This window comes from Benincasa hispida, chromosome 1, assembly GCF_009727055.1.
Source record: "Benincasa hispida cultivar B227 chromosome 1, ASM972705v1, whole genome shotgun sequence".
NCBI lineage: Eukaryota > Viridiplantae > Streptophyta > Magnoliopsida > Cucurbitales > Cucurbitaceae > Benincasa > Benincasa hispida.
In genome coordinates this window covers 67,779,458-67,851,546 of record NC_052349.1, presented here as the reverse complement: position 1 = coordinate 67,851,546, position 72,089 = coordinate 67,779,458, and the positions used below count along the sequence as shown (strand labels likewise).

General features: G+C 33.6%; 1 pseudogene; it reads left to right on the top strand.

Annotated features, from left to right (window-relative positions):
• Positions 1-48,753: 48,753 nt before the first annotated feature.
• LOC120078728 lies at positions 48,754-71,645 on the top strand (annotated as a pseudogene).
• The last annotated feature ends 444 nt before the right edge of the window (positions 71,646-72,089 follow it).

Sequence of the window (72,089 nt, the reverse complement as noted above, 5' to 3'; positions counted from 1 at the left end):
CTGTTATTTAATCCGGAAGTGAGTATTCTAGAAGAATTCGACAAGCTGATAAAATTTAAACAAATTCTAATTAAAAAATTGTAACTAAATCTAAAATCAAGTTTTAGCAAAAAGTAATAATGTACCCATAGCCATTATTTATTTGCAACGATACTTTAGTGAGTCAAAATACGTGCTACCGAGGGGCAGTCAGATACTCCTTCACTAAAGCAAATAATTTTGACCAAACACTATCTCCAGAATAACTCTTATTCTTATAGTCATTTAGTTACCGTTTTCGGTCAGAAATTACTAATACTCTTAATAATTCTGTAAATGTAACCCTCTTTTTTCAAACGTCAGAGGTCGGCTCCAACTATGCTACCGAAATGGAAAGTCAAGTTTGGGAATGGACCTAAGAAATCCTATTCATTTCTGGATTTTGAGTTGTTCTGAATCCCATGTTACAACCCTCCGAGGGGATAGCCATCATTAAATGACTAGCAAGGGCTGCCTAAAGCAAACCAGCAAGTGCAACATAGGAATCTCATGGTCTAAACTAATGGAAGAAACCACAGGATATATTGACACATATTCTTCACCCACTTACTATAAACAACTTCCTCCATTTACCTTGTTATTGACTCATACAAACACTTTCTGTATGGAGGTCACTCCCAGGGTACAAAGCATCATATGAATCTCACGGTGTAAACTATGTGGAGACGTGGCTATTGAAATCTATATATCAAATAATTGATTTATGTTTCAACAACTTCCCCTTATTCACCAAAATCTAGATTTATGCTAAAAAATACTTTTCGTATAGAGGTCACTTCCAGGGTNATAATTGATTTATGTTTCAACAACTTCCCCTTATTCACCAAAATCTAGATTTATGCTAAAAAATACTTTTCGTATAGAGGTCACTTCCAGGGTGACACGAAGTACCGCTAAAATTTGGATTGTGAACTCTTAGGGATGTGAGAGCTAAAAATAACGTATCAAATATGTTATTAATCTCCCACTGAAGTGTTCTAATAACTTTACCATATAGAAGTTATTAAACTCCCACTGAAGTATTCTATTAATTGGGTAATATAATACTTAGGTTTATTTAAACAAATTACCCTAAGTCTATGTGGTTTATCCAAGTATAACGGTTTATAATTGGATTTTAATCTACGATGTTTAGGTGATAAACCTTTTTATTACCTCACATCACTCACGCATGCTTATAAACGGTTAACAATACTCAATAATTCGCCCATAACCCCCAGGTAGGAGGTGTTCGATAGACCATCAACTTAAGTACCCCCAGCCTTAGACAGGATTATATAACGATTGAGTTTGTAACCTGAGTTTTACAAGTTTTAACTATTAAAACAAGTGGTCAACCTACGTGAGCATACAACTGTTCTTTGTTATGGATTTTTAAACGTCTAACCCAATTTTATAACAACTTATCAAATTTTAGACATACTAAACATTCACAACATACATAAAGGCATTCAATATTTAATATAACATATATATTAAATACAAGAAACCCTAACATGCATACTATATATTATAACAATTATAACATACTTTCAATGCATGTAACATGTTTCCTATGGTAGGATTTTAAATCTAAATGGCATACTGTGTGCACATACAATATTTATTTAATTATAACATACATAAAATGCATAAATAATGAAAAGCAGATTGATATGGTTTTAGTTTTAGCAAAAACAAGCAAACAAAAGTTTAATTATTACAAAACAGCTTCTAAACTGCTTCTGGATTGCTCGAATCGCTACAAACAAAACCCAAACTGTTGGAATCGGACTCGAATCATCTGAACTAGACCAGCAAAGTCTGAACTAGACCAGCCAAAAACCATTTGAGGCTGAACCGGATCAGACCTCTAGAGAACCGATCGAACTGGCTGCTCTCGCTTCATGCTCAATATCTCGCTAAGATTCATCGTTTAGCATTGACGACCATCATTTTGTGTTTTCCTGATCGTTTAGTATTTTCCTGATCGTGTAGCACCATCATACAGCGCTTGACCAAGCCACACGATCGTGTAGTTTCTTCCTTCTATCGCATAGTGTCATCGTCTAGTGCCGAATAATGCCACACGATCGCTTAGTGTTTAACACTATCATGCAGCGCCATCGTCTAGTACGGACAAATACTACACGATCGTTTAGTGCCATCGCATAGCGCCTCTTGTTGATCGTTTAGCGTGCGCATAGCTACATAACCATGTAGCACTATCGCATAGCGCTTCAATGCATGTTTACCTACCACACAAAGCTAAATGATCATGTAGTGCCAGCGTATAGCAATTCAACGCATCGTTTAGCTCCCATGCAATGCTACAAGATCGTGTAGTGCCATCGTATAGTACATCAACGCATCGTTTAGCTCCCACAGGTACATGATCGTCTAACGCCTGAAGCTAAACGATCGTTTAGCACTAAACCTCAACGACGATATGAACAGAGGCTGAAAACTTAGAATCTGCAACTCGATCTTCTTCACTCGTTTCTTCAATTATAGCTTAATTTAAACTCTAATGACTCCAAATAACATACAGACTCTTGGGAACACATATAAGATCATCAAACAAAAAGCCAATTACAAATTTAATTGAGAAATCAAAGAGAAATTAAATGTCAAATCTCAGAAAACCATATCAGTGCAGCAGTTTCATATAACTCATGAAAAAACACCTACTGCACCAAAATTAAACCGAATTAAATGCTTATTTGATGCTCTGATACCAATTGTAGTATTGTATCAGCAACAGCGGAAGCAACAAGGATCATTAAGCACTCTAATTCATTAATTTTACCAGAATATAAAGCATGCTCTTGCATAAACAAGTGGATTTCAAGACATACCTTTGTAGAACTTCTTCAAAGCTCAATCTCCAGCTTCAAACTTCTCCACATATTATTGTAGGCCACCTCAAGATCTTCCTCACTATTATCTTGGTGCTCTAGATTGAGTTGTGGGACTCAAAACAAGCTTGAATCAAGGGAATTTTGAGAAAAGCTCACAGCAGTAATCCAGTTAAAGAACACCTTCTTCATAACGAATTTTCAACAAAAATTCTATCGATTGCATGCCTCAAATTCACTCCAATCTCTTCAATATATTGCAGACCATCATGCTAGGAAGATAGTTGTATGAGATGCAGCTCATACTTGGAGTAATTGAAGGCAAAAGAATGAGTTTTGTATGAGCAACTATGAAGGTGTAATGGAAAAATCCAGCTTTCCAATTTTGTTTATTTTTCAACTTATCCAAATTCTAAATTTGATTTTTGAAAAAAAAAATTTTGATTTCTCGAATAAAATATTATTAATTTTAAAAATTCATTTCATAAGATAATTTTTTCAAATTAATAAATAATTATTTAAACAATTTAAATAATTCTAATTAATTTAATATCAAATATTAAATTAATTTTACACAAAACCACCTTCATATATTTAAATCATATTTAAATATTAATTCTCCAATTCCGTTTAATTCTTAAAATTAAACGTGTAATTATATCTCATATAATTACTAATTCCTTTAATTCTAATTTGAACATTTTAAATTAACTTATCATGCTACTCTAGAGCTAATCCATCTACGAGCTCATAAGGGGACCTCGCGGACCTACAAATCATGGGTTCCAACGATCCAAGATTAATCGACTAAACTCATTAGTCCGGATTAACCCCCATTCGGTAACTAATGGATCACTCCACTAAAGCCCATAGTTGAACTCCCCTCACTATAGATATATTATGTCCACATGATTTAACCATAATTAGTAAGTCGACCCTTCACAGGTTGTTGTAATAATAGCTGGTTCAAATATCTGTTTTACCCTCGAGATTACTTCTTGTTCCTTAAGTTCCTACTGATCCTCTAATAAACAACTAGTTTATGATCCAGTCACTAAACCAAAACCCTCTCAGCTTAGTGAGAGGATGGGGCCTCTTGTTCAAGACCTGAATTCAGTACTTGAGAGAACAACCTTTCTCCTATCCCTAAATCGGGTAGGTGTGAACTCTGTCTTGCACCCTATGTCTCCAGCTTTCCATTAGATCTTACCCCTGAAATGGGAGGCTTATTGAGCCGACACTATTGAGCCAGCCCTCACCTATGCAAATCTAAGGATAATCTCGAATAAACATGAGTTCATAGTTAGTTCAGGACTAAGATCGAGTTACCAGGTCATCTAAGTGAAATAGACTGTCTTATACAGTAAAAAACGTTAGAAAGTAAGAGTGACTTATTTTTTGGCTCGATCTTATGCAAACTCATTGCATATGATGCCCTCACTCCTCATGTTATAACATGTATAAATTAGGATCACTTCGTATGTAGCACTTTACAACTCTTTGTAACAACTACAGAGTAAGCTGAATCTAATAGTGTTACCAGAATAAGGTACCTAATCTTAGTCATATACTATAGATCATTTTGACTATTTACTTGAACGTGATCCACTTTTATGTCTCCACATAAAGTTCAAGTACTCATGTAATAGTCATGGGTCTTAGTTTATTGGATTTAGACTTTCATGTATACAATTTATAAAATCAATAATAAGTTTATTAACTACAGAAAATGTTTATGATTTTACAAACTGCGAATTTTAGGACATAAAACCCAACACGAATGTGGTTATTGGATCAAAATATAGGAGCAATTATAGGTAAAAACGCCAACATTGTAGATTTTTCTAAAAAAATCACAAGCAAATTTCTTGACTTTTTTAAATGTCAAGTTCACAAAATTTCTTAATGTTTTTTTCTTGTCAAGAATGCCCATATTCTTGACATTTCAAAAATGTCAAATATCCGTGTTTCTTGAGGTTTCTTAAATGTTTTTTCCTTGTCAAAAATGCTCATATTCTTGACATTTCAAACATGTCAAGTGTCTGTGTTTCTTGACGTTTTTTAAATGTCAAGTGTCACTTTTCTTGACGTTTTTAAAACGTCAAGAAAATTGACATTCTTGACACTGTTTCCTTGACGTTTTTAATAACGTCAAGAAAAGTCATTATTAACATTTAAAAAACGTCAAGAAACATTGTTTTGTAGTAGTGCATGCTTATAGAATATTTGCCCAATTCAACTTCCGGGGGGTATAGTTTTGGATTGGTACATGTGTGTTAGATGGATGGTGGTGTTGATAAAAGTTTTGAAAATGTATTTTTTGAAGCAGTTCATATTGCATTTACTGTTAGAATTATGTTCCTTATATTGTTTTGGAAGTGTCCATATAAATTGACTGTTAGAATTATGTTGCTTAGGTTGTATATATTGACAATGTTAAAGAAGTTAAGTCTTTATAAAGAGATATTGGTGGTTTTTTTTTATTGATATATAAGCTTCTCAATGCGTGTATATTATTTATTTGATTGATGAATGTATGTCATATATATACCAAATGTGGTTGTTGGATCCAAATACAGGAGCAATTATAAGTAAAAACGTCAACATTGTAGATTTTTCTAAAAAAAAATCACAACCAAATTTCTTGACATTTTTCAAATGTCAAGTTCACAAAATTTCTTGACGTTTTTTTCCTTGTCAAGAATGCCCATATTCTTGACATTTTAAAAATGTCAAGTGTCTGTGTTTCTTGAGGTTTTTTAAATGTCAAGTTCACAAAATTTCTTGACGTTTTTTCCTTGTCAAGAATGTGCATATTCTTGACATTTCAAACATGTCAAGTGTTTTTGTTTCTTGACGTTTTTTAAATGCCAAGTGTCACTTTTCTTGACGTTTTTAAAACGTCAAGAAAATTGACATTCTTGACACTGCTTCCTTGACGTTTTTAAAAACGTTAAGAAAAGTCATTCTTGACATTTAAAAATCATCAAGAAACACTATTTTTTTAGTAGTGGAAGATTTTGTCTAGGAGGGGGTATTTAAGCTGACAGAAACAGAACACCTCCACCTGAGAACTGTCCTGGAAGGTGAATTGGGAAAATATTCTATAAGCATGCAATAAATGATTGATTTTATTGAAATAGTTTAATAAATAAAATCAAGTATTATTAAATTATTCAATATAAATTTTATATTGAGCAAATTTAAAGGATATAGATAAATTCATTAGTTGGGTTTTAGCCAAGTACAATAAAATCCTAATAAAATATTAGAATAATTTAGTGGGAGGAAGTTGGTATATATGATATATCAATATTTCAGTTCCCACGTTCCCAAGAGTTCACACCGTGAGATCCATGCTCGGTTTTGTGTCGCCCTAGGTGTGGCCTCCCTGTAGAAAGTGTTTGTATGGGTCAATAACAAGGTGAATAGGGAAAGTGTTCATAGTAAGTGGGAGAGGGATGTGTGTCAACATATCCTACGGTCTCCTCCATTAGGTTGCACCGTGAGATTCTTATGGTCTGCCTATGTGTCATCCTAAAGAGACCATCCCTTCGGAGGGCTTCATCATACGGGCCAGAATAATGAAAACTCCAACAATGGATATGGTTTCTTAGGTTAATCTTCAATAGTTCTCTTTCCCTTCGATGGCCTATTGAAGCGTACCTCTAGGATCTGAAAATAGAAGGGTCACACTTACGGGATGAATTTAGTTAATGAATCCTTGACCGAAACAACGGTAGCTAAAAACTATAGGAATAAGAGTTACTCTTATATTAGTGATTAGTTGAGATTCTCTTAATTCAGGGGAGGAGTAGTTGATCACTCTTCAGTGGTGATTGCTCTAAACCTCTGAAGTATCGTTGCAAAAACTAAAATCAATAGTTTAATTAGGATTTTGTGGTTACATGTGTTTTTGCTAAATTGATTGGATAATTAAGTAATAGGTTATGACAAAGATAACTAATAAGGTTAATTGATTGTTATATGTTTCAACATGTCTTTCACAATTATATCCTTGCACAAAATTAACCAGTGCAAACTACATGATGTGGAAATCTAACCTCAATACAGTTCTGATTATTGATGATATGTGGTTTATCGTAACGGAGGAATGTCCTCCAATCCCCACTCGAAATGCATTCCAAGCATTGAATGATGCTTATGACCATTGGACGAACGCCAATGACAAGGCCCGAGTCTATATCTTGACAAGTTTGTCTAACATTCTTACCAAAAAGTATGAGGCTATAATGACTATGATAAAGTTAGCATGCAATTAGTGGAAGAAATCAGGATCAATAAATACTCTAATTCATCAATTTTAGCAATTAAGACAACATGCTCATAAGAAAATAGAGGGTTTCAAGAAATTACCTTTGAAGTTCTTCTTCAATCCAAGAATTCAGCTTCAATCTTTAATCCAAAAGCTTGTTGAACACCACTTGATCTTCCCTACTATTCTCTTGGACCTTAGATTGATTTGTGGGAATCAAAATGAGTTGAATTGATGGAGAATTATGGAGAAGAAAAGTTGGTTTTGAGAACATGCAATGAAGAACTCTTCTTCAACCTTGAATCTCAGAAAATTTCGATCTTGCATGGTCTTCATCTCAACTTAAGATACACCTTTTTATTTAGTTTCTTCATGCAATCGCATTGCATAACATAAAGACAACACCTACTTAAGTAAATTAGTGGAATTGAGTTGAAAAATCACTAAAAATGGGATAACCCCATTACTTTAGTTTTCATTTTTCTCAAATTATACTTTATAAAATTAATCCAAAATTTGAAATCCAAATTTCAAAATTTTGAAAAAAAAAATGTAGAATTAATTTTATTAAAATTAATTCAAAATATTAAATTAAACACCAATTCCACAAACATGAATCTCCATTCACGTATTTAATATTTAAATTGAATTTAAATATTATTCAATTTTCCTATTTTGTTTAATTCGATAATTAATCGTGTAATTATATCGTATATAATTACTAATTTCCCTAATTTGAATTTGAATGTTTCAAATTCACTCATCATTCTATTTTAAGGTTTAATCCATTTGTAAGCTAGAAAGGGAACCTAATGGACCTACAGATCATGGACTCCAACGATCTGAGATTGATCGTAATCATGGACTCCAACTCTTTAATCCCGATTAACCAACATTCGTTATCTATCGAGTCACTCTACTAAAGTCCAGTAGTTGCACTCCCTTTATTGTAGATATATTTCTATCCACTTAATTTAACTGTAATTAGTCAGTTGACCCTTCAAAGGTTATTTGTAATAACAACTGGGTCAAATGTTGTTTTACCCCCAGATTATATCTTGCTCCTTAAGTTCCACTAATCCTCTAACAAACAATTGGTTTTTGATCTAGTCACAAAATTGAGTCCCCCTCGAGCCAATGAGAGGGTGGAGCCCCTTGTTCGAGACCTGAAATCAATACTTAAGAGAAAAATCTCTTTACTAACCCTAAAGGCGGGTAGGAGTGAATTCTGTCTTGCACCCTATATCCCCAGCTATCTACTCGGTCTTACCCCTAAAATGGGAGGTTTATTGAGTCACCGTTGTAGAGCCAACCCTCACCTGTGCAAATATAAGGATAATCCCGAATAAACAGGAGTTCATAGTTAGCTCAGGATTAAGGTCGAGTTACCTAGGTCATTGATTTGAAATAATCAGTCTTAAATAGTAAACAGTGTTATAAAGTAAAAGTGACTAGTTTCTTGGTTTGGTCTTATACAAACTCTTTGCATAGGATGCGTCCACTTGCATGTCTCCTACATGAACAATTCTGGATCACATCGTTTGAGACAAAGTGTGCCACATCTTATATTGTTACCAGAATAAGGTATCCAATCTTATTCATATAATATAGACTATTTTGGGTATAAAGTCTAAGTACTCATGTAATAGCTATAGATCTTAGTTTATTGGATTGAGGCTTTTAGAAATGCAATTTACATATTTATTAAATAAACTTCAATAACATCTTTATTTCAAATAGAACATGTTTAAGATTACAAACTGCGAGTTTAAGGACATACAACCCAACAAACTCCCACTTGGACCAAAACTCTAGTGAATTTACATATATACAAATATATACAATGTTGAATACGAGAGAATGATAAATACAATAAACTAGGGCATCATATACCTATTTTTCTTCCACTTGCCCTAAATTTATCTATCTCGTGGTCCTAGTTCCACTAGGTGACCTTCAAACACTTTAGCCGTGAGGGCCTTAGTAAATGGGTCAGTCAGGTTGTCTTCTGAGGCTATCTACGTGACAATCACGTCTCCTCTGTGTACTATCTCCCTAATGAGATCGTACTTACATTCAATGTGCCTTCCTCTTTTATGGCTTCTTGGTTCTTTTGAGTTGGTAACTGCTCCACTGTTATCACAATTCAGGGTGATTGGTAGATGCAAATTTAGAACCACTTCCAAATCGGTCAAGAACTTTCTGAGTCATACTGCTTCTTTAGCTGCTTCAAACGCAGCTACAAATTCAACTTCCATGGTGGAGTCTGCAATACAACCTTGTTTAATGCTTCTCCATACTCTACATTGAATTCATATCCTTAGACCCATACATGAGCATATAGGCCTTCATTCTCCGAAGATACTTGAGGATGTTTTTAACGGCAATCCAATGACTATATCTAGGGCTGGACTGGAACTTGTTGACTATTCCTACTGTAAAGCATATGTCTGGGCGTGTGCATAACATAACCTACATTAAACTCCCGACTGCTGATGCATAAGAAATTCTTTTCATATTTTCAATTTCTTGAGATGTCTTAAAACATTGTCCCTTAGACAAATGAATTCCATGTCTAAAAGGAAACAAACCTCTTTTGGAATCTTGTATGTTAAATCTTGACAACATTTTGTCAATATAAGATGCTTGAGATAGCACTAGCGTTTTGTTCTTGCGATTCCAAACTATTTTTATTCCAAGAACATATTGTGCATCTTCTAAATTTTTCATTTGAAATTGCAATGCAAGCCATCTCTTTACGTCAGCAAGGAATCCTACATCATTCCCAATGAGCAAGATATAATCAACATAAAGTACTAGAAAAACTACAGTTTTGTTGACTATTTTCTTGTAAACACAAGGTTTATCAACAATCTGTTTAAAGCCATAAGATTTGATTGCATTGTCCAATCTTATATTCCAAGACTGGGATACTTGTTTTAATCCATAAATGGATCTTTTAAGCTTGTAAACTTTTTACTCTTGTCCCCCTTCAATGAACCCTTATGGTTGAGAGATATAAATACTTTCTTCAAGATGAACGTTAAAAAAGATTGTCTTAATATATCCATTTTCCATATTTCATAATCATAAAAAGCAACAATGGATAAAAGTATTCTTAAATATTTAATCATGACAACAGAGGAGAAGGTTTCTTTATAGTCTACACCCTCTCTTTGGGTAAAACCTTTTTCCACAAGTCTGGTTTTGTAGGTCTGTACCTTACAAGTTTGGTCTCGTTTTCTCTTATAGATCCACTTACAACCAATAGGTTTTACCCCATCAGGTTGATCTACAAGTTCCCAGACAGAAGTAAAATACATTGACTCCATTTCAAGATCCATGGCCTTTATCCATTGGTCTTTATCTACATCTTCATTACCTGTTTAAAGGTCAATGGATCCTCTAAGCCATCATCTAGTATGACTTTAGTTTTTGTTAAACCCATGTATCAGTCAAGCTATTGAATAACCTTCCTACTACGTCGAGGCGTTCTTAGTTCATGAGAAGGATGTGATGGACCAGTTTGAATAAGCACTTTTATTGAAGGACCAATCTGATCAACAACTTTTGTTGACGTATTTTTAAATTCTCTGGACATTTCATTTAATACTAATTTACTATGAGGTTGATGATTTCTTACATGATCTTTCTCTAAGAATGTAGCATTTGTCGATATAAATACTTTGTCGTGTTAAGGATCATAAAACAAACCACTTTTGTTTCTTTGGGGTATCCTATAAATAGCCATACTTTTGAACATCGTTGGTGTTAATACATACAAGTTATTTCCAAGTTTAGTATAACATACTCGAACACCTCTTGAATAATGAACACTTCATTTATGACAAAAGTAATTTTGTACATAAGTTCTAATAAATAGGAGACAAAGATCAAATTCCTTTTCATCTTAGGTACATAATACACATTTTTTAACAATATGTATGCTTCTCCAAAAAATAACTTGAGATCTCCCAATGCTTCAGTCAAAATGACTTCACTCGTTCCCACTTTAAAAGTCATCTCGTTTTCTATCAGCTGTCTCTAGGAACTAGTTTCTTGAAAGAAAGTGCAAATATGAAAACTTTCTAGTAAGCATGTTTCTATTACAAGTAAATCAGATTTGCCTTGGTTTTCCTTTTCAGCTTTCTCTTCTACAAGATATTTTGGGCAATTTTGTTTTTAATGCATATCAATGTTGCAATGGAAACATTTTTTTTTTTTTTGCAACTTTAGTCTTGCTCATCTTAGAAGGAGCCTTCTTCTTTTCTTTTCCTTTTTTCTTCATTTGGACATTTTTATCCTTTGAAAAACCAGACTTCTTTTCAGAGAGTTTTGCACTAGATGTCAATCCTTTCTAAAATTTCTTTTGGGTAACAACATTTGTTTCCCCTTCTTGACTTTTATTTTTTATTAATGATTGATAAGTCTGAAGTTCATTTAGGAGAGTTTTTAAATTATAATCAATCTTATTCATCACAACGTTTGTGCGAAAAGTTAGGAAGATCTTCGGAAGAGATTCCATGATCATACTGACTTGACTTTTCTCGTTTATGACAACACCATTCACTTCTGCAATATTGAAGTGGATCATCATGTCCATCATATCGTACCGATGAAGACGACTATCCAAACATCCCTTGTAACGACTCCATGATCTCTTTAGAAATGACCATTGTTTCATGCTTTTTAGTAAGCACGTCAGATATGCTTGCTAAAATATAGGCTTGGGCCTTTTCATTAGCCCTAATTCATCTGTCATAGGCATCCTGAATATTTCGGTTTGCATTTGAACTGGGAAGCAGAGGACATTCCTTTGTTAAAATGAACCTCAAGTCATCAACAACTAGTATCCTATTTATGTTTAATTTCCAGTTCGAATAACCTTCACCATTGAACTGAACAAAAGCTAAGAGTTGGATTATTGAATTCGACATGCTGAAACATAAACAAATTCTATCAGAAAATTGCATCTAAATCCAATTTTTAGCAAAGATAATAAAGTACCTAAAATTCTTTATTTATTTGCAATGATACTTTAATGAGTCTGAATAGATGTTACCGAAGGCCAGTCAAATACTCCTTCACTGAAGCAAGACATTCTTGACTAAATATTAATTCCAGAATAACTCTTTTTTCTATTAGTTATTTAGTTACCATTTTTGGGCATGAACTTAGTAACACTTGGTAACTTTTGTAAGTGTGACCTTCCATTTTTCAGATTTCATAGAACAATATCAACATATCCCTGATTCGGAAGATAATGTTGAAGACAAAACTAAGAAACCCTATTCATTTCTGAAGTCTGAGTTGTTCTGAATCTTATGTTACAACCCTCTGAGGGGACCGTCGTGAAAAATGACTAGCTAATGCCACCTAAAAACGACAACGGGCCCAAGATAAAAATCTTAAGGTTCAGACTAATAGAAGAGACCGTAGGACGTGCTGACACATTTTCTGCACCCACTTACTATGAACAACTTCCACTATTCACTTGTTATTGACCCATACAAACACTTTTCGAATAGAGTAGTCGCAGTAAAAGTGATACGAAGTCGAGCATGGATCTTATACTATGAACTCTTAAGAACGCGAGAGCTAAAAATAACATATTGTATATATTATTAATCTCCCTTTGAAGTGTTCTATTTGTTTGGGTAAATATTTACTTAGGTTTATTTTTTCTAATTAAACAACCTAAGTCTAGATGATCTTTCCAAACATAACTTTTATATTGGATTTAACCTAGGATGTCTAGGTGACAAAACAAATTTTAAAACCTCACATCGTTCATGCATCCTCATAAAATAGGGTTAACAACGCTTAATTATTTGGTTGTAATCCTCCGATAGGAGGTGTTCCATAAACCGTCAACTTAAATACCTCTAGCCTTAGACAGAATTGTATATCGGTTGAGTTTGTAACCCTAATTTACAAGATAACGACTTATTTTAACTATTAAAACAAATTATTATTTGTTAACCTACATGAGCATGCATTTTATCTTTGTTATGGATTTTGAATATCTAATCCAATTTTATAACGACTTATAAAACTATAGACATGCTTTTCATCCATAACATATCAAGCATTTCAGTATTTAATATAATACCTTATATTAAAACTTGAAACCCTAAACATGCATACTATATATTATAACTGTTTATAACATACTTTTAATGCATGTAACATGCTTCCTATGGTAGGGTTTTAAATCTATATGGCATACTTTATGCATATACAAGATTTATTTAATTAAAACATACATTCATAAAGCATAAATAATTAAACACACACTGATATGGACAAGTTTTGGCATTTTAAACAAGTAAAAAACCTAAATTATTACAATAATAATTAGAAACTCCTTCAAGAGGCATATAGACTACTCAAACAAAATCAAACAAAACCCAAACCACCTGAACCAGATCTCCAAAGCAAAAAACCGGATTGAACCGGCCAAAATAGGCTTGAAACGACCCTCTTAGACTCGAACCAACTCACTTGAATCGCCAATCAGGTCGCGCGCACGCTTTCCGGGCTAGGATGAGCAGTGTTGCAACACTTCATCCCAGCGTTGCAACACCACGAGTTGGCCTCCTTGTTTTTTAGCTAAATTATGAGCAGTGTTGCAACGCTCTAAGGGCAGTGTTGCAATGTTGCCTGACAATAGTATCAAAGCAGAGTTTCTGTTTCTGACCTTCCTTACTTCTTTCATCAATTACAGCCTAATTAAACCTCTTTTGATTCTAACAAATTTACAGTCTCTTAATCAAGCGTTAAGGCCCATAAACAAAGAGTCAATTACAACAAGTAACACTTAATTGAAGAGAATTTAAATGCCAAAACTAAAAATATACATATCAGTTTACATTAACACTTTATAACGTAAATTGAGTGCTTAAATCATGCTCTGATACCAATTGATAGAGTTAACATGAAATTAGCGAGAGAAATTAGGATCAATAAGCATTCTAATTTATCAATTATAGTAATTAAGACACATGCTCATAAGAAAATAGAGGGTTTCAAGAAATGAATTTTGAAGACCTTCTTCAATCCATGAGTTCAACTTCAATCTACTGGAATCAAAAACATGAAGAGGAAGAAAAAAAATCATTAAGCATCTTAATTCCTCAATTTTGACATCAAAATAAGCATGATCATAGCATATTAAGAGGGTTTCGTTACATACCTTTGAAAATCCTCTTCAAACTCGAAATTCAGCTACAATCTTCTCCAATTCTTGCTGTGGACCTTCATTAAAGCTTCTCTACTATTCTATAGGAGTCTTAGATTGAGTTGTGGGATTCAAAACAAGTTTAAACTTAGGGAATTGAAGGAAAGGTTTTCTGGTTTTTCAGCTTGCTGAAGAACACCTTCTTCAACCTTCAAAGACTCAGGAATTCAACAATTGCATCAACGTTTCCACTCAACTAAGAGTGATTTTATTATGTGACTCTCATGAAAACTAATCGCTTCAAGTGATACCAGCTATCTCTTGAATTTGATGGTGGAATTATGTGTAATAAAGTGACGAACCTTCTTGCTTGAAAGTGGGAAAATCCCACATTGGGAATTTTTTTCCAATTTTCAATTTCACTTTTTCTATTTTGAAATTAATTTTCAAAATCAAAATATTTTTCCAATTTTAATTCTTTAATTAAAATTAAAATTTTATTAATTTTACAAAAAATAATTCAATAATAAATTTTTCTAATAAAATTAATAATTATAATTAATTAAACAATTTGATTAATTCTATTAATTTAATATCAAATATTAAATTAATTTGTCATCTCCATTACCATGAATCCCTATTCATGAAATTAATATTTAAATCATATTTATATATTAATCGATTCTCCAAATACGTTTAATTCCAAAATTAAACGGGTAATTATATCACATATAAATATTAATTTCCTTAATTCGAATTTGAACATTTCAAATCAATTCATCAAGCTATTCTAAGGCTAATCCATTTGTGAGCTAGTAGAGGGCCCTAATGGGCCTATAGATCATGGGCTCCAACGATCCGAGAATAATTAGTTAAACTCTTTACACTGAATTAACCCTCATTCGTTAACTAGCGGATCACTCCACTAAAGCCCAGTAGTTGCACCCCACTCACTGAAGATATATTGTGTCCACTCAATATAACCATAATTAGTAAGTTAACCTTTCATGGGTTGTTCATAATAATGGCTGGGTCAAAAGACTGTTTTACCTCTACGATTACCTCTTTTTTCTTAAGTCCCACTGATCCTTTAATGAACAATTGGTTTATGATCCGATCATCAAACTGAGTCCCTTCCGAGCTAGTAAGAGAGTGGGGCCCTTTGTTCAAGATCCGAAGTCAGCATTTAAGGGAACAACCTCTCTACTATCCTTGAAAGTGGATAGGAGCGAATTCCATCTTACACCCTATATCCCCAGCTATCTACCCAGTCTTACCCTTGAAATGGGAGGCTTATTGAGCCGACGTTGTTGAGCCAATCCTCATCTATGTAAATCTAAGAATAATCCTGAATACACAGAAGTTAATAGTTAGCTCAGGATTAAGGTCAAGTTACCTAGGTCATCGTTTTGAAATAGTTAGTCTTAAACAGTAAATAGTGTTATAAAGTAAGAGTGGCTTATTTCTTGGTCTGATCTTATGCAAACTCATTGCACAGGACGCCCCCACTCCTCTTGTCACCATGAATTAGGATCACTTCGTTTGTAGTACTTTACAACTTCTTGTAACAACTATAGAGTGGGCAAAATCCGAAAATGTTACCAGAATAAAACACCCAACTTTATTTGTATACTATAGATCATTTTGACTATTTACTCGAATCTGATCCACTCTTATGTCTCCACATAAAGTTCAAGTACTCATGTAATAGGCATGGACCCTTTAGTTTATTGGATTTATTTCTAAAACAAAATAAGCAATTCATATATTCAATAACAACTTTATCGATTTATAAAATGAGTTTATTGTTTACAAACCATGAGTTTTAGGACATAAAATCGAATATAACCTTCGATCCAAAAGCTTGTAGAACATTACTTGATCTTCCCTGCTATTCTTTTGGACCATAGATTGATTCGTGAGAATCAAAATGATCTGAATTGATGGAGAATTATGGAGAAGCAAAGTTGGTTTTGAGAACATGCAATGAAGAACTCTTCTTCAACCTTGAATCTCATAAAATTTCAGTCTTGCATGCCCTTCATCTCAAATAAAGACACTCCTTTTTAATCGGTTTCTTCATCCAATCACATTGCATGACATGAAGACAGCACCTACTTAAGTAAATTAATGGAATTGTGAGTTGAAAAAACACCAAAAATGGGATAACCCCATTATCTTTATTTTTCATTTTCTAAAATTTTACTTTATAAAATTAATCCAAATTTTGAAATCCAAATTTCAAATTTAATTTGATTTATTTTTAAAATCAAATTTCAAATTTTAGAAAAAAAATTATAAAATTAATTTAACCAAAATTAATTTCAATAATTAATTTGAATAAAATTAATTCTAATTTAATCAAACTTTTAATTTAAACCAATATCAAATATTAAATTAAACACCAATTCCAGAAACATGAATTTCCATTCACGTATTTAATCTTTAAATTAAATTTAAATATTAGTCAATTTTCCAATTTTGCTTAATTTGATAATTAAACGTGTAATTATATCTTATATGATTACTCATTCTTTTAATTTGAATTTGAACATTTCAAATTCACTCATCATTCTATTCTAAGGTTTAAACCGCTTGGGAGCTAGTAGGAGGACCTAATGGACCTACAGATCATGGGCTTCAACGATTCAAGATTAATCGGTTAAAGTTTTTAATCTTAATTAACCAAAATTCGTAACTATCGAGTCACTCCATTAAAGCCTAGTAGTTGCACTCCCTTTACTGTAGATATATTTCTGTCCACTTAATTTAACCGTAATCAGTAAGTCGACCCTTCATAGATTGTTCATAATAACGGATGGGTCAAATGCTATTTTACCCCCTGAGATTACATCTTGCTTCTTAAGTTTCACTAATCCTCTAATAAATAATTGGTTATTGATCCAATCACCAAACCGAGTCCTTCTTGGGCCAATGAGAGGGTGAGGCTCCTTGTTCAAGACTTGGAATCAGTACTTAAGAGAACAACCTCTCTACTAATTCTAAAGGCGGGTAGGAGTAAATTCTGTCTCGAACGATTCAGGATCACATCGTTTGTATTGAATACAAAGTGGGTTGCAACCTATAATATTACCAGAATAAGGTACCAACCTTATTCATATACAATAGACCATTTTGGATATTTAATCGAACTTTATCCATCTTTATGTCTTGAAGTTCAAGTATTCATGATCGTTGGAGCCCATGATTTGTAGGTCCACGAGGTCCTCCTACTAGCTCGTAAATGGATTAGACTAAGAGTAGCGTGATAAGTTTATTTGAAATGTTCAAATTAGAATTAAGAGAAAATAGTAATTATATGTGATATAATTATGCGGTTAAATTAGAATTAAACGAAATTGGAGAATTAATTAATATTTAAATATGATTTAAATATTAAATTCATGAATAGGAATTCATGATGGTGGAATTTGTGTAAAATTAATTCAATATTTGATATTAAATTAATTAGAATTAATTAAATTGTTTAATTAATTATTTATTATTAATTTTATTAAAAAATCATTAATGAACTAATTTTTTAAAATTAATAAAAATTTCAATTTAAAAAAAATTGATTTTGGAAATGAATTTGAAAAATCAAAAATTGGAAAAAGTGGGAGATCTCCACTATCCAACCATATAGCTCACTCAATTCCCACCAAATTCTTGATTCAATCTTCCAAGCATGAGGTGCTCTTCATGTAGCTATCTTCTTTTCATGATGGTCTTGCAATAAATAGGGAAGATTGGACTGAGAATCTAGCATGCAAACTATATGTAATTGTTGAGCTTTACTGAAAACTTGTGAGGTTGAAGAAGGTGTTCTTCAAGTTGCATTAGTGAGCTTCTTCTCCAAATTTTCTTCATTCAAGCTTATTTTAAGTCTCACAACTCAATCTAAGGCTCCAAAAGAATAGTAGGAAAGGTCTTCAGGTAGTTCACAAGAAGATTTGGAGAAGATTTGTAGCTGAATTCGAGTTTTAAGAGGTTCTACAAAGGTATGTCTTGAAACCCTCTTATTATTGTATGAGCATGTTTTATTTATAGTCAAAATTAATGAATTAGAATGCTTATTCTGTTATACTCCAACAAGACCATCTGGACAACAGTTAAGAACATCCTCAAGTATCTTAGGAGAACAAAGGACTACAAGCTGGTGTATGGAGCTAAGGATTTGATCGTTACCGGATACACCGACTTTGATTAACTGACAAGGATTCTAGGAAATCCACATCAGGATCAGTGTTTACCCTGAACGCGGGAGTTGTAGTATGGTGTAGCATCAAACAAGGATGCATTGCAAATTCCACTATGAAAGCTGAATATGTAGCTTCTTGTGAAGCAGCAAGGGAAGTAGTTTGGCTCAAGGAGTTCCTAAGAGATTTGGAAGTTGTTCCAAATATGGACTTACTCATCACCATATTTGTGACAACAGTGGGCAGTAGTCATTACTGATTCATTTACGAAGGCTCTCACAGCTAAAGTATTTGAAGGTCATATAGAGAGTCTAGGTCTACGAGACATATACGTTGTATAATCTAGGGCAAGTAGGATATATGTAATAGGTATATGGATGCCCTAGTTTATTATATTTATTTACAATAATCTCGCCTTTTGGATTGTGTACAACACACTGACTAAAGTTTTAGTTCAAATGGAATTTTGTTGAGATCCATGCCCTAAAACTCGTAGATAGCAAATGTTATCAATTGATCGCCATCAATAAAGAGTTATAGATGTTAAATCAATAAATGGTATTCTTTACATTGTTGTCTATTTTATCTTAATAACTCTAAATCCATTAAACTAACATTCAAAGTTGTCTTATGAGTCTTGAACTATATGTGGAGACAAATAGAGATCATTGTTCAAGATAAAACCTAAAGGGTTTATGGTATAGAAATAAGGTTGGGTACCTTATCTTGATAACACTATAGATACGACCCACTTTGTATTTGATACAAACGTAATGATCTAACGCGTTCATGTAGGTGACACATGAGTTCGGGTATCCTATGCAATAAGTTTGCATAAGATTGGACCATGGAATAGTAACCACTAGATGTAAATGTTGGGGTTGATGTCGTAAACTCTCGTTGGGACCTATAAACACTTGTATTGAACAAACGCTTGTGATGTAATAATATGAGATATTTTCTTCACTGTTGTCTATGAAGTATGAGGTATTTTATTTGCTTTACCACAAACCAATAACTAAGATCCCTGGTCTTCATTGTAACTTAAGCATGTATATGGAGACATACAAGTGGATCATGCATTAAGTGATAACCAAAATGGTCTATAGTATATGGATATAGGAGGGAAACCTTATCCTGGTGACACTATGAATGTGGTCCGCTTTGTAGATTGTTACAAGTATTGTGACGTGCTACAGATGGTCTGATCCTGATCATTCATGTGGAGACATGCGAGCGGGGGCGTCCTCTACAAAGGAGTTTGTACAAAACTGGACTACGAAGTGTTTAGTCTCGTTATATAACACCGTTCATGATAAAGACTTCGCTTCACTAGGATGACCATAGGTAACATGACCTCAATCCTGAGTGAGTTGGGAACTCCTGTCTTTGAGGGCGGTCCTTTGATTTGCATGGGTGTAAGTGGCCAGATTGTCGTCTCAAACCTACCACTTTGGGAATTCATCTGATTGGGGAGCTGGGAACTCGGCTACATAAGATGAAATACACTTATTCCCCGAAGCAGGGGTAAGTAGATAGATTGCTCCCTTAAGGGCTGATTCTAGGGTTTGAATGATGTGGTGCCGCACACCTTCTCATGGCCCGAGAGGTATCCATTCATAATAGGACTATGATGTATTATTCATTAGAGGGATCAGTGGTACTTAAGAAGTTAGATGTAACTACAGGGGCAAAACAATAAATTTGCCCAACTGTACTTACGAGCATCTGTGAAGGGTTATCATACTGTTGACTAGTTATATCCGATGGACACAGAAATATATTTGTGGTGAGAAGAGTGCAACTGTCGGTCTTTAGTGGAGTGCCGGCAGTTAACGGATGGTGGATCTTGTGGCTAAAGAGTTTAGTCAGCTATTCACGTACCGTTAGAGCTTCAAGCTACAAGTTCATAAGGCCTCCTTGGTAGCTCAATGGATTCAAGTTGAGAATCAGTTTTTGGATCAATTTAATGTGTTTAAATTGACGAGAGGAAGTTTGATTATATATGATATGATTAAACTGGTTCAATTATATATGATATAGTTGACATAATGTATGAGATACATTAATTGGAGGAAAATGATATAAATATGATTTATATCAAGTAAAGGAGAAAAAGACTATGGTTTCAAACTATAGGTTATAAATATAATATGTAAGTTAGTTATTATATTGATTTATAATTAAAACAATTATGAGATAATTGTTGGTGGTTTTCTTCATAACCATGCGTGAAAGTGGGAGGTTGCATTCAGTTTTAATAACTGAAAGGATAAAATGAAAATTGTTTTCATTTTTGCATGAGAATCATTGCATCGCTTTATTAGAGTACACAACTCATCGTTTAACTTATGAGAGCCTACACAACAGCTCCAAGTGTTTTCCTAAATGATCGTGTACACGCACATCTTTCCTAAACGATCGTGTAGCTCTTACTAAGCGATTGCGCACCTGAGCGAGTTTCACTAAACGATCTGACCTATTTTACTATACGATCATGTACATTTACTAAACGATCAAGCACCAGTCTATACGATAAACTCTAAACTCTCCCACTTGCTTGGTTGTTGAATACGATCATTGTTTCCTCCTTCCCTCTACCAAATCCAACAAGCCCACACCTCCTGGATTCTCACTCCAAGAATATCAAGGTCACCGAGTGGTAGTGTCCAAGTTGCTGCTTGTTCGTGTAGAAGACTGTTCATTTGCTGAGCGACAGTGAGAGATTTAGGTAGATGATTGGCTTGGCGTTGCAGCGACAGCGAGAGGTGTTGATCCAAGCGAGAACGAGAGATAAATAGAGGAAGAGTTCAAGGTGAGTCTCTCATTCCTTTGTATTTGATTGTTAAAAACATGCCATAATTTATTCTGAAATGCATAACTTGTATGTATGTTTGTGAATGCTTGTATTTTTGTCACAATGAATTTGGAACGATCTTGCTTCCATTCATAGGTACTCTTTGATAAGAGTTCCTTCAGTAACACTATTGACTAGTTAGGTTTCTATTTCAATAGGATGACCTAGGTGACTTAGTCTAAATCCTGTGTAAATTATGAACTCTTGTTGACGAGGGATTGACCTTTGATTTGCATGGATGAGGGTGGCCAGTTCGCCGACCCAATATGCCTACCATTTTGGGGACAATGCCGAGTGGGAGCTAGGAGCATAATAATACAAGATGAAATTCACTCTTTCCCGCCTTAAAGGTAAGTAGATGAGTGTACCCTTAAGTGGTGTCTCCAGGACTTGAACAAAGGTCCCTACCCTCTCATTGGCCTGAGAGGGGTTTCTGTTTATTGATTGGACCATAAACAGGTTGTTTCATTAAAGAAGCATTGGTACTTAAGGAGTCAAAAGTAGCCCAAGGGTAAAACGATAATTTTACTCAGTTGAAGTTATGAACACTCGTGAAGGACTAACTTATTGGTATTGATCTATATCCATGGACACAAATATATATATGTATTGAGAAGAGTGCAGTTATGGGTCTTTAGTGGAGTATACCTACAGTTAACGAATATTGATTAATTTGGTTAATGAATTTTTCCAATTTATCTCATATCGTTGGAGCTTCTGATCTACAGATCCACTAGGTCCCCTTGTTAGCTCATTAGAGAATACTTAAGAGAGATAATTTTAATTGTCCAAATTAATTTTAGAAAACTATATATTAGTGTGATTAATATATAATTAATTATGGATATGATTTATAATTAACTTGGAAAGTAATATTTGAATAAGATTCAAATTAATTAATTCAAGTGAATTAGATTTACAAAGAATTAATTAATAGAGAGGTTTTGCACATATACATGTGATGTTTATGATAATTAAACAAATACATTAAATTGGATTTAATGTATAAATAGTTATTTAATTATTGTGCAAATTAAAATTAAATAAATGTTATTTAATTGAGCTAATTAATTAAATCAGAGTTATTTAATTATATGGGCTAATTAATTAAATAAGTGTTATTTAATTAAATGGGCTAATTAATTAAATAAGTGTTATTTATTATTTATAGAAAAAAAATATTAGAAAAATAGCTTGGTCTTTTCTCTATATAAAGACCTCTCTATGGCCCTTTGGGAATACACACAACACAATACACAATAAGATAGTGTTATTGTGCAGAATTTTTTTCCTAAGCCATAAAGAAAATCCTCTCTATTCTCCAAAATCTTTTTCTCCTCTCCCTCTCCCAATAGTTGGATATCACCTATCCCTATATTGGAATTCCAAAGAATAACAAGATTACTCTCGTGTTAATGTTCGAGATTGTTCAAGAAATTGTTCGTGATCAAGATCATTGGAGATCCATTCGTTGGATCTAGGAGAGGATTGTTTGTGGCACTTAGGAATCTACAAAGGTAAGAATCATTCTAATCTTTTTCCTAAAGCATGCTAATTTACATTTTTATATTCTGTTTTATTTCAATGATTATGTTTATGTAAAAATCGGATTGTGGGATGCAAGGCATTCTAACAAAAGGCTTCTGCTGCGGGATTTGATCCCTTCACATGTGGTACTTGACTCCATTGCAACCTCGAGCCTGCTACCTCTTTGCTGCGAACTCCACTCTGTCATGTGGCCATCCAAGGTGGTCAACTCGACAACGTGGCGGTCAAGGCCACTTACCTCATCATCAAGACTTGCAACTTGGCTTTTGGATGTCTAAGATTGATTTGGAAATCTTGTCATGTTCAACTAACACAAAAAGAAAAGAAATCAAAGAAAAAGAAACTTTAATTAAAAACTAACTAAAAAGAACTAATTGTCTTCTCCAGCAACGACGCTAATTTGGCGGCTGGTTCTTTTTTATGTTGCTTTCAAAAAACTGCCAAACAAATAATATTTATAATTCACTGAACGAACAACTTAATTAACTAGTAGTTCAAGTAGCAAGTCCCAGATCGAACCATGGGAAAGTGTAGAAGATTAGTTCATTGAAGTGCATTTTAGTAAAAGTGGTAAAATGGGGGGAAGGGGGGTGGAGGGTTGGTGTGGATTGGAATAGGAAATGCATAAAAATCAATCAAATGCAAGTAAAGTAACAGATAAAAATGCAATTAAAGGAAATGACCTAGCTTAAGGGAATTGGAATTGTTCAATGTAATTTTGATCATCGAATTTCTTAATGTAATTTTAGTTTCTTAACTATGCCTAGTCTAATCGATTGGACATCCAACCAATGGTCCTAATTACCTAATTAGCTAAACATGCTTAAATGGATCCATATTAAACATGATTACCCAACCACATTAAAGTCTAGGGCTTACACTAGGATGAATGTTTAAATTCCACCGTCTAATTAAACACCCACTATGAATTTTTCTAGGTTGATAAGAACAATATGGTTCATTTTAGATAACAAATTGCAAGTCTAACTAACTATTGCTTTTTATGGACTCACTAACAATTTCATGTCATATATTGCTAGATAATCCTAAGCATTCAGCCACAAATCCTTAAGTAGTCTATCAGACAATCAAGATAAAATATAATTGATTAAGCAAGATAAACAGAGGCAAACCATAGCCATGAAAATTAAAATTAAATAAAACTCCCAAATTTACATTGTTTCAAAATCCCCTAAACTAGAAAATAGCTAGAACTTACCTTCCCATGGAGACAGGGAAGACAAATCCTAATATCGTTCCATTAATTACCTAAGAAAAAGGAAGAAAATAAATAAAAACACAAGTGGAAGAGGGAGAAGTTGAAGAAATTCGGCTGAAGGTCGAATTGGAGGTGATTCCTCTATGATCTCTTTGCCCTAAAATGAAGAGAAAAGGTTTACAATAGTCGCAACGTTGCAACCCTACGACAGACAACATGCAGGCCTCCGTTAACATTCGAAGCATTGCAACGTTGCCCTATTTTTCAGCATTATGGAGACTACTATCTTGTAGCATGGTGCAATACTCCATCCAGGGGCATTTTTGTCATTTCACATACTTTTGAAGTCTGGTTGCTCAAATTAGCTTCTAATTGCTCCAAATTAACCCCGAACAGCTTGAAATGACTGATTCTAACTCCAAGATGCTCGATACTTATAAAATAATTAAATAAACACATTAAAAATAGTAACAACCTAGAATTAAGAAGAGGAAAATAGCACATTTTCGATGCTATCACATCTTAATTAATTTTGTTTTATTTGCTAAGATTTGAAGTTAGTAGGTAAGTTAATGGAGGAGAAAGTTTTCAGAAGTGTTCAAGCTCCAAAAAGGAATTAACTAAGTTTTAGTTGAAAAATATTTTAAGTATAAATAAGGGAGCTCTCAGGTTAAAATAAGGGTATTCCACACTTAGTGAAAATTTGAAGTATATAAAGAGAAGGAAGTCATGTGTGGAGGCGTGTAGCATGAGGGATGTGCTTAGGAGTCCTTGGTAGTAAGACATGGACGGTTAAGTATAGGCAGCTTAAGGCGACAACCTTGGTGGCAGACTAGCATGAGGCATGTGTCGGGCCTCATGGGAGGTTAGATACATTGGTGATAGGCAACCAGATGCATTGTCGAGTACCTAAGACAAGACGTTGAATGAGTATGGTATGTGTAGTGAACCTATGGTCGAGAGGTTTGTGAATGTGAAGGATATGCCCCTCTTCATGCATTGTTAAGCTAAGGGAAATAATTTATTAAGTGGAATTAGTGGCCTAAGTGACATAATTAGAGGCAAAAGACAAGAGTTAGTGGCATGAGCTGTCACTTACTTAAGTAAGGGTGACATGCAAGTGGGGGTATAAATAAGGCCTATGAAGAAGAGTCAGTTTGACCACTTCTCTCTTGTTAAGAAGGAAGTTCTATAGCTAAATTGAAGCTTGATCAGTTTAGTAGATGATCTAGGGCTGCTGTGAAAAAATTTCCATAGTTTGATGTTGAAATCTTAAAGAAATTGAAGGTTGTTCTGATTTCTGGTCTACCTCGTGAAAGCTGTAAAGATTGGTAGATTTTTTAGCACTCTAAGAGGAATTAGAAGGTTCAAATTTGAGACAATGTAGTTTAAATATCATATAAAAAGGTCGTAGAAAAATTTTTGAGTTTTGATGAATGGATGTTAAGTTATAAGTTCTAAAAGTTGAATGTGGAATTTTAATGTTGACCAAGTAGGTAGTTGCATAGGTTGAAGAAGCAAGTAGCTAACTGAGGGCTTTGAAGGTGGGCGTTGAGTTAGCGCCAGTGGGGGAGGAAAGGGGGTTGCATGCGCGCATTAACAAATGCAAGCCCATTGATGATAGAGTTGATATTCAACCAAAGGAAGCAATTAGGATCTTAAACACTCTAATAACAATAATTTCAGCAAAGAAACATGCATGTTCATAACAACAATAGTAAAAGGGTTTCAAGTCTACAACCTTTGATGAATCCCTTTAGAACTTCAATCCTCCATGAAATTCTTCTTATAAGCTTGTTGTAGACAGCCACAAGGACTTCTCTACTATCCTCTTGGCTTTAGATTGGATGGTGGTATCCAAATTGAGATGGATTAGAGGTGAAAATTTGGAGTTGAAGAGATAGTTGTGTAAAAAAATCAAGAACTGAAATTTCTGTCAATTTTGTGAAATTACATGAAGTTTTAATCTCATTAAAACTTTCCTTTTTATAGAAAATTAACACGCAATATAAATTCACCATAAATTGACACCCAATTTAGCACTACCACTTTGGATTGGTTGGAATGAAATTGAAAAATGTGGGATAATCCCACTTCCAATTTTATTTATTTATTTATTTATTTATTTATTTTAATTAAATTAATTTAATCCTATTAACTTAATTTAATGAAATTAAATTTACATAAATTCAAACTTTATAAAATTACTTTCAAATAAATAAATAATCGATTATTAAATTAATTAATTTAATTTTATATTAATTTTATATCAAATATCAAATTAATAAAATACCTAATCCAAATATGAATCCATATTCATATATTTAAATCAAATTTAAATATTTTCAACTCTCAAATCTTTTTAGTTTAATAATTAGACGTTATTTATATCACATATAAGAATCCAAACCCTAATCTGAATTTGAACATTTCAAATTCACTCAATACGACATTCTAAGGTTTAATCCATTTACAAGCTAGTAGAGGGATCTAATGGACCTACAGATCATGAGCTCCAATGTTTTGAGATTAATTGGTTAAACTCTTCAAATCGAATTAATCAATATTTTTTAACTATCGAGACACTCCACTATAGCTTAGTAGTTGCACTCCCCTCACTGTAGATATATTTCTATCCACTTGATTTAACTATAATCAATAAGTCGATCCTTCATAGGTTGTTCGTATTTTCAACTAGGTCAAAATTATCGTTTTACCTCTATAATACATCTTGCTTCTTAAGTTCCTCTGATCCTCTAATGAACAATTGGTTTATGGTCCTACTAATAAACCAAGTCTCTCTCAACCATAGAGAGGGTGAGGCCTATCCTACCAATAAACCAAGTCCCTCTCAGCCATAGAGAGGGTGGGGCCTTTGTTCAAGACCAAGAGTTAGTACTTAAGGGAAAAACTTATCTGCTAACCCAAAAATGGGTAGGAATGAATTCCGTCTTGCATAACTATGTCCCTAGCTATCTATCCGGTCTTACCCCTAAAATGGGAGGCTATTGAGCGATGATGTTGAGCCACTCTCACCCATGCAGAATAATGGATAATCCGAAATAAACAAGAGTTCATAGTTAGTTCAAGATTGAGATCGAGTTACCTTAGATCATCGAACTGAAATAGTCAGTTTTAAATGTAAACAACCGTTATAAAGAAAACTGACTATTTCATGGTTTGGTCTTATGCAAACATCTTTTGCATAGGATTGCATAGGATGTCTCCACTCGCATGTCTCCACATGAACGACTTTGGGATCACATCGTTTATGTCAATATCCAAAGTGGGCCGCATCTATAGTATTCCCAGGATAAGGTACCTAACCCTATCCATATACTTATAGACCATTTTGGCTATATAATAAAACATGATCCACTTTTATATCTCTACATAAAGTTTAAGTATTCATATAATGTAAATGGTCTCCTTAAGATTACCATTCAGAAAGACAGTCTTGACGTCCATTTACCATATCTCACAATCATAAAATGTGGCTATGGAAAGGAGGATCCTGATAGACTTCAACATGACAACAGGTGAGAAAGTTTCCTCATAGTCCACTCCCTCGACCTGGGTATAACCCTTTGCCATGAATCTAGCCTTAAAGGTTTGCACCTTTCCATCTACACCTCTTTTTCTCTTGTAGATCCATTCGCAACCTATAGATTTTACCCCATCAAGTTGATCCACAAGTTCCCAGACGGAATTGAAGTACATAGACTCCATTTCATGATTCATGGCTTTAATCCACCCATCTTTGTCAACATCCTCCATTGCTTGCTTATAATACAATGGATCATTAACTCCATCATTAGACATGATGTTTTGGGCTTCAGTCAAACCCATGTAGCGTTCCAATGGGAGGCAACCCTCCCACTACGTTGAGACAGTCTCAACTCTTGAGATGGTTGATTACATGAATCGACATCAACAACTCTTGTTGATGTATCAGTCTGTTCAACAACTCCTGTTGAACTCTCAATAGTCTCATTAGAAATTTCATTTAAAACAAGCCTAATTCATGGTAAAATGATCCCAGATGTGGTCTTCTTCCAACAAAATAGCATTTTTCGATACAAACACCTTGTTCTCACTCCGATCATAGAAGTATCCACCTCTCGTTTCTTTGGGGTAGCCTACAAATAGGAAAACTTTTGAACGCGGTTCCAACTTTTAAGGGTTAGCCACGAGCATGTGGACCGGACATCCCCAAATCCCAAAGTGGCATAAACTACCTTTACGACCTCTTCATAGCTCAAAAGATGTTTCATAGCAACTCTTTGAGGGAACACTATTCAAAATGTAACATGCAGTCTCCACTACAAATCCCAAAAACGAGTCTGGAAGATGAGCATAACTCATCATAGACCGAACAATGTCTAACAGGGTTCTGTTTCTCCTTTCTGATACACCATTTTGCTGAGGTATACCTGGGGCTAAGAGTTGGGACGTGATTCCATGTTCTATCATATAGTTCTGGAATTCTAAGTCCATATACTCTCCACAACGATCAGATCATAGTGTTTTTATCTTCTTACCTAACAAGTTTTCAACTCAAGGAGGGGATCACATTCTTCTTGAGAAAGAACAAAGGGAAATTTACAATATCTTGAGTGTGAAACTCTTTTAACTCACTTTCTTCTATTTTCTATTCTATTTATACAGAGAATTTAAACTTAATTGGAAGGAGCAGTTGGTTGAACCAACTCAGCGATCTTAATCGCCTTTGCACTGCCATTTTGTATGCCTACTGAACTTGAGCTTTTCCCCCTTTTCCACTACACTAGTTTTGTAGCTAAACTTTTATACTAACCATACTAAATTACTCAATGTAATATGTGATCTTTGTTAAATAATATTTTGAGTCAGTTTATTCTAATGTAACCCCTTTGTTTGGTAGGGGAGCAAGTTAACAGTGATGTCCAAAAGTTTGATTGTATCTTAGACTATGCTCACTAAAGTTAATGCATGTAATTTTGAAGTTTTAACCTGTTCATCTGATATTTTCGTCTCATTTATATTTTGTATTCTATTCAAAGAAATATAATCTTAAAATTAAATACTTACAGCAATGAATTTGCTTAATGAATTGCTTGAGAGAATTGGTAGCCTATCATGGCTCATTCGCTTAAATAAATATGTTATAAATAATCATCATCGGTTATTAGAGAAAAAGATTTAATCATCATATAATTAATATATTATAAACAAATATGATTACCAACTTACTATATTATATTTATAACCTATAGTTTTAATATTTCATCTCATGAAACATACAAACCATAGTTCTTTTTCTATTTTATGGTACTTAATGTAAATCATATTTACTTTAATCCTCTACTTGATGTATCTCATACATCACACCAATTATATCATATATAATTGAATTTTCTCTTGTTAATTTGAATACTTCAAACTAACCCCAAGAACTGATTCTCAACTTGAATCCATTGAGCTACCAAAGAGACCTTATGGACTTATAGCTTGAAGCTCCAATGGTACGTGAATAACTGACTAAACTCTTTAGTCACGGGATCCACCATTTGTTAACTGTCGGGCACTCCACTAAAGATCAACAGCTGCAATTTCCTAATACGGATATATTTCTATGTCCATATCAACCAATCAACAGTGCGATAACCCTTCACAAATTGCTTGTAAGCACAGCTGCGCCAATTTACCATTTTGGCCCTGTAGTTACATCTAACTCCTTAAGTACCATTGATTCCTCTAATGAATATAAGTTATAGTTCTACTATGACTAAGTTCTCTCTTCAAAAGAGAGGGTGTGGCCACTATGTTCAAGACCCAAAATCAGCCCTTAAGGGAGTAATCTATCTACTTACCCCTGCTTCGGGGAAGGAGTGAATTCCATCTTGTGTAACTGAGTTCTCATCTCCTCAATCAGACAAATCCCCAAAAAGGTAGGCTTGTTGAGTTGGCAATCTGGCCACTCTCACCCATACTAATCAAAGGACCGCCCTCAAAGGTAGGAGTTCTCAAAACACTCAGGATTAAGGTCATGTCACCTATGGTCATTTAAGTGAGATGTAAGTCTCAAGTATCAACAGCGTTATATAAAGAGACGAATTATCTCGTGGTCCGGTCTTATACAAACGCTTTGTGTAGAACACCCCTGCTCGCATGTCTCCACATGAATGGTCAAGATCAAACCATCTGAAGTAGTTCACAACACTTGTAAACCTCTACAAAGTGGGTCGTATCCGTAGTATCACCAGGATAAGGTATCCCTTCTACATCCTTATATTACAGACCTTTTAGGTTATTACTTAAGGCATGACCCATTTGTATATCTCTTATACATACTTAAGTTTACATACAATAACCACATATCTTTGTTTATTGGATATGAGTAAATGCAAATAAAATAACTCTTATTTTATTAATAATAATGTGTACAAAGTTTACAAACTACGAGACTCCGAGAGAATTAGGACACCAATCCCAATAATTTAGCAATCCTTTCAGCCATAAGCCTTCTTTGACTGCCTCGAACAAGGCTATAAACTCAACTTTTGTTGTCGATAGAGCACAACAGACATTAGGCTAGCTTCTCAACTTATTAGATTGTTTCCCCTATGAAAACATAACCTGATATAGAACGCCTCTTATCTAGGTCTCCTGCATAATCAGCATCCACATAACTATACATTTCATCATTAGAAGAGTCATTCTGTTTGTATAGGATTCGAGCTCCCTTAGATGAACATAGATACCTTAATATCCATTTAACTACTTCCTAATGACGTTTGCCAGGATTAGCCATGTACCTACTGACCAAACTTGTAGCATAGGATAGATCTGGTCTTGTAGAAGTCACTAGATACATTAATGATCCCACTGCCTGGGAATAGGTAACTGCCTTCATAAGATTAATGTGATCCTCATCTGTGCTTTTAGGACTATTAGCAGCTGAAAGTTTAAAATGAGGTGCAAGGGGAGTGACAACAGGCTTAGCACCATTCATTTTAAACCTCTGTAGTACTTTCTCATAATAATCAGCTTGACTTATATAAAGCCTATCTTGCTTTTTGTCCCTATTGATTTCAACACCTAGGATTCTCCTTGATTCCCCTAGGTCTTTCATGTCAAACTCTTTCTTTAAAAGGGTCTTGACTTGACTTAGCACTTCTTTGGAGCTCCCTGCTAACAACATGTAATCTACATATAAGAGTAGATATACTGGTCCTTCAAAATTTTTAGTGTTGGTATACACACACCAGTCATAGGAACTCCTCTTGAATCCCATTTTTTTTATTACCTCATCAAATATTTCATACCAACACCTAGATGACTGCTTGAGCCCATAATGTGATTTGTTTAGTAAGCACACCAACTCTTCTCCTCCTTTCTTCACATACCCTTGGGGTTGCTTCATATAGATGGTTTCATTCAACAAACCATGTAGAAATGTTGTCTTCACTTCCAATTGGTCTAACTCCAAATCCTTCTGAACTACTAAGGAGAGAAGTAGCCTAATGGATGTGTGTTTTACAATAGAAGAAAAAACCTATTTATAGGGTCCTTTTGTATGAACTCTTAGCAACTAGTCTTGCCTTGAATCTAGATTTTTGTACCCCTGGAATTTCTTCTTTGAACTGTATATCCACTTATATGAGATAGGTTTGTACCCTTTCGGTAAAGGTACTAGTTTCCAGGTATCATTTAGAGTAAGAAACCTCATTTCATCATTCATGGCCTCAATCCATTGTCTAGCATCAAGACTATTAGTGGCTTCTTCAAAACTAGTAGGTTCATTGTTGCTTAGTGAAATGGCAGCACTCAGAGCAACACTAGCATAGTCAGTTTCTAAGTACCTTCTAGGGGGCACAATAGTCTTCCTTGTCCTGTCCTTTGCTAAGGAGTAGTTTTGTAGGTCTTCTTATGTCTCTTCTTGTTCACTAGACACATTTTCACCTGTCTCAACAGTGTCTTCACCTTCAACTTCTAGGTTCTGTAGAAAGGTAGAAGTCCCCTATTCATATTGAGGCTTCATCTTAAACCTTGTACTACTAGTCTTAGGAATAATTATAGGTTGTTGTTTAGTTAACATGAACATCTCATTTTCTCTGTACACAACATCTCTACTATTGATACACCTCTTTTCAATAGGATGTCATAACCTGTATCCTTTCACTTTAGGTGTAAAACCTAGAAACATGCATTTGACAGCCTTAGGTTTCAGCTTACCTTGGCTTTGATGCACATACCCTACATTCCCAAATATCTTCGAGTGTTCCAACTTAGGGGCTTTCCTGTCCATCTTTCTTCTTGTGTTTTCAGCTCAATAAACTGATGTGGACATCTATTTAGGGTGTAGACAGTATAGGACACTGCCTCTGGCCAATATTTTTCAGGCAAAAGGGCATTTAAAAGTTGGCATCTCACTCTTTCAAGCACTGTTGTGTTGAGTCTCTCTGCAACTCCATTTTGTTGATGTGTATACCTCACTATTTTGTGCCTTACAATTACATTCTCTCTGCAAAACAAGTTAAACTCTTCTTCACAAAACTCTAAACCATTGTCAATTCTTAAGTGTTTAATGTGTTTAGAGGTTTGTTTTTTCATTCTTTAAAACTCCCAAAAACTTCATCTTTGGTTTTTAGAAAATAAACCCAACTCTTCCTTGAAAAGTCATCAACAAAAGAAAGGAAATACCTTGCTCCACTTAGTGAGAGAGAGTTAGCTAGGCCCCATAGGTCATAATGCATATATTCAAATATCTCTTTGGTAGTATGTTGCCCTTTAGGGAAGTTGTGCCTAGTTGCCTTACCAAGGATGCAATGTTCACAAAACTTCAAACTGTTTCCAACCCCTTTAGGAAGAATCGCCTATTTGGAAAGAACTTGTAGCCCTTTCACACTAATATGGGATAGCCTCTTGTGCCAGAGCTCATCCTCTATGGGATCCTCATCTAAAGCCACCAAGGCTGAATGTTTTATTTGCACGTCGTTAATGACATACAAGCCATTTATTTTAGTAGCCACCAACACCACATTTGAGTCTTTGATTATCTTAAAAGTGCCTCCAACTCCTCTATATTCACAACCAATGGAGTCAAACATCCCCAATGATAGGATATTTCTCTCAAGGTAGAAACATGCCTCACATTCCTGATTAGCTTCACTATACCATCTCGTAATTTTAAGGAAACAGAGCCAATACCAACTGCCTTACAGATATTATTATTTCTCATGTAAATCAGTCCTCCATCCTACTTCTTGTAGGTACAAAATCATCCTTTAGATGGTGTCACATGGGCTGAACATCCAGAATCTATAACCCAATCTTGAGTTTCCGTAGAATTCTGATTACCACATTCTTCAGTTGCTGCCAAGGCATCTGAATACACAAAGGAATTCTCCCCTACAGTTGCCTCTGTCTGTTTTCCTCCTTTGTTCTGTTTGTTCTATTTTTTCTTCAAGGAATAACAATCTTTCTTCATGTGACCAATTTTATGACAAAATGACACTTGATTTTAGATTTGTCACCCCCATTCTGCTTGCCCTTCCCATTGTTCTTTGTTTTCCCTTTTGAAAACAAACCTTCTCCTCCTTGCTGGTCTTTCTTGCTCATCTGTAGTTCAAGTTCTCTAACTCTGACTGTTGAGATAATTGTTTTTGTAGTGATCTTTTCTCTGTCATACCTCATTGTTGTTTTAACATCTTTAAACGAGTCTTGTAGATAGTTTAGTAGGATAAAGGCCTCATTTTCTTCCCCAATATTGTCTCCTATTGATCTTAATTCTGATGATAGCCTCTTGAATTCATTCAAATTTTCAGTGAGAGATTTTGCATCATCCATTCTATATGTGAAAAAAAAAATTCCTCAAGAGAAATCTTTATTACGAAGATCTTTATTGAGATAAATCTCATTTAATTGTTCCAAAGATCAAAAGCAGTTTGCTGGTCAACTATTTGCCTTAAAACACTATCAGTAACATTTAAAACAATAGTTCCATAGGAATTTACCTTTATTGTTTTTTTTTCTGCATTTGTGAGTGTTTTAGGGTACTTTGTTGGGTCTGTGATGGTCAAAAATGTCTTTTTTTGTCCCAACACTACCTTGATCTTAGCTTTCCACAATTCAAAATCTGTCTTTCCATTAAACTTTTCAGTTTTAAACCTGGTTGAAGCCATTCTTGAACTTCAAGATTGACTTTGTCTTATTTGTGTATTACAAGAATTCAAATCTTGAATCAATCTTGAGTTAATCTCTGAGCTCTGATACCACTTATGGCCCAAAATACTGAATTCTTTTCCTTTAGCAGGACCAATTCAAAATCTGGAGATAACCCAACACTTCTGTAAACCCAGCGCAAAGATACTGAGTTAGTGGAGTTAGGAAAGATTTTTCCTTTAGCCTAATGATGACACTTCTCTGCCACGTACCAGCTTAGTCAGTGCACTCTTTCTGATTGTCAATCACACTAAGTGCAAAATCAGAGTGAAGTCTGAAGGGTATTCGAGAGAGCGAAAGGTCTTCTTCCATGGTCCTCTGTGTTCTTGAGTGTTTCTGAGAGAGATCTTGATGAATCGAGCTCCCATTCTTCAGTGAATCACCTGCATGAAATCGGAAATAGAAAGAGGATGCCACGAGGAACAAGAAGATAGCAATCAATGGGGAAAAAGAAGAAGAAAGACAAAGGAGTTAAGTGGTTCGGCCAAAGCCTACATCCACTGTGCAAGGGAGGGTATTTTTCTTTATTGATTGTTCTTTTGATTCTTACAAGAATGGTTATTTTCACTCACACTAAATTTTTTATCTCTCTTATTTATACACAGGTTTACAAGAACACAAAGAGAGCTCGAGGTGAGTTGATGGTTACAACAAGGAACAGAAAAGCTTAACAGATAAGTCTTCTTACTAAGCTCACTTTCTGTTATTTCTGTTACAAATATATTTACTTATTGTAAGCTTGTAATTAGACTGAGAATGGTAGCTCATTTTGATTATGCCTCTTTAGAGTTTAGATAAGGTTGGAAGCACAATTTATTGTCCATTTGTTTCTTTTATTTAGTTATTTGTGATTTAGCTGCAAGGCTCTATTTTCACATATACATTTTTCAAATCCTAATATATATATATAGTTTTGCCAACTTATTATTAACTATGTTATGTACCAAATACAGAAGTAGTATGAACAAAGTGGATAGACTTCCTATGGATAACTTGTGAGTTATGGAGGTCTTCCCTCTTCAAGGTCTTCTAAATTTGACACATGCTTGTAGGAAAGACAATCCAGGGATTGTTGACATGGTCCACAATAGGTAATTTTTTGTGAATTAGCTTACGGTTATAGTGGTTACAACAATGTCTTTGAAACTTGTAGGTTTTAAAACTCTCTCAAACACTGACATTTTTTGTTAAGTGTTCCAAAGTTGAATAATTCAGGTGAAAGCCTATCTTTCTAGGGATGCAGTGAATGCCTATCTTTTCTGGGTTACTTTGATAGATTCACACCTAGTAAATCTGGTTTCAATTTTGCCTTAATTGACATCTCCCTTGTTTCCAATTCCCACTCTGATGGTCGCGAGGATAGTTGAAGGAAGTTTGTAACATATCTCAGGTTCCACGACGAATTGAAAATCTAATTGGGGCAAAGCTATTTCATGCAGCAGTTCAACTACGTGTCCAATCTGCATTAATGCTAAGCGAGAAGAGCTTCAAATAATAATTTTATTAGAAAACTTTAGTTGCTCAACGGTGATGTTATATTCATCAATTGCTTTCTATTTTGACTATTGCTCTGTGTTTGGTAGTTAGAGATCGGAGGAATGAAAAGGGATAAAGGGAAAAGGGAATGAGACTGAGGGTAAAGAGAATTATTTTCCATCTCTTTATGTGCTTGGTAGGTAGAGATCGGAGGATGCTTCTTCCACTCCTGTAGGTTCTTTTTCAATTTAATACTTTAGAAGTGTCTTATCTAACTTCTTTTCATATATAGTTGCATAACCTCAAGACCGCTTGCAATCTTGATGTTGACTACCTCTACAAGGTCTTTAAGAAAATGATGAATTAGGTACCATCCTCATTGTCATTAAGCCCTTTCATTTAGTTGCTCTATTACTTTCTGGTCCAAAAGAATCCTTGATTTTTGTCCCTTAGTTAATGTTTCAAGAATAATATTGCAATTTGCAAGGCTTCTCACTATAAGAAAATTGAGCTATTTTGACAATTTTTTATTGGAGGCTATAAAAAAACATTCGAAAAAGATGTACATTTATTGAAGGTATTGGAAAAACCTTTGAGAAATATGTACTTTTTATTGAAGGTTAATAAAAACCTTTGAAAAAGATATATATTTATTGGAGGTTTTGAAAAAACCTTTGAGAAATGTAGTTTTTATCGAAGGGCAATAAAAACCTTTGAGAAGACATACATTTATCGGAGGCTTTGATAAATCTTTTGAAAAATATACACTTTTATTGAAGGTTGATAAAAACCTTTGAGAAAGATATACATTTATTGAAGGTATTGGAAAAACCTTTGAGAAATATGTACTTTTTATTGAAGGTTAATAAAAACCTTTGGAAAAGATAATATTTATTGGAGGTTTTGTGAGAAATATGTTGTTTTTATCGAAGGGTGATAAAAACCTTTGAGAAAGACATACATTTATGGGAGGTTTTGATAAGTCCTTTGAAAAATATGCACCTTTTATTGAAGGTTAATAAAAATCTTTGAGAAAGATATACATTTATTGAAGGTATTGGAAAAACCTTTGAAAATATGTACTTTTTATTGAAAGTTAATAAAAACACCTTTGAGAAATATAACAATGTTATCATTTATCAAAGGATTTTAGAAAACCTTTGAAAAAATTTATTCTTTATGAAATTATTAAAGATGAGATTTATTTTAATAAAAAATATATATTAATATTTATCAAAGGTCGTTAAAATACCTTTGGAAATACTTACTTTTATGAAAGGTTAGTAGAAGCCTTTGAGAAAAATATGCATTTGTAATAATTTAGAAAAAAAAAAAACCCTCTAGGGTTAATTTTTGTGGGTTCAGTTTGCCGTCTTCTCCAGGTAATCTCTCGAGTTTGTGAACATACAAAAAAACCTCAGATCCAGACTTCGCCATTATTTTTGGTTCTTTACCTTGCTGCGATTGATTTCGTGGTTCTTTATTGTTTTTGGTTGATGAGAAAGGCACATTGTTTCTTATTCTTCATTGTTTTTGTTCTCCATTCAGATCCGGACTTCGCCATTGTTTTTGGTTCTTCATCTTGTTGCGATTGATTTCGTGGTTCTTCCTCCACCGTCTCCTCCATTTCATTCGTTCTCCGTTACGTGGTTCTTCATTATTTTTTTATCATCTTATTTGTGTTAAACACTGCTAAGCTTCATTTCGTTCGCTCTTTTCCAGCTCTCATCTCTGCTCTCCAATCTCCATTTTTGTTCTGTTTCGTTGTTCCACTGCTAAGCTTCGTTTCAGGCTCAAGCTCCGATCTCCGCTCTTAGGTTCGCAAGCAGCTCTGTCGAACCATTCCATCACTTTCAGGTTCGCAAGCAGCTCTTACATTATCAACCATTCTTAGTTTTATTCATGTCACATAAAATCTATCTAAATCGCATCTAGTTTATGAAAGGTTTATATTCTCAAATACAAATGCTCTGTGAACTGTAATGGAGATTTTTATTTCAATAGACGTATGCTTTTATGATTGTATAGATCAGACGATGAGGAGACACGTCGTTTTGTGCTAAACGATGAGCAGATGCACTACACGATAGGCAGAATACTAAGCGATGGGCATTGGGCGATGACGTTAAGTGATAGGCGGATGCATTAGACGATCGTGAAGGTACACGCAGCGTTAAACGATGAGGAGTGACGCGCAAGACGATCGAGCTATACGATAGGCAAAGTACTGCACGATCAGTGAAAGCACTAGATGATAAGCGTAGAAGCTGAACGATAGTGCTAAACGATGAGCAGACGCGCACACGATAGGCAGAATACTAAGCGATGGGCGTTGGGCGATAGACGCAAGCGCTGGGCGATAATCGTAAGCGATAGGAAGATACGTTAGACGATTCTGAAGATGCACGCGGTGTTAAATGATGAGGAGTGACACGCTAGACGATTGGGCTATACGATAGGCAAAGTACTGCACGAATAGTGAAAGCGCTAGACGATAAGCGTAGAAGCTGGACGAGGGCGTTAGACAATAGTCGTGTTGTGCTAAACGATGAGCAAACATGCTACACGATAGGCGGAATACTAAGTGATGGGCGTTGGACGATAGACGCAGGCACTGGGCGATGATGTTAAGCGATAGGCAGATGTGTTAGATGATAAGGCATTAACGCTAAACGATGAGGTAAACGATGGGTGCGGTAGCTAAACGATAGGCTATATGCGAGATCGTTGAGAACGAGATCGTTTACTAAACGATTGGGCTACACAATGTGCCATTGGAGTTAAGCGATAGATGCAGGAACTAAATGATGGGGCAGGGTGTGACATGTTAGGATTGTGAAACCAATGGCTATCATCTTTTTGTTTCTAGATGGAAGTAAAATCTGAATGAATTTTTTCTCCTGTGACCCTTTCTTTTCACAATCTTTTGTCTAAACTCTTATTCTGTTTTTCAGATGACTTAGTGATAACCGATTAAATGGACCAATTTCGAGAGAACTTACTGGAATTACAAGTCTTAAACTTGTGTAAGTCTTTGTATAATTTCACCGTTGTGTATTAGTTCAGTTAGGTGATATACATCCCTGGTTGAAGTTTTGTGCCGTCTCATGTGATTGGTTTATGATGAATTGTGTCTCCTTTGTTTCAAGGATGTCTCAAACAATGACTTGTGTAGAGTAATACCAACCAGTGGACCATTGAGCACATACCTTTAAACAAGTAGGTTTCTGAATTTTTTTTACACTAAAAATACAATGAAAAATCATGATGAATACTTATATTATTTAAACTACTTTTAAATACATTATTTACTTTTCTTTTGTTGTCATTCTCTCCCTTTATTCTTTGAATTGTAAATTAGTTTAAAGTAATAATTTGATGTTGTTAGATGTAATAATTAGTTTAAAGTAATATCTAGCCAAATGTGGATACTTTTTTTAGGTAAAAATACGTCTTCAATCTCCATCTTCCCCATTTTTATTCTCTTACTATTTCATATTTTGAAGTTCATAAAAGTGTATAATGCAAAGTAACACTCTTTTGCCAACATCAACCTAGAGTGTAAAAAAAGAGAATAGAATGAATGATTCTCTATTTGTATTATGATGATCTTTAAACTACTTTTAAATATATTATTTACTTTTCTTTTATTTTCATTCTCTCCCTTTTATTCTTTGAATTGTAAATTAGCTTAAAGTACTAATTTGGTTCAAGTAATCTCACACTTTTTAGAAAGAAGTGTATAACATGGATAGAAGTTAGATGCAAATTGGAAATCGACTATTGCAAGAATATAGAAATGGTGTTAGAAGTTTTTTAGATTTAGTATTTATGCATGCAACGACTAGTCAAATATCTTGTCCATGTAAAAGATGCAATAATGCAGTACTTAAGACTCAAGATGATGTTGAAGCAGATTTGTTAATATTTGGAATAGTTCCAAGTTACACTAAATGGACAATGCATGGTGAAGAAAGTTTTACTTATGAAGTAGGAGAAAATGATAGAATCTAAAGTAACTTTTTAATTTTTTAGTGAGCACATACAAGGATTACAACATCTTGACCCTAGAAACGCACAAAGAAGTTTGTCAAGAAGGAGATGACGAAGAAGACTGTCAAGAAGAAGATGACGAAGAAGACGTAAATAGAGAAATTTAATTCTTAATTTTTTTCGTCTATCGTTTATGTTAGGTAATCTCTTTTTAACTTTATAATATTTGATCTCTTATTTCTTAAACTAATACTCAATTTTTATTATATTACTTATCTAACTTTTTTTTTCCAACAAGTTCATTATTTGTGTAAAGGATGAAAAAAGTAAGAAGCAAATTCAACAACAATAATAGTATAGATAGTCACGAGAATACTACGATTGCATCTATATCTAACCAAATAGTTGAAGATCAACAATCTTCAATAAAATCTAAAGTTGGTTTAGAAGCTTCATCATCGTTTACGGGAGAAATTAGATCAACTTCTAGTCATGAAAATTTTCTTAATAGAGGTAACATGTTTTTTATAATATATATTATTTGTTTTTTATTTGTTAGTAACTTACTTTCTTTTCTTTCTTTTTACTTTAGAATCTTCTTTTAGAGTAAGAAAAGTACGTGGTCCCACACGTAATCTCAAACTAGTTAAACTACCTCATGGGATTAGATTTTGAAGTATCATGGAGGAAGAAACGACCCGTTGGAGATAATGCTGATATCTTTAAAAGTAAATGCACTATCTTAACTAGACAAGTCAATTTTACTCATTTACAAGTAAAAAGTTGGAGAGATATTGATACAACAACAAAAAGGAAACTATTTGAGCTTACATTGGTATGTGAAAAATAATAATTTTTTTCCTTTAATTTACTTCCTACATAATTAGATTACAACTACCATTTTTTTTTGCAAGGACAATTTAAAGTTGAAGGTCATGAGGCTTTAGTATTGCTTCAAATTCTCCAATCTTATAATAATTGGAGAGACAGTTTAAAGAAAAAATGGTTGTACAAATATGATACAGTTATTGAAACTTTAATAAATATTCCACCAGGAATTACAAGAGAAGATGCAGAATATCTTTCAAAGTTGTGGAAGTCAACTGAATATCAAGTTGTATTCTAATATCTTCTTCTTGTACATAAAAAAAAATTGTACTTATTGTTATTTTGTTTATTGATGCTCATACTCTACTTTTGAAATACAGGAGATGTGTGAAAGAAACCAAAAGAACCGTTCTAAATTGAATGTATATCACACATGTGGTTCACAAAGTATACAACAAAGAATTGAAAAATAGGTAATTAGATGAAAAATCACATAAACTTCTTTTAATTTAGTCAAATTATCTAATATATTATATTTTCACTTAAATAGGTTCGAATCACTAACGAAGAACCAAGTTGAATTAGAATTTGGGAGCTAACTCACTTGAGCAATAATGGATTGGCTGTAAATGAAACTACACAAGAGAAAATGGTAAGTACAAAATAATGGATAGATATGATGTTATTGGTTAGAGTTTGAGTAAAGGTCATTAATTTATCATCTTTGTTGCTTTGTTCTAGAAATGATTGATTTAAAGAAGTCTCTAGCTTATCCCCTCAAAATTCTTAGACTATTGTCTGATGAGCTATGGAACATATATTGTTCAAGCAAAGTCTTATCTATAGAAAACTCGTATCATTGTCCTACAACATTTAACATTGTGAAGTATGAATATTTCAAACTAGTAGTTTCCATGTTTTAAACTAGTAGACTAAACAAAAATTATGGTTAGTTTAGACTATAATGTCATTTTAGAGTTCAATATTAGGAATTGGATCAAACTGATGTAGTCTAATATCTTTCTATATTACAGAGGTTTAAAACTTCTCCAAGATCTTATTTCTTTTACTTCTTTCTCTTTTCTTTCACTACTTCTTAGGAAAATTGCTCGTTATTTTATTTTTTTGTTTCAATTTTTCTTATGCTCTTCCACAAAATCTAACATTCCATAGATTTCCGATGTAATTTGGATCAATAAAAGGAAAGAAATGAAAATGGAATTCCTAGAATTTGGTGAATCTGAAATGGGTTTCAAAGACGTGTTTGTTTGTTGTATAGATTTCAATCTATCAAATATTATGGTTCTAACAAAGACATGTGTTTGTTTGTTGTAAACATTTGAATTTATGTGTTAGTTTTGAATTATAATATGTGAATTTGTATTTGTAGTCGGAACTTAAATCATATGCTTCTCAAGTGATTGATGGTACATTTGACATGAATGAGGATGAGATTTTCGTATGAGTATTTAGACCGGAGAAACACGGGTATGTTCGTGGTTATGGAGTAGGTGTTACTCCTTCTGAGTTGTTTGGATCATCGTCTATTATATGCGATCTTGAGCGTCATCTTAATGAGTCCGAACAACGACTTCAAGAATCTGAACGACAAAGAAAAGAATTTGAACAACAAAGAGAAGTTGAGGTAAAAGCACTTAGGCGTCAAATAAGCGAATTAGAAAATCGTTTTGAGGATAGATTTCAAAAAATGATGGCAGAGATGCGTAAAAAATTTGTTTCTAGTTGATCAATTGTAGTTTGATGTTATAGAATTTCGATAGCCTTTTAATGTACTTTTATGACATATAAGTTTACTTCCATCCATGTCATTGTCTATTTTTTTCTATTCTATTCTATTCTTATACTTTGTAATTCATGGTACTACATGTAGATGAATTAGTAAAAACAACCTTCCGAGATTTGTCAATTATCGAAGATATATAACCTTTGAAAAATAATAATTTTTAAAAGTTAATCAACCTTTGAAAAATAATACTTTTCGAAGGTTAGTAAACCTTTGAAAAAGTTTTTTCGATGGAATCTATTTCGACACTTTTCAAAGGTTGAGATGACTTTTGAAAAAAAATGTATAGAATGTCTACTAAATGTTTTTTGAAGGTTTGGTCAATTTTCTTGTAGTGTCTGCTTCTATTGTTTCTTGTATTTCTCTCTTAAATGTTGCTCCTTAAAAAAATTGAATTGATCTGTTTAAGTAAACTTGTTATTCCTTTTGAAAATGGATTCAAGTTCTTTATTATTAAACATATGTGAAATGTGAAATGTGCAGCTGAATCCTTGTTTAATGAGATGGAAGTTGAATAATTCCTTTGTTTTTCTTTGATCATTTTTACTGATTTAGATCGTTTTTCCAGTGAGTTATTCAAAACCATTTCTAGGCTTTTCAAAATTCAAATAATGGGGTATTGTTGTGAGCTTCATGTCTTGTGGACTTTGATTGAGTTTTGTCTTCTTGCTTAGATGGCCACCAATGGCCACCATGGGTTCAAATTGTCCTTGCTCTCATAGTCAATACAAACTCTTTGTAATCTTTTTTCTTTATTCAATTGTGATTTTTTTGGGTGTAGGCTTGGAATCTAAGGTCTATAATTGCTTGTTTTATAAGGTGAAAGAGTATTTTCATTTAAATTGGTATATTTGGTTGAGTTTCATGTTTGTGACTTGCTTATATTACTTTATACGAAAATAAGCCAATTTTCTCCTTACTTCTTAGTTGAAGGTGCAGTTACATGCTATTGGAAGGGGCAATAGAGATCACTAATGCATAATCCAATAAAAACTAACTTCTATTTTGAAAGGATTTCGAAAGCAGACTGTGGATGGTATTGAAATGCTTGATAGAAACACTAATTATTGTTCTGTGGATTCGTTTCGAGTTTATGACATTTCTACTTCATTATTTTTTCAGTTAATGACATTCGTTTCATCATTGTTCTGTGTATTATTAATAATTTTAAACCACACATTTGCTTTATGATATATACGTTAATTCATAATTTTGCAAGTCTCATTACCTTGTTTAGTTTAGTTGTAGGGGAGTTTTGTGTTTTTTTTTTTTTTTTTAATATATAGAATATCATTTATGTTGGGATGGTTGGAGGATTTTATTGGCTAATAATTGATTTTTTTTATAAAAAAAAAAAGATGCATTGGGTTCATAAGTCTAGGATGTTCAATTATGTAATTTGTTGTTTGGTTTGGTGTCAGTAGATTTCTAAATGACTTGTGATATTTAATTCAATAGGTTTCTTTTGTTATGTTTGTTTATTTAATATATGTCTATGTTTTTTGTTTAATAGGTATTCATCAAAAGGTACCAATCAACCTTAAGAAGAAATATCCATTGGAAGATTAAGAGAATCTTAGGAATTACAATTGAACAAAGAATGCTTCCAAAATATTTTATTTACTTGGAAAAATAAACATGAAAGATATCTTACTTTATTTTGTATCATTTATATATTTTGTTCTAGGAAATGACTACATTGTCTTCTTTTTTTTTTTTTTTGTAATGTTAATAGATTTATAAATTTTCAATTATGAATGAAAGTCATGGTATTTAATGTGTTATGAAGTATTTAATATATGTGGATTGGGCTTGAGTCCTGAGTTTATTTTTAACATAAATATGAAGAATGATATATAAATTATTATTGTTTAAAAAAATGAGTTGTTTTTAAATATAGAAAAATAAACTAAAATATTTACAAAATATAACAAAGTTCTATAACTATCAATGATAGACGTTGATAGATACTGATAGACTTCTATCGGTATCTATCACACCAATAGAAGTCTATCGGTGTCTATCATTAATAGTTCTAAAAGTTTGTTATATCTTGTAAATATTTTCAACAGTTTTACCATTTGAAATAATTTCCCAAAAAAATTGTACCTTTTATAGCCATGAGCAAAGCTATAACAAAAATTATATAGTGAAAAAAAAAGTGCTATCAAAAGATTATTATAGTAATTATAGCTATTAGAAAAGACTAAATAACCTTACTATAGCACAAGATTAAAGCTATAAACATTATATCATAGCGTTAAAAAAGTGTTATTATAAGTCAAAGATAGCATATTATTTTAGCTTATAAACATACTATAGCTCTAATAAAAGACGCTATTGAATGTTTTTATAGCAAAGTAAATAAGCTATACCTTCATACTTTATTATAGCATCCAATATACTCTACAAAAACGCTATAAAAAGACTTAGAGTTTTAATAACATGGACTGTCAGAACCTTCGAAAAATGCTATAAAATGTCCTTTATAGCTTTTTTTCATTAGGAATCGTATCCGTTATTTCATGTAGTGGATCTTGTCCTTCTTTCTTGTCTCCTTTAGTGCATCTCTTTGCATTTGATTGGCTTCAGCTTCTGCCTCTTTGAAACCATTCTCCACAATCTCCAACATGTCTTGTGTTCTTAGTAACGCTTTAATCTTGATGCTCCAATTGTCATACTTGAGCTAGGTAAGTATTGATAGTTGAAGCGAACATATCCCGCTATTGGCCATTTTTCTCTCAAATTTTCCATAGGGCTTTGATACTACTTTGTTATAAAAGAAACATATGTACATGATACAAATGCGGATAAAGTAATACTTTGATTCAACTAAATGTACCTTTATATAGCCGTTTACAAAATATAACCATAGAATCTCAATGATTAAAAAACCATAAATATTACTTAATTCTCATTACTTCTAAAAACTCACAAAGAACTCAAAAGCCACTAAGGTTATACAAACAGAAAAGTCACAAATAAAATTCAATGCTAAAATCTTTCATTTTCTCATGATTAATTAAACCTTTCATATTCTCAACTTTGTCTGCTGTTATTTGGCTTCAATTTCCTTCAATAATTTATCTGCTCCGATTGAGTCAGTTCCCTTTTTCACTTGCTGTTATTGAATTGGCAAAGTTGATTGAATTTTGACTTACTGATTGAGATGACTCACTTTGGTTTGATGATAATAATATCTTAGAAATTTGATTAGAGTGTGTTTGATTTAATTTTTCAAATATCAATTATAAAAATATTTAAACTATTTAACAATCGCTCAAAATAGTTTTTGAAATATTTTCAAAATTTATTTTAAACAATTTTTGTTTAAAATAAAGATAGTTTTCTTGTATTCAATTTCCTTCAACCAGTTTGTTTTGTGCTTTTGTCTGTCAACAGCGATCTATTTTAGTCAAATAAATAAAAATAAATATTTATATTTTTCATTTGTTTAATAAGAATGCACATGCTACCCCATGTGAATGTATTCAGAAAGCATGCTTGTGTGAAAGCTCTAAACGAGTCAAATAAGGAAAAAAAAATCTTTTTTTTGGAACGAAAAACTTGCTCTTTTTCCAAGAGGGTCGTACGTGACAATGACATAATATTAAATTATTTATAAAATTGAATATAGATAGAAAGTTCACATGTTTATCTCTTATTGTACTAAAAAAACATTAAGTTAATTAGTTCTCACTTGCAAAGACTTTTATTAAAAACACACATCCGTCTAGTTCAATTATTATTTATAGACTACATCCTTTGTTCTCAATTTGAACACAACATAACTTTGGTCTTCTAGTTCCTACCCTAGGGGTGCTCAATATCTCTTTTTTACTTTGCATTAAATATTTAAGATAGACCGTTTAGATTTACGAATAGACTTACTAATTACATAAGGGTCAATTGCAATTTTTTTAAATTAAAAATAAATTGAAAATTTGGAGTGTGTCTCAAGTTTATGATTTTTTGCAAACATGGCAAACTCCACCCATGTGGCCATGATTCATTAACTCTCACCTGGAATTTGATTGCTATTTAATTTCTATGTGATTGTTATGTGATTACTGTTGATTTTCATTTGATATTAATTATTATATGATTATTATCTAATTACTATATGAGGTTGGTTAGGTCCAACATGAGATGGTATATCCCCACATCTTATATCATCTCAGTGTTTGGAGACTCATTATCCTATCTCACCGATTTTAATTATTTGTGGGCCCATTTTCGGAACGTGTTTTGTATCTCACCGTCATATTCCTTCCTGTATTGTATATCATCTCAGTGCTTGAACATACTCAATCATATTCGATCGTTTATACTCGATCAGAACTCCCCAAATATTAGAACTCTCCAAACATCAGAACTCCCTACATCTTATATTATCTCAACGCCCCAAACAACTCCTATGATATACTAATTGTCAATGATATTGATTGTTGTCTTATTACTGTTTGATTGCTATTTGATATTGATTGTTATCTAATTGCTTTCTTATATTGATTTGTTATCTAATGGTTGTTTGATTGCTATTTGATATTGAATGTTTTTTATTGTCAGTGACACTATTTGCTATCTAATTGTTGTTTGATTACTATATAATACTGATTGTTAATGATACAGATTACTATATGATAATGGTTGTCAAATTGTCAAAGATAATAATTGTTACCTGATTGTTGTCTGATTACAACAACCAGGTAAGACAGTTGATTAATGTGGTTGATTTGGAAATGGAAAAAAAAAAAAAAAGTTGGTGAATAATCTAAAATTCACAGAAGAAGAGAAAAAGGCAAATAAATATTTTAAAAAAATCAATATAGATGTGTTTTGATTCCAACCACTAAATATGGGAAAGCTAGAAATTAGCACAAAACCAGAGTCAAGATTTGGTTTTAGTTCTTTAAAAACAAAACCCATACACGAAAAAAAAAATTATATATATATATATAATTTAAAAATGGTAAAGGAAAAATACCTCGTTTATTTTCTTTATTTGGTAAAAATATAATTTCATAACCTAAGAAAAAAGTAATGGAGTTTAAAATGGATAAAAAAAAAGTCAAGTAAGAGAGAAATATAATAAAAAATCAGATGTTATCTATAGAAATCAAAGATGCAAAAATCAAAGAGGTAGACAGATTTAATTGAGGGTAATTTTGGAATAAGATAAAAATTTTGAAATTAAACTTCCGTCTAACGTGATTTTAATTTCCAATATTGCCATAGCTGAAAATTTTGAAAAATTGATGACATGGTTATTAAATCCTATATTTAATTTGATACTCATTGCAATTTTCCATTACATAATTTTAAGGGCAAAGCCAAAAAATTTCGCTTCACTAAGACAAAAATTGAATTTCAAGGACATTAAAAAATTGTCATAATTGTAATTCGTGACAGTTATTTTTAGTTGTTGTATAATTGGTAAAGATATGAGTATTACTAACACTTTTAAAATATGCCATAATTAGATTTCTAATGACAAAAGAATAATTGTCTATAATAAATAATTATTGAACATGGTAAATTGACATTGTCAAATTTACTATAACTAATTATTATTGTCATCAATTTACTCAAAATTAGTTTATTGTTCTAACGTTATGGATATTGGCAAACAATAATAAACAATTACTTTGGCATTAAATGCCCTCCACACGAAGCTAAACTATTCAAAGTATGTAGAAAACAAGGGCTGTTTTTAAATATAGAAAAATAAATTAAAATATTTTCAAAATATAGCAAAATTTTAGAACTATCAATAATAGACACTGATTGATATTGATAGATTTTGATCAGTGTCTATCAGTGATATTGATAGACATTGATAGAAGTCTATAAGTGTTTATATTGATAGTTCTAAAATTTTATTATATCTTATAAATATTTTCAACAATTTTACTATTTAGAATAATTTTCTAGAAAAAGAATGTGAACATTGAGAGTGTGCCTGGTCAAATGCACTAAGAACAATTAAGGTCGAAGGCGGGGTTAACAAAGTCTTGTAAAAGTTTAATCCCAATTCACATGCTTACAAAACCAGCTCATTAAGCTTTTTACCAGCTACCCATAAACCAAATTAGACGTCATATAATATTAAGATTCAATTATATTAAACTACTATGCTAACTATGAGGGAAAAAAAAAGGTTTCAAATATTCAGTGTAAACTTTTTCAACAAGTGGAAGCTCAAGGCTCTAGGTTTACAACATATTATATTATGCCTACAAAAACATCATTTCTAAATGGAGGCAGTTTCAAAGAACATCTTGCTTTGCAATGTCTTTCAATTCTCTTGAAACAAGAGACAACCAAATTATAATAGCAATGTCATCCATGGAAGAAGATATAAGAAAGCTTTATGAGGCATCAAAGATGGGATGTGTTCAAACCTTGAAGAAACTCATTCAACAGGATCCATATCTCATTCAGAAGGCTTTGATCTATACTTCTTCCATTACAATTGAGACTCCATTATTGCATGTCTCAGTTTTTCATGGCCACCTTGAATTCACTCAGTTGCTTTTGGATCACAACCCTCAACTTGCTGCTGAAGTTGATGCCTTTCAAAGAACACCACTCCACTTAGCTTGTGCTAATGAAGATATTGAGATGGTTGGAGCTTTATTGGAGAAGAACACAAGTGCTTGCTTGGTTGAAGATCATAATGGCTTCATTCCTCTTCGTTATGCAGTGATGAGTGGCAAAATTGAGATAATGCAATTGTTGATCAAAGCAAGACCACAATCTGTATTGATGAAGCTCAACAACAATAATGGTCAAACTGTTTTACATTTATATGTACAAGGTAACCATTTGGAGGCAATGAAGCTGCTAATTGCTCAAACATTATTATTTGATAAAGACTTTCTCAACGCAGTGGATGATGAAGGAAATACTATTTTGGATTTGTCTTTGATGCTACGCCAAATTGAGGTAAGGAATTATATGGTTTTATCGTTAGTTTGAAATTAATTAAGATAGGACCTTATTCCTAAATGCATTAAGATTATTAGCGTCGGCTGAAATGCCTTAAATATAATATTTGACATTCACAGTGACCATTTAAAGAAATATGCTATATAAGCTCTCCAAATCCTAAATGCACTCTATTCTGTAATCTGAATTATTCTCTGTAATAATAAATTGCTCTCTCCCTCTGCCCGTAATGCAGCTAACACACTATTAGTAAATCGTATAAATATTTATATTAATTCTCTACCGTTTATGTTTTTTCTACTTATCCTTGCCAAATTCATAACACATACATATTTAATTTGTTGTCATCTAAAGTTTTCTTATGTGTTATATAAAGGGATTATTTGCCTTATATACCTGTAACTGGACTAATGAAAACCCAATTGAAGAAGAGTTCGAGAAATTATTTTGTTTCTTTTGTGTTTGTTCTCTTCAAAACTCTTCTCATTCCTACATTTTTTTTCCCCTTTTTTGTAGATGGTAGGATATTTACTCACAATTCCAGAAGTAAAAACAAGAACAAGCATGATAAAATTTGCATCATCAAATGGCAGAAAAGGAAGTCTAGAATCCCAAAAGATTACAAAAACCAGAAACCTGAAAAGACAAAGACGAGAATCCGTATCGGTGTCTACAAAAAAAATAACAAAGAGATTGAAGGTATGGAAGAAGAACATGAAGTACAGAGGGGACTGGGTTGAAGAATTGCAAGGCACAATTATGCTGGTGGCTACGGTGATCGCAACCGTAACGTATCAAGCCGGAGTGAACCCTCCCGGCGGCGTTTGGCAACAAGACACACCATTCAATTATTGGAGCTTCAACAATAGTACACATCATGGCAAGGACTATATAGCATTAGCTACAACAATGACATAATTATTTTACCAGCTGGAACTGCAATAATGAGTTAGCAACAAGAGGAACGATATTGTTTATATTTATGGATCAACACAATATCGTTTATGGCATCAATGACCGTGATTTTGAATAAAAATAGGATTTGTGGTTGGCTGTTGAGAATGCAAATGTGCATAGCAGTGATGTCCTTAGCAATTGGGTATTTGCTGGGAGTTAAGATGGTTAACCTCAAGCCATTCAGTTATATTGTTATTCATTCGTACGAGGCATTTACTTTATTAGTTGCGATCTGGCTTGGGTTGGTCGGACTCATTATCTTACGCCACCCAACTCCATTTCTCATTTGGATGCTCAAAAAAACTATACATATTCCGTGGCTTCAACATATAAACTCAACCAGATTCTTCCAATCCACAACTTAGTTAAAGATATGGAGTTTAAGTATATCAATTATTAGTTTCTTTCTAGTGTATGTGTGTGTTTCATTTCATTTTCTTTTGTACACTGGTTTGATATTTATTTCAAGAAAGATAAATAAAAATATAATGTCCACTTTTTTACATTTTTGTTTAATAAATAAGCCCTCCTTGCATATATAGCAAAATGAGGCTAAAATATTGCAAAATTTAAAACTAATTTTCAATATAGCCAAATTTACCATCAGCTTTATAGAAAATGTCCATGACGTTCGAAGAGCTAAAATTCTCAATTTTACTGATAGACCAATAATATAGATTTCTATAACTGTCTCTGTTAAATCAGTGATAGATTTTTATTATCGTCTCACCCACCCTACTGAACCGAAGACGAGTTGTGGCGACAATAAACCCCGAGCGTGCAATGAAATCTATTGTCAAAAACTTTTCTTATCTTTAAACTTTACTTTATTTATACTTTTATGTACTTGGCATTCATGTATGCATCTTTAACATATACCTTAAGATCTATTAAATATACATACAAAAGTTGTTATGCGACACGTAGTGAGACTGGTGACAGATATTAGATGGCTAACTCTATATGAAATTTAAAAGCAACCTGGTGAAAAAAATAAAAAGGAAAATATGAACTAAAAGCCTAATAAATGGTATGTTTAATAATAAAATAACATTATTAAAACTTCCCTAAGACTAAATAAAATTTCAAAGCTCATAACCATACTATAAATCAAAATCAGCTGAACAATAAATCTTATTCAAATAAAATCCGTAGAGATAACTCTTGATAGCTAAAATATAAATATGTAAAATCATCATCAAATTTATACCCCAACTTATTGTCGTATTGGCATAAAGTGATATTGTTACACATGATAGACTAATTCTTCTATGTGTGCACATAGGTCTACATTTACACCATCGAAACACATTTAAGTGGTGTATTGGGAAACATTACCATAACATTGACACATTAGATACACATTCTCAAGGTGTATCAGGTAAATTACCACATCGTTTACACCATGAAAATATATTCATGAGTTGTATCGGATAATCACATGGGTATAACATCCACTGCATTTAAAATTACTTTATCATAAATCTCATAGCCTAAACATACTAAAACATGTTTTCTCGTCATTTTGAAACCATTTAAAATAAAGCATTCTTTGACGTTTCTTAAACATATAACTTCAACTACAAACATCAAATTACTGAAAAATTCGTAACTATATTTCTGGAAGTCATGTTTCAATCTTTTCTAAAATCATAGATAACCATAAATTTCATGGAGTTTCATAATATTTAACTAATAATAAAACATTTGTAAAAAAAAAAAAAAAAAAAAAACCGCTCACAGAACTACTGTCAAACACTACTCGAATTGTATGTTGTTCCAACTAAAGTCCAGCCAGAAACTCCAATTAACTTGAAATTATTTCAAAACCAATAAAAATAATATCCACTTATTCGAACTTGCAGATAATATTGTCGCAATGTCATCGCGATAAGGAGTGATTGACGTCCTCTTCTATGAGTATCTTTATATAAAGAGTTTTTGAGTCGCCACCAATCATATTAAAAACGTGATTGGTCATCTAATTTTAAAAAATTTTGGTCTAGTAAATTCAAATTTGAGATCATGAGTCATTTGTGTATAGGTAAGAAAGGGAAAGTCTTAGCAACTTACAACACCCATAAAAATAGTTACTAAATGGGTATAAGTTGTTGGGTTGGGTGGCTATTTATTACCCATGTTCATTAAGCCCATAAAGAAAAATTGTAAGTTATTAAAACCAACTTTTTTACCCACTCAAAACTAACCTAAAAATTAGTGATATTTTCATTTTCTTCTATCTTCCCTCATCTTCGTAATTTGGATTCTCTCCCCTTTTTTTATCGTCAAACCTTTGGAATGTCACTTTACAAAAATTTGATATGATGATTTGATTCATTGTTTTTGTTGGATTTCTTTCAAGGACCGATCTTATCTTATGTTATGTTCTATCTGAGGCTCTCACTGTGTTATATTATAACTATCGAAAAGAACATATATTTTGTGAATTTTTTTTGGAAACGGCCACATGTTCGGTCGTTTCATATTATTTTTGTGATCTTATGAAAAATGTTACGGTACTACATCACATTCTCACCATCATAATCAAATGAAAGGTAATTATCCTATGTACAATTTCAATTCCAAATATACTTATTATATAAAAATAAACGGTATGATATGTGAAATAATAATGTTAAGTTAGCAAGATTCAATATATATACATACAATATACCAATTAGTAATTGAGATAATTACCTTCAATATATATACATACAATATACAATATATCAATTATCACAGTTTTTGAAAAGAATATATGAAAAATAATTTATTATGTTCTACAAATTGAGAAATAAAATTAAGATTGTCTAGTTTATGTCATAAATGCTTTGAGAAAATACATGCATATTTGAAAATTAATCAATAATAGTAAAGCATAAAACTAAAAAATAAAAAAATGAAATAAAAAACAAACAGAAAAAAATATAATTAATCTCATTCACAAAAAAAACTGCATTAGATTTTTCAACTCAACTCAACCCTACACAACAAACAAATAATTACCAACTTAACTCAACTCTGCAAACAAAATAGACAATTTAACTCCTCAGATAATTTAACTCTCCAAATAATGATTACCAACTTAACTCAACTCAACTCTCTACTTTTATCACGCACCAAACACATCCTAAATCTTATTTTTTACTATTCAATTAAAAAAATAAGATCCACAAATTGTGATTTTACTTTGTTTTTAAATGTCTCATATTTAATAGCTAATAACTCACATGTTAGAAATAAATCATGAACTAATAATTATGAGTGACAACATAGTCATGTAAATTGGAAATTTAATTTGGATTCCCAAAATACTTTCCTACACCTCAAGAATATTATAATATCAAATTTTGATATTTCTAATCTTTGTCGTTAATGTTTGGTGAGATCATGTATGCAAGGAACTTAATAAAGTTAAAAAATAGAACACTACTCAATTTCATTTTTAATTAAAAATTATTGTTATTGATTGATGAAATTCAAAATGTTAAGTATATAAAAATGATTTAAAATTTAGAATTTTAAACTAGGAAAAAAATTTAATGTATTTATGGAATTTTAACAGTAAAATCCATAAACGAATAATATTTTTTAAAATTTTATTTTTCTATTTTTTTTTTTATTTGGAGGAGAATTTTCATGTACTTATGATTTAGAATATCTCATAAAGATAAAACTACTAATTCTCAAATTAAATTTTGGTTAGCATTCCATATATTTATGGAATTTTAGCAAAAAAAACTCATAAAGATAACACTACACCTTAAAATCAAATATTAACTTACTTCAATTTTAATTTTAGCAAAGAAAGTAGTGAATCATTTAATTTTAACTTTTTAAAATTCTCAAGTTACTAGATTAGAGTAGATTTAAGATTTATATAAATATACACAAATAAAAAAAAAAAAGATTTAACAGTCTATTCACAAGAACTAATTAATGACATGTGTACTCGATATCCCAACCAAAGATAATATAAAATTCATACTAATAATATTAATAAATAAACAAAGCATTGTAAATATAAAGGGTTGCATTCACTTCAGATAATACAAAATTAATTTCTCATGCCCAATATCAATTCATTCGAACTTTGATTAAAAATAATAATAAAAGATCAAAATACAAGCCTGAGATATAGAACGAAACAAATTGCACCTTGTCAACGTCTAATTGGGAGAAAATTGTATCAAATTGGAGACAAACAAGATCTTTTTGTGAAGATTCTTTCTCTTTTAAAATTGAAGAAAAAAAATGGGAGGAAAAAATAACTTTTTAAATAGATCTCCATGGCACTAAAAAAAACCTTCTCACCCTCTTTCCCCCAAAATAATGTAAAATTAAAGAGGGAAGATAGGGAGGAATATATTTAATTATATCTTCTCCAATACATTATAAGTAAAATTGGAGAGAAAAAGAGTGAAAAGGAGGCCTTAATCCATTTCTCTGACAACATTTGGTATCCCCTTTAATTCCATAGAGAGCTTCATTGTATAGGGAAAAGAGTTAGATTTTGTGGGAGTGTGGGAGAGGAATAAGATATAGTTATGGGGTGAAAAAAGAGTGGCAAATGAAGAAGAAACTAGAGAAACAAGTGGGAGGGGAAGAAGGTGAAGGAGAACGTGAGAGGGAGAAAAATGGGAAGGTTGAGAGAAAATAGAGAAGAGGGGAAATAGTATGTGAGATAGGAGAGAGAATTAGAAAAATTAAGAGATCTTTGGTAAAGTCAATATTTGTTAATTAAAAATTTGATTTCTTTTAAAAACCAACTTCAAATAAAATTCAAACCCTTTTTTTCTTTTCATATTATGAAGTTTTAATAATAATAGATAATGATAAAAGTGGAAGAATAAATTAAAGAAAAAATATGAAAATAAAAAATACGCCCGACAAAATACAGTATTTACAGCTTGCCCCCTTTGTACATCCTGAAAGTATTTAAGAGTGGACAAAGGAGAAGATAAAGTATTTTGGCTGAAATATTTTTTATTTTTGAGGAAACAAAATTATCATTTGAGCAAGCATCTTTAAGGTTGGGTTGGAAACGCCTTGGACATGATAGATGGAATATTCAACCTCGATTCTAGAACTGAATTTGATTTAAGCACAATTTGAGAAGAAATCAATCTTAGCTCTAGGGCTATGTTCGATAAACAATAGACCTAATAGACACAGGTTTTGACCTTAGCTCTAGGACTGAGTTCAATTTAACCAAATTTGAGAAGACATCAACCTTATCTCTAGGGCTTGGTTTGATAAACAATGGACCTACTAGATACAAGATTTGACCTCACCTCTAAGAATGGGTTCGATTTAACCAAAATTTGAAAAGACATCAACCTTAGCTCTAGGGCTAGATTCAATAGATAATTGACCTAGTAGATACAGGCTTCGACCTCAACTCCAGGTCTGGGTTCGATTTAACCAAAATTTGAGAAGATATCGACCTTAGCTCTAGGACTAGGTTCGATAGATATTGGACATGATAGACATGCTTCAACCTCTACTCTATGATTGGGATCGATTTAACCAAAATTGAGAAGACATCGACCTTAACTCTCGGGCTAGGTTCGATAAACAATGGACAAGATAGATACAAGCTTCAACATCAGCTCTAGAACTGAGTTCGTTTTAACCAAAATTTGAAAAAACATCGACCTTAGCTCTAGGGCTAGGTTCGATAAACAATGGACCTGATAGATGGCTTTTGACCTCAATTCTAGGATTGAGCTTGATTTAGTTTGAGAGAACTTGGACCTTAGCTCTAGGACTAGGTTCGAAATAAATGGACATGGTTGGACTTGACCTGTAACGACCCGACTCCTTAGGACTTAAGCTAGGCCGTTACTATAGACATGCATGTATGAAATTCAAATTGACATTTTTTCATAACTTAGTAAAAACCAAATAAATGACGAAAAATAATTAAAAAAAATAAATAACTGAAATTCAAATAGCAGAGTACCCAAAAAGCCATAAAACAAAAATATATAATTTTCTTAAAAGTCTAAAGTGCAAATACCAAATCCTCGAGTTCAAAAATCAAAACTAGAAATCAAAACATAAAAATCCTGAAAACATGAGCAAAAGTATATGACTGGTTCTAGTGGCTCGATCATGGATTCCACTTGTCATTCACCGGCACATCCTTACCCTTACCTGAAAAATAAAAATGAAAATGATGAGTATAAAATACTTGGTAAGTAACCCCACTACTAGGATCAGACTAAGCATTTATGTCCAATAAATGCTACATGAACTGAAACTCTATACTAGTGGACTTGAAGATTTCTCTTACTATATTCACTTTTTTACCTTTCTTCTAGACGTGCATCACTTTTACACACGCCAGGTCCGATGTATATATCTTTCATATACATTGGACCCTCTGGGAATGCATCACTTTCATACACCATGGATCTTTTCTATGAATGTAAGGATGTACACCGCTTTCGTACACTAGTTATGTATAAACCTCTTTCGTATACACATAACCTACTAAGTGTGCACCTCTTTCATACACCTCAGGCCTCTTTGGTTATGTCAGGTTGTGCACCTCTTTCGTACACATGGTTATGTATACACCTCTTTCGTATACACATAACCTACTAAGTGTGCACCTCTTTCGTATACCTCAGGCCTCTTTGGTTATGTTAGAAGGAAATCGTGTATGAGGATTTCCATGAGCAGCGGAAAGATCATTCCAAATTACAATCATATATGAACTTTACAATTACAGTCATAAACAAAAACATACGGTTATGCATTCATTATAGAAATTACAGCATGAAACTAAAAATGATTAAGGAGAAATCTACACACATTTGTAGACTCACCTCCAAGCCCCTCGGTCACGAACGCTCGAACACAGCAACCTTGAAAGCTCATCCAACACGACCGCTACACATCACAAACACCGCGCATTCGAATTGAGCGATCGCCTCAATCACGAACACCCCTAACAGCGCGAACGGCCTCCACAAAACCTCGACGATGTCGAGTTGAATAAGACACCACCAAAAAGACTATCTTAGTATTCTCGGTGTGAGAATCCAGAGGATGGGCTCTATGTGGACTTGGTTTGAGGTAGAAGATGGAGGATATAACAATCGTGTAAATGATTGAGCAAGTGAGAGAAGGTTGAACCTATCGTATAGGTCGATGCCCAATCGTAGCGATCGTCTAGCAAAATCTAAGTGATCGTTTAGCAAAAGCTAAGCGATCATTGAGCAAAAGCTAAGTGATCGTTTAGCTCATCGCTTAGTTGTGTGTCTGTCGTCTACAAACTCTACACGATCATTTAGCTCCCTCCAAGTTGTCGCTTAGTAAATCCTATTTACTTGACAACTTCCGTGAGATTCCGAGAGAAAAAAAAATCTCAAAAAATAATTTTCAACATTGTAAAAACTTACTAAAATTAGGAAAAAAAAATTCCTTTTATCTCACAGTTACAATGAAACCACCAATAACCTCTCACTCAATTGGTTATTAGAGAAAAAGATTTAATTATCCAATAATTAATATTATTATAGATATAAATGATAACCAACTTATCATACTATATTTATAACCTATAGTTTTAATATTTCATCTCATGAAACATATAAACCATAGCTCTTTTTCTATTCCATGGCACTTAATGTAAATCTCATTTATATTACTCCTCCATTAGATGCATCTCATACATCATACCGATCAAATCATATATAATCGAATTACCTCTTGTCAATTTGAATATTTCAAATCAACACCAAGAGCTGATCCTCAATTGAATCCATTGAGCTACCAAAGGGACCTCATAGACCTGTAGCTCAAAGTTCCAATGGTACGTGAATAACTAACTAAACTCTTTAGTCACGGGATCCACCATCCATTAACTGCCAGGCATTCTATTAAAGACTGATAGTTGAACTCTCCTTACTACAAATATATTATGTGTCCATCTTAACCAATTAGCAGTGCGACAACCCTTCACAGATCGCTCGTAATACAGCTCAGCCAATAACCGTTATGCCCTGTAGTTACATCTAACTCCTTAAGTACCACTGATTCCTCTAATGAACATAAGTCATAGTCCTACTATGACTGAGTCCTCTCTTCCAAAGAGAATTTGTGACCACTATGTTCAAGCCCTGGAATCAGCCCTTAAGGGAGCAATCTCTCTACTTATCCCTGCTTCAAGAAAAAAGTGAATTCTATCTTGTGGATTGAGTTCCCAGCTCCCAGATCAGACAAGTCCCCAAAAATATAGGTATGTTGAGTTGGCAATCTGGCCACTCTCGCCCATACTAATCAAAGGATTGCCCTCAAAGGCAGGAGTTCCCAAAACACTCAGGATTAAGGTCGTGTCACCTATGGTCGTTTAGGTGAGATGTAAGTCTCTAGTATCAACGGCGTTATATACAGAGTCTAGTCATCTCGTGGTCCGGTCTTATGCAAACTCTTTGTATAGGACACCCCTGCTCGCACGTCTAAACATGAATGGTTAGAATCTACCATCTGTAGTAGTTTACAATACTTGAAAACCTCTACAAAGCGAACCGTATCCATAGTGTCACCAAGATCAGGTATCCCACCTTAATCCTTATACTACAGACCTATTTAGGTTATCACTTAAGGCATGATCCATTTGTATATCACATATACATGCTTAAGTTCACATAAGATAACCAAGGAGCTTTGTTTATTGGATATGAGTAAATGTCAGAATGAAATAATATTTATTTTATTCATCAAACAATGTGTATCATTATAAACAACGAGACTCCGAGAGAATTAGGACACCAATCCCAACAATGTTGGGTTGTGCAACTCTTTCGTACACATGGTTATGTATACACATAACCTATTGCGTATCCACCTCTTTCGTATACCCTAGCCCCCTAGGTATGTATCACTTCCATACATCCCAGCTGCATCTCTTTCATGCACTAGGGGCATTGAACAAGCAACTCTTTCATCTAATCAAATAGAATGGAAAGGAAAAGAGATCATATCCAAATTCATATTACATGTAACATTTACCTATTCATGAGTCCTATAAAATCATGTAAATTATATCATGCAGATCAGTCTAAACAAGCATGTGTAAAGCATGTGTAATTTCGTAAAAATGAATCGAACCTAGTACATCTATTTCATGCACTAGACTCCTTAAAACATTCACATAATGGATCATTCATAATTTCCTGGTAAATCACACGGCATACATTCATAGATCTAAAAATAAATCTCATGAAAACATGTACATCAACAAATATCTAATTTTTGTCTAGTGCTATGGAATTTCAATGGTAGTGTCACTTATCTCAAAATTTAGGCCCAAGCTCAATCGTTCTGTTAATATACCTCATAAAAATTATAAATCATGTTCAATACATGCTTCAAACATATTATCAAATGCTCATATTGTTGGGTTTTATGTCTTAAAACTGGCAGTTTGTAAAATGATAAATACTTTCTATAATCAATATACTTATTATTGATTCCATAAATTGTATGAAAGTTTAAATCCAATAAACTAAGACCCATGACTATTGCATGAGGCCTTATATCTGTCTCTTATACACATCTAGATGTGTATAAGAGACAGGTCCTATGCAATGAGTTTGCATAAGATCAGGACCAAGAAATAAGTCACTCTTACTTTATAACGTTGTTTACTGTATGAGACTGACTATTTCACCTAGATACCCTAGGTAACTCGATCTTAATCCTAAACTAACTATGAACTTCTATTTATTCTGGATTACCCTTAGATTTGCATAGGTGAGGGTTGGCTCAACAGAGCCGGCTCAATAAGACTCCCATTTCAGGGGTAAGACCTAATAGATAACTGGGGACATAGGGTGTAAGACGGAGTTCACGCCTACCCGTTTTAGGGATAGAAGAAAGGTTGTTCTCTCAAGTACTGAATCTAGGTCTTGAACAAGGGGTCTCATCCCCTCACTGGGCTGAGAGAGTTTGGTTTAGTGATTGGATCACAAACCAGTTGTTCATTAGAGGATTAGTAGGAACTTGAGGAATAAGACGTAATCTCAGAGATAAAACAGATATTTGACCCAGTCGTTATTACGAACAACTGATGAAGGGTCAACTTGTTGATTATGGTTAAATCATGTGGACATAATATATCTACAGTGAGGGGAGTGCAACTATGGGCTTTAGTAGAGTGACCAATTAGTTAACGAATAGGGATTAATCTAGTCTAATGAGTTTAACCAATTAATCTCAGATCATTGGAGCCTATGATTTGTAGGTTTGCGAGGTCCTCCTACTAGCTTATAACTAGACTAGCTCTAGAATAGCGTGATAAGTTAATTTGAAACATTCAAATTAAAATTAAGGGAATTAGTAATTATATGAGATATAATTACATGTTTAATTCGAGAATTAAACGGAATAGAAGATTTATATTTAAATATAATTTAAATATATAAAGATGGATGTGTATAAAAATTAATTTAATATTTGATATTAAATTAATTAAATTTTATTTAAAAAATTAATTTATGAAATTAATTTTATTTTTCAATTTTTAAAATCAAAATGGATTTTGGAAATATCAAATTTTGATTTTGAGATAAAATTGGAAAATGCATTACACAAAATGGAAAAACCATGTTTTCCATTATCTATCTCCTACTTGCTCACCCAAAAGCCATCACTATTGTCTTGTGTTACTCCAAGCATGAGTTACAACTCATGCAACTCTCTTCCTTGTATGATGGTTAGCAATATATTGAAGAGTTTGGAGTGAATTTCAAGCATGCAATCAAGAGAGAATTTTAGAGAAAATTCGTGCTGAAGATAAAGTTCTTCACCAGATTGCTACCGTGAGCAATTTTCCTCCATCCTTTGATTCAAGTTTGTTTTGAGTCCCACAACTCAATCTAGAGCACCAAGAGAATAGTGGGAAAAATCATGAGGTGGTCTGCAACAAGATTTGAAGAAGATTGCAACTGGAGATCGAGCTTTGAAGAAGTTCTACAAAGGTGTGTCATGAAACTCACTTGTTTTTTGCAAGAGCATGCTTTATATTTTGCCAAAATTAATGAATTAGAGTATTTAAATGATCCTTGTTGCTTCCACTGTTGCTAATACAATCCTACAACTATATCAGAGCATCATATAAGCATTCAATTCGTTTTAATTTTGGTTTGGTGGGTGTTTTATATGAGAAATATGAAACTGATGCACTGATATGATTTTCTGAGTTTTGGCATTTTAATTCTCTTTAATTTCTCATTGAAATTTGTAATTGGCTCTTGTTTGATGAGCTTTTATGTGTTAGCAAGAGTCTGTAATTTATTTGGAGTTATTAGAGTTGAAATTAATATGTAATTGAAGAAACAAGTGAAGTAGGTCGAGCTGCTATTCCAGTTTTCAGCTTCTGCATAAAATCGTTGTTGAGGTTCAGTTGCTAAGCGATCGTCTAATTCTAGACGTTACACGATGTGAAGAAAAGCTAGACAATCGTATAACAATGGGCGTTGGTCGTTGTGATGTTAAACACTAAATGATCGTGTACCTGTGGGAGCTAAACGATGCGTTCAATTTTCTATACGATAGCACTATGCGATTGTTTAGCTTTTGCGTGGGAACTAAACGATACATTGGATTTGCTATACGATGGCACTACACGATCGTGTAGCTGCGGCACGGGCGTGCTATGCTAATGTGATGAAGGTTTATGTGATTAGCATGAGCGATCACTCTATGAATTGCGCAGCGCTCTGAGGTCGATCGTGTAGCTGCCGGTTGCTAACGATGCGTTGAAGTTTCTTAGCGATAGAATTGAAGAGACTGATTGTGTTTAGCTACGATGTTGAATGATGCGATGATGTTTCTATTATGATAAAGCTAAGCGAATGCTTAGCGCGGCGGACCACTAAACGATGCTGAAAGTGCTAGGTGATGGTGTAAGCAATTGTGTAGTTTTATACGATTAGGAGCTAAGCGATCCTTAGTTGCTGACCGACACTAAAGCGATTGTGCACCTTTTTCTTAACACAAGGCGATGGTCTTAGATGATTGCCTTCAGAGTGTTACACAATCAGCCTTTAGTGCTCGAGACTTTGAGGTTAGATGGAGAGCAATCAGTTCGATCGATTTTCTCAAGTCAATCCGGTTCAGCCTCGAAAGTGTTTCTTGCGCTTGGTCACGTTCAGATCTCATCTCAGTCCGCGTTCAAGATGCTTAGGCGTTTGGAAAGCAGTTCAAAGACGGTTGAAGCCATGTTTGTAGATAGTTAGGCTCCTGTTTTGCTTGTTATGCCAAAAACTAAACATATCAAGTCTGTGTTAATTATTTATTGCATTTGCATGTACGTCTATAATTTAAATAAATCTTGTATTGTGTGCATACAGTATGCCATTTAGATTTTAAAATTCCCACCATAGGAAGCATGTTACATGCATTGAAAGTATGTTATAATCTGTTATAATATATAGTATGTATGTTAGTGTTTCTAGTATTTAATATAAGTGTTATATTAAATATTGAATGTCTTTATGTATGTTATGGATGTTTAGCATGTCTAAAGTTTTATAAGTTGTTATAAAATTGGGTTAGACGTTTAAAATCCATAAATAACAATTGCATGCTCATGTAGGTTGACCACCTGTTTTAATAGCTAAAACTTATAAAACCCAGATTACAAACTCAACGGGTATATAATCTTGTCTAAGGCTAGGGGTACTTAAGTTGATGGTTTACGAAACACCTCCTACCTGGGGATTATGGCCGAATTATTGAGTGTTGGTAACCGGTTTTATGAGCATACGTGAATGATGTGAGGTAATAAAATGGTTTATCACCTAGACATCGTAGGTTAAAATCCAATTATAAGAGTTATATTTAGATAAACCACATAGACTTAGGGTTGTTTTATTAGCCGAAAAGAACCTAAGTATAAATCTACCCGATAGAACACTTCAGTGGCAGTTTAATAACTTCTATATGATAGAGTTATTAGAAAACTTTAGTGAGAAATTAATAACATATACGATACGTTATTTTTAGCTTCACGTCTCTAAGAGTTCACAATCTAGATTTAAGCAGTACTTCATGTCACCCTGGAAGCCCTATGAAAAATATTTTTTAGCTTAAATCTAGTTTTCGGTGAATAAGAGGAATTTGTTCAAACATAAATCAATTATTCGATATATAGATTTCAACTGCCACATCTCCACATAATTTACACCATGAGATTCATATGACTCTTCCTGTCACCCTGGAAGTGGCCTCCCTACGGAAAGTGTTTTGTGTGAATCAATATCAAGGTAAACGGAGGAAGTAGCTCATAGTAAGTGGGTGAAAGATATGTGTCAATATATCCTACGGTCTCCTCCATTAGTTTGAACCGTGAGATTCCTATGTTGCGTCTACTGATTAGCTTTAAGTGGCCCTTTGCTAATTGTTTAGTGACGGTTATCCCTACGGAGGGTTGTAACATAGGATTTGGAATAACCCAGACTTCAGTAAAATGAATAGGGTCTTATAGTTCTATTTTGGATATTGTCTTCTATTTTGGAGGCAAATCCATACCGTCCTATAGGATCTGAAAATGGCGGGTCACACTTACAAAAATTACTAAATTGTTAGTAAAGATCTTGACCGAAAACGATAACTAACGACTATAGCAGTAATAGTTATTTCGGAGACAATAGGAATAAGAGTTATTCCAAAGATAGTGTTTGGTCAAAATTGCTTGCTTTAGTGAAGGAGTATTTGACTACCCCTCGGTAGCACATATTCTGACTCACTAAAGTATCATTGCAAATAAATAATGGTTATGGGTACATTATTACTTTTTGCTAAAACTTGATTTTGGATTTAGTTACAATTTGCTAATTAGAATTTGTTTGAATTTTATCAGCATGTCGAATTCATCTAGAATACTCATTTCCGAATTAAATAACAGTAAAATAAAATCAACAAACAAATTACTAGTGGTTGATTACACCAAAAGAGTTTTAACAGAGGATTGTCCCCTATCTCCCAACTCATCTAAAATTATGAAATATGTAGATGAGAGTGTAGAATTCGAACAACAAGATAAATATGATTTACTTGTTATCGAAGCATGTTTAGTGGAAAATGATAAAATCTAGATAATTGATTCAAGTGTCGCTAATCATGTTTGTACTATCTCACAGGAAACAAGTTCTTAGAGACAGTTGACAGAAGGTTAAACAATCTTTAAGGTAGGGACCGGGGAGGTTGTTTCAACTAAAACAGTGGGAGATATGAAGTTATTTATAGGAGAAAAGTACATTTATTTGAAAAAAGTATATTATATTCCTTCTATGAAAAGGAATCTAATATCTGTCTCTTGTTTGCTGGAACAAAATTATAAAGTTTATTTCGAAAATGTTGAGGTGTTCATCAATATAGGAAGTAAACAGATTTGCTTTGCAAAATTAGAAAATAACTTGTATATGTTAAAACCAACTGAGGTCAAAGCTACATTGAACATAGAGATGTTTAAAACTATCGGGACTCATAAGAAAAGGAAGATTTCTCCAAATGCCTATCTTTGGCACTTGAGACTGGGTCACATAAACCTCAACAGGATTGAGAGATTGATTAAGAGCGGTCATTTAAATAAGTTGAAAGATAGTTCATTACCACCATATGAGTCCTATCTCGAGGGTAAAATGACAAAAAGATCTTTTTCAGGAAAAGGTCTTAGAGCCAAAGAACCCCTAGGGCCGATTCACTCAAAGCTTTGTGGGCCTCTAAATGTTAAAGCAAGAGGAGTGTATGAATATTTCATCAGTTTTATAGATGATTATTCCAGGCATCGCCATGTTTACCTAATGCACCAAAAGTCTGAAACTTTTGAAAAGTTCAAAGAGTATAGGGTTGAGGTTAAAAACCAATTAGGTAAAAAGATTAAAACACTTCGATCAGATCGAGGTGGTGAGTATATGGACTTAGAATTTCAGAACTATTTCATAGAACATGGAATTCAGTCTCAACTCACAGCCCCTAGCACACCTCAGCAAAACAGTGTGGCAGAAAGGAGAAACAAAACCTTGTTGGACATCATTCGTTCCATGATAAGTTACGCTCAGTTACCAAATTCTTTTTGGGGACATGCAGTTCGAATTACAGTGTATATTTTGAATATAGTTCCTTCGAAAAGTGTTTCTAAAACACCTTACGAGCTCTAGATAAGACGTAAAGGAAATTTATATCACTTTAGAATTTGGGGTTGTCCAGCACATGTGTTGGTGCAAAATCCTAAAAAATTGGAATACTGTTCAAAAGTATGCCTATTTGTAGAGCTACCCAAATGAAACAAGAGGTGGTTTCTTTTATGATCCTCAGGAAGATAAGATATTTGTATCGATAAATGCAACTTTCCTAGAGGAAGATTATGTAAAGAATCATCAACCTCGCAATAAGCTAGTAATAAAAGAAATGTCCAGATAAATGGCAAATGTATCTATAAGAGTTGTTGATAGAGCAGGTCTATCAACAAGAGTTGTTGATGAAACTAAGACTTCACATCCTTCTCAAGAGTTGAGAATGCCTCATCATAGTAGAAGAGTTATGCAATAGCCTAACCATTACATGGGTTTAACTAAAGCTCAAATCATCATACCAGATGATGGTTTAACCAAGCAATGAATGATGTGGATAAAGACCAATGGATTAAAGTCATGGACCTTAAAATGGAATCTATGTATTTCAATTATGTCTGGGATCTTGTAGATCAACCTGAAGGGGTAAAACCCATCGGTTGCAAATGGATCTACAAGAGAAAACGAGACCAAGTTGGTAAAGTACAGACCTACAAAGCTAGACTTGTGGAAAAAGGGTTTACCCAAAGAGAGGGGATAGATTTTGAAGAAACCTTCTCTCCAGTTTCCATGATAAAGTCTATTAGAATACTCTTGTTCATAGTCACATTTTATGATTATGAAATATGGCAAAATGGATGTCAAGACAACTTTTCTAAATGACTATCTTGAAGAGAGTATCTATATGTCTCAACTAGGAGGGTTTATACAGCAGGGTCAAGAGCAAAAAGTTTGCAAACATAATCGATCCATTTATGAATTGAAACAAGCTTCTAGATCCTAGAATATGAGATTTGACACTGCGATCAAATCTTATGGCTTTGAACAAAATGTTGACGAACCCTGTGTATACAAGAAAATCGTTAACAAAACTGTCGCTTTTCTGATGTTGTATGTTGATGATATTCTACTCATTAGGAATGAGATAGAATGTCTAGTTGACGTTAAGAGATGGTTGGTTTCGTAATTCCAAACGAAATATTTGGAAGAAGCACAGTATGTTCTTGGAATCCAAATAATTCGGAATCGCAGAACAGAACATTAGCATTATCTCAAGCATCTTATATAGACAAGATGTTGTCTAGGTATAAAATGCAAAATTCCAAGAAAGGTTTTTTACCTATCAGACATGGAATTCACCTGTCTAAGGAAAAAAGTCCTAAGACACATCAAGAGGTTGAGGATATGAATTGAATTCCATATGCATCAGCAGTAGGGAGTTTAATGTATGAATGTTGTGTACTCGTCCCGATATATGCTATGTTGTAGGAATAGTCAGCAGATTTCAGTTCAATCTTGGACATGATCATTGGACTGCTATTAAAAAAATTCTCAAGTATCTTCGGAGAATGAGAGATTATATGCTCGTGTATGGCGCTAAGGATCTAATCCTTACTAGATACACTGATTCTGACTTTCAGATCGATATTGATTCAAGGAAATCAACTTTGGGGTCAGTATTCACTCTAAATAGAGGAGCAGTTGTGTGGAAAAGCATCAAGCAAAGTTGTATTGTTGACTCCACGATGGAAGCTAAGTATGTAGCTGCAAGTGAAGTCGCAAAAGAAGTAGTATGGCTCAGAAAGTTCCTGACAGATTTGGAAGTAATTTCCAATATGCACCTGCCTGTCACTCTCTATTGTGACAATAGTAGAGCAGTTGCAAATTCAAAGGAACCACGAAGCCATAAAAGAGGAAAGCATATCGAGTAAAAGTACCATCTCATCAGGGAGATTGTACATAGAGAAGACATAATCGTCACCCAGATTTCTTCCCAAGAACACTTAGTTGATCCATTTACAAAGACCCATCTCGGCTAAAGTGTTCGAGGGTCACCTAGTAGGACTAGGACTACGAGTTTTGTATCACTAGGGCAAGTGGGAGAATTTATGTGTATTGTAATGCCCTATTTTATTGTATTTGTACATTTTATTCTCTCCATGTAAACTCAACATTGTATATATTTGTATATATTGATCCACTGGAGTTTTAGTCCAAGTGGAAGTATTGTTAGGTTTTATGTCCTAAAACTCGCAGTTTGTAAAATGATAAACATTTTCTATAATCAATATACTTATTATTGATTTCATAAATTGTGTGAAAGTCTAAATCCAATAAACTAAGACCCATGACTATTGCATGAGTACTTGAACTTTATGTGGAGACATAAGAGTAGATCAGGTTCGAGTAAATAATCAAAATGATCTATGATACATGAATAAGGTTGGGTACCTTATTCTGGTAACACCATTAGATGCGTCCTACTCTGTAGTTGTTATAAAGAGTTGTAAAGTGTTACATACGATGTGATCCTAATTCATACATGTTATGCATGAGGAGTGGGGGCGTCTTATGCAATAAGTTTGTATAAGATCGGACCAAGAAATAAGTCACTCTTACTTTATAATGTTATTTACTGTATAAGACTGACTATTTCACCTAGATGACTTAGGTAACTCCATCTTAATCTTGAGCTAACTATGAACTCCTGTTTATTCAGGATTACGCTTAGATTTGCATAGGTGAGGGTTGGCTCAACAGCGCTGGCTCAATGAGACTCCCATTTCAAAGGTAAGACCTAATAGATAACTGGGGACATAGGGTACAAGACGGAGTTCACACCTACCCGTTTTAAGGATAGGAGAAAGGTTGTTCTCTCAAGTACTAAATCCAAGTCTTGAATAAGGGGCCCAACTCTCTCTGTAAGACCCTAATTTTAAATCCAGGGTAGTGGGTTACTAAAAGAAGGAAGAAATTCTAAGTTAAAGAAATATTATTAAAAGAAATATGTATTGGATCAAGACAAAATGGTAAGTGTTGTTTGTGTGTTAGTGCTAAGTTTCTAGAGGTTGTGTGGAAATGGAGAGGATCAAAAGGTGGTCAAGTGAAACAAATGTTTTGACTATGGACAGCGCATGTGAGGGCCTAAGTTGCACTGAACACAAGAGATGTGTGGATGGCTGGCCTTAAGGATGCGAGGGTGGCTGGTTCCAAGTTGGACGCAAGGGGTGCGTGGGCAATGGCCGTAGGCTTGCACGCGTGAATTTTTGACGCAAGGGCTTGCGGTAATGGAAGTATGCGTCGACGGTCGAAGGCATGCGTCTATGATGCACGACAAAGCTATAGCATATGACAAGGCTGTGCGTCGATGGCATGGGCCTATTGCTTGATGAGGACGGCCAATAACATGCGATGGTTAGAGCCACACTATGTGATAGTAGTAGATGTGTGGACGTATGGCAAAAAAAAGCCGTGTGATGGAGGCCAAGGATGTGATGATCAAAGGTTGCATTGACAAAAACCTCAAGAGGAGGCACCATTTAAGTGATGCCTCCATGGGCATATTAAGTATTATGGATAAACATTCTTAGGCACTAAGTAAATGAAGTGGCAGAAGAATATTTCATGCAAAAGTGACTCTTATCAATTTAAGCAGGAGGTGGAAGATGGAGATTTCATGCAAAGTAAATAATTTTGCTGGAAAATTAAGGTTATTACAACTCAAAGCATTGCTGGAAGGGATTTTTTGTTGGCAGATAAAAGATGAGACACCTGTAGGTTGAGGGTCACAAGGGGGAGAGCTCAGGGCAGCTATAAATAGAAGGGTCGAACGTGAACAGTCTACTCGTGCCATTTCCAAAATCTTTGTTTTAAGAGTCTATTTAGAGTATTTAGCTTAGGTACTCAGGCTGCCAAAATAATTAGAGTTCGAAGGAGTCATAGTTGCGTCGATAAACTTGGAGACACGCACGGACACATAAGCTCGCCCAGCCCAACGCATCCATCGTAACACTGTGGTCAACCGTGCACCACAGCACCAGTCCAACGCGTCGACCGTGACTCTGCGTCCATCCGTGCAGCACAGCATGTGCTAGCCTAATGCTACAACCAACCGTGCAACGCAGCACGCGCGCCTCCTACACAAGGCCGGACACCTCAGCTGCCTGCCAGCATCCTTGCATGCACGAGCCACGATTAAAATAACCTCTTAAGGGCTTATTGTGAGGTTTTGACAAAATTTTTAAGTAGGGTAAGTTGGTACTTTTAATATAAAGAGGTATTTTGACTATTTTGACATTATTTAGTGATATAACAGTATTAATTGGGAATTTTCATTGAAATGGAGGAATCTTAGGGAAATACTCTCAAAGTAAGTTCCATTAAGAAATCCTGCAAACGGTGAGTGGTTATTAAGATTTATGCATTGCTATATGTATAAATGCATAGGTATGAACAAGATGCATAATTGTAATGTTATTATGTTTGCCATGATATTGTATGTATAATTATTATGGAAACTAAGATTATGCCCGGAATATATAGCTAGCATGCTTGAAAGGGTACTTGGCGGGAAAATATAGTCGGCTTCAGTTAACGGGAAATGTAGTCGGTGACGACCGGCGGGAAATATAGTCAAGCCACCTAAGCATAGCTAGCGAGAAATAGTTGTCGATGTGCACATTGGCAGGAAAATGAGGTATAGAAAAGTTCCATGAAAGTTATTATCATTATTATATTCATATTATGAACATGCCAAGAATAGCATGTGGTTGGTGGAAAATGCTTGATCAAGATTATGCACAGGTTATAATGAAATTGTTGATTATGTGATGATTACCCAAAAATATGTTTTTTGTAATTAAAGATATTGTTATTTTAAAAAGACACCACTCATTGGGCTTATTAGCTCACACTTTTCCAAATGTTTTCCTTGATCCCCCCCTCCTCCCCCTCAGGTTGCGAAGCGGAGAGTTCAGGGAAGAGTCATTCAACCACCAAACACCAGGACTTGGTAATCTTTTAAGGCATGGCTCAGATTGTGTAATAGGAAAAGTGTAGGAAAATTTGACGACATGTATAAAATTTATGTAGTTATTGTAGACAATACATATCAAGGTTTCTAATCTTAAATAGAAAAAAAAAAGTAAATGTTAGAAATTATTTTAGAATTATATTGGTATGTCTTCATGCTCTCTTCTAAGTCTTGAGTCAAGACTAGGGAGGGGGTGTGACATTTTGGTATCAGAGCCAAGGTTTACGTAAAACCTGGGAAGTTGAGTCTAGTATAAGTATAAATTGAAACCAGAGAAAGGAAAAAAGAAAAAGGGGTAATTTAAAATCAAAGTGGCGTCAAGGAAAAAGGCTTTCCTAGGATATGGAAGCCGGGTAGTACTAGAAACTGGTCTAGGTTGGAACCTAAAAAGGATAAATATAATGATGTACAGTAGAAAAATCTGAAATGAATAACAAAGGATTAGGTAGGGTTAAGAAAATAAGTAAAGGATAATAGGTGGACATAGGAAACCTCGAGGAAAAGAAAAAAAAAAGAATAAAAAGATTAGTAGATTATAACCTGAATAATGTCTTCTGTAGGAAATGGATCCGAGAAAAAAGACCTAGTGGTGGTACGACTCTTGGATGCAAGAAGAAAACTGCGGCGCTAACTCAGGGGAAATCCTTAAGATGTCTGAACTTAGTGTGAATAATAATATCGAACAACCCACTTTGATGACTAGTACAAAGTTAGTGGAATCCCGAAATAATAAGGGATGTCCAAGATGTGGCAAGAATCATAGCGGTCCATGCTTGATGGGGACCAAAATTTGTTACAGATGTGGTAGGTACGGCCATATTCGTAAGAATTGTTATGTTTCTCAGAAGAAAACCAAAGAGATCCAGGAGCAATTCCAGCGGGAGATGGCTGGAGGCTTAAGCTCTGGAAGCAACAATGTATTACCAGAACTAATAGTAGATCAAGAATGGGCACGAGCAGCTAAAAAGGATATTCCTCGGCAAATAGTAAAAGAATTTGAGGAACAACCTGCACTTGAATCCAACAATGTAGAATCTTACAAGTTTTGTATTTTCTGCAAAGAAATTGGTCATGTGCAGGAAAGATGCCTATGGAGAGACGAGCGAATGCGAATTAACTTTGAAAAACTATATCTACATGACAAGAAGTAGATAGAAAACTGTGAAGACTAAAGTTAGCTAGTGATGTAAATAGGTTAAGAACTGTGTATATAAATAAAAGTAGTATGTTTTGTTGATAATGTATGTTTAATTTATATGTAATTAGTTGTAGATAAAATGCTGAGAAGTGGGAAACGTAGAACTGGGCAACCCACTGGAAATGAAAGTGAAAGTGCCTCAAGTCATCTGAGAGAAAAGACAAAGGAAGAAGAACAAATGGATAAATTCACCCAAAGACTCCAAGAGAGTTTGGGGAATATACAACCTAATCCCAAGAAAAAATATGGGATAGAACGATTGAAATCGTTAGGAGCCAACAACTTCGAAGGAACAAAAGACCCTACAGATGCAAAAGTCTAGATGAATCAGTTAGAAAAATGTTTTGGGGTAATGAGACGCCCTGAAAACAGAAAGGTGAGTCTTGGAACATTCTTA